This window comes from Perognathus longimembris, chromosome 1 (genome assembly GCF_023159225.1).
Source record: "Perognathus longimembris pacificus isolate PPM17 chromosome 1, ASM2315922v1, whole genome shotgun sequence".
NCBI classification, from domain to species: domain Eukaryota; kingdom Metazoa; phylum Chordata; class Mammalia; order Rodentia; family Heteromyidae; genus Perognathus; species Perognathus longimembris.
In genome coordinates, this window is record NC_063161.1 from 100,381,409 (window position 1) to 100,453,497 (window position 72,089).

The 72,089-nt window shown below is 40.3% G+C and overlaps 1 protein-coding gene across 2 annotated transcripts; it reads left to right on the forward strand.

Moving 5' to 3' along the window:
- Window positions 1–20,559: 20,559 nt before the first annotated feature.
- Window positions 20,560–57,066, forward strand: Vldlr (very low density lipoprotein receptor). 2 transcript variants are annotated; one of them, XM_048338657.1, is made up of 19 exons: window positions 20,560–20,783; window positions 38,526–38,645; window positions 41,155–41,277; window positions 42,591–42,713; window positions 44,390–44,761; window positions 44,846–44,968; window positions 45,056–45,178; window positions 45,612–45,731; window positions 45,843–45,968; window positions 46,436–46,607; window positions 47,628–47,846; window positions 48,786–48,904; window positions 49,733–49,872; window positions 50,372–50,513; window positions 52,391–52,537; window positions 53,429–53,512; window positions 53,879–53,959; window positions 54,743–54,912; window positions 56,403–57,066. In XM_048338657.1, exons 1-19 carry the CDS (start codon window positions 20,702–20,704, stop codon window positions 56,436–56,438), a joined length of 2,622 nt encoding a protein of 873 aa, XP_048194614.1. In that variant the 5' UTR covers window positions 20,560–20,701; the 3' UTR covers window positions 56,439–57,066. The 2 variants fall into 2 exon arrangements, with proteins under 2 accessions (XP_048194614.1, XP_048195395.1); XM_048339438.1 differs by lacking the exon at window positions 53,429–53,512.
- Window positions 57,067–72,089: the final 15,023 nt, after the last annotated feature.

The following is a 72,089-nucleotide window of genomic DNA, read 5'->3' on the forward strand; positions in this document are numbered from 1 at the left end:
AGAAGCCAGGGGCACTGCTCAGGCCCTGAGTTCAAGCCCCAGGACTGGCAAACAACAACAACAACAACAACAACAACAAAAGAAGTCAGCCTGGGCAAAATTAAAAAAAAATTCAATAAATAAGCTGAATGGGGGGGTGGGGTTATGCTTGTAATCCTAGCTACTTGGGTGACATTGGTAGGCAGATCAAGGTCCAGATTGGTCTGGGTGAAAGCACAAACCTTAGGGCTGGGGGTGTGGTTCAAGTAGAGTGCAAGCCTAGCAAGTGCCACAACCAGAGTCCAAACCCCGGTTTTTTAAAAAAAGAAATTCAAAGAAAATCTTCAAAAATGAGAAACCCCCAGTGAGACTAAATAAAAGTAGGATACAAAAGTTTATTTTATAGTATTGTTAAAATGTGTAAGATAGGCAATCATACAGAATAATAAATAAGTACATTAAACCACTCTCCCCACAATAGTAGTAGCAGACTAGAGTTATACTACTAGCAAGGCATCTTTGTACTTTAATGTATCTTACAAATTATCTCTATGCCCATTATTTTTGTGATCAGTAAATATTCCTTTCCATAATTTTTGGACTAGCATTTGTGGGTCTCCTTTTGATTAGAAAACCTTAGCTTAATTACTGCATATTAAAAGAGTAGAAGAACTTCAAGTTTGAAGGAAAATGTAAGTTTTAATCCACATTTCAATGATTGGCCCTATAATTTAGAAATACTCAATGCATACCTACAAACATGCATACACACATACACACATATTTATGTGTGTTGTGTGTGTGTATATAAGTCTTGGGGCTTGAGCTCAGGGCCTGGCTCAAGACTAGAATTCTACTCTTAGATCCATAGCTCCACTTCCATGATTTTTGGTGGCTAAATGGAGATAAACTTCTCACAGACTTTCCTGGCTAAGCTAGCTTCAAACCGTGTTCCTCAGATGTCAGCCTGAGTAGCTAGAATTACAGCCACCAGCACTGGGCTCAAAATATGTTTTTTAAACATTTCCATAGCTCTTTCATGAAATTAGCTCTTGCATTTATGTAAAACATAATTTAATTCTAGTTATGTGGTTTTTAAAGGAGTATGACTGTATATAATCAGTGTTTGTAACAACATTGGGCCAATTTTCTACTCTATACATGCCAAAACTGTTAACCTCCTAGGAAAATTTTAACCATAATTGTTAAATGCTATATTAAGTATATTAAATAATCCATGTTATAATAAACACCATAGAAAAATAGTAGATTTCATTTGTAAAGGCAATCTCCCCACCTGGATGCTTCCCTTTTTTATTCTTTCTATCTCTATGATCTCTGCCCAAAAGGGAGCAAGTCCATTTCTTGAACACTGGTTTCCAATTTTACTTTCCCCAAGGAAAGAGTTGGCTTGATATCATGGTTATTGAGTTAATTGCCATTGTGGTGACTTGGGATAATGACTTCTATAACCTACTAATTTAAAATGTTTCCAAAAATGGGCAGTATTTCTGTTGGGTATGAACAAGGGTCCAGCCTGCTATAGAAAAGACAGAAGAGATAAAGCCTTCATTTCTTTTCTGATGTAGGAAGAGACCCTGACCATGCTGCTAGTTCTGTGGGGTTAGAACCTCTTGCTTTTTGCCAAGGGTACAGAAAAAAGACTCTTGCTTAATGGTTTAGGAGAGCCAGCCTTGAGCTTTGGCTGTTCAATCATGAAGCTCTGATATACTAGAGGAAAAGGGTGAATCATTTCCATAGGACACACAGAGGAATAGGACAACTTGTATTAATTAGGCTCAGGCTAATTGGTATAGAAAGAAATCAAACTAAGAGCCAGGGTGATTAGAGAGTCCCCATTTGTTAAGGGCAAAACCAATGGACACTGTATTGATTGGATCCTAGGCAGTCCTAGCAAAGGAGCTAAATGGAAATCACCTCAAAACAACTTACCAAAGTGAGCAGTTTCTCTCTGGGCATTTCTCACAAGCGCTATACTCTGGCTTTTGCCCAGCATCATGCCCCCAAATCCTATTTTTGATTTCAAAGAATTATCAGCTAATTCCCACTAACCTCCAAACAACTAAGGGACTTGTAGGTTATACCCCAAGAAGTGATTCCTCTTGAGTCTGTATACACTTTGGAGGGAGAGAAGAGAAGGATATGAGAAGTCTGAGAAAAAAAAATAACCTGCTAGCTTCTTTCAGGAGCAATAGCACCCTTCCTTTCAGCCCACTTAGAAGCTGTTTGTGAGGGATCTAGAGCAGCTTTTTCAATTATCATCCTGGGGAATTGAGGGAGGACCTGTGATAGGAAGAAAAGGATCCTGGAGATGAAGTAAGACTTCATTTTAGTTTAAATGAACAAATCAAAACAGTATGTCTTCTCCCAAAACAAACAAATAAACAAACATTGATTACACATCTGAAGTTTATGGAGTTCATAAATATTCACCCTACCCTCACTTAACTCTATTAGCTCTATTAGCTATTAGCAGAGATCAAAGACTTTGATCCTTGAGAATGTATGACTAATCATGCTAGAATAACAAAGTCTGGGCATGCACTATGCTCTTGGCACAGTGCTAAATGTTTAAATGAACTTGGATATAGCATCCTCATTTCGACCACCATGATCAGTTCTCAGATATGTACTTCCGAGAGTGGAAGGTTTCATCCCAGGTGATGTAACAAGAATGAATGACACCAAGGTCAAACTCAGGCATCGCTCTCAGGGCTGCTTTTAACCACTATGGAAGGAAAAGGCAAAGGAGGGGCAAAGAAGAAGAGGCAGAGGAAAACTAGTAACTACAGTTTACCACCCCTGAATTCCAGTTCTGTGCCAACCTGTGCTAGACATTTTTCTACAACGCTACTTATCTCAACAATCTCAAATACATTTGTTTCATCGAGTTTCCTTTTGCACATAAAGAAACTGAATTTCATAGTAACTGAATGATTAACCTAAAGTCACCCGGATAGTAAGTGCAGAGTTAATATAGTGTCCAGATGTCCAGATATCCATCTCCCCTAATGACATTTGACCCAATATTCTTGCCACTGCCAGGATAAGGCACTCACTAAGCAGGTTGGCTGGAAATTTGAGTATATTTTCATCTTCAGGAGGGTAAGGAATAATTTTATTTTGGTCTTGCTTTGTTTGGATGGCTTTATTTATATGATTTGGATGGCTTTTCTTTAAAAAATCTTGAAAAGGGGAGAGATCAAACAGTCCTCAAACACTCTAACCTAACTTAGAAGAGAGATTACTCTTTCTCACTAACCACAAATTTAATCACTGGGAGCTTATAAAACCAAGAAAGCTAAAACTGGAATACATAAAAATACAGAGTTGTTTTCCAAAAATATCATCTTTTTTAGTCAAACTGAATTCCTCCAACTGCCAGCAAATACGATCTAGAGCATGAACCCTGCATTCTTCTATGCCCATTGGAGTCTATTACTCACCATATTATTTCCCTGGTATTTGATGAAAGTGAGAAGGGTTAGAGAAAAATTTTGGCAGGCTTTGTACAAGGCTGATCAATATTTTCCATTCCCCCATTTATGTCTCACTACAATTCACCAGCCCAGAGAACAAGTTGACTGGATACTGCATGAAATAGAAAGCTGAGTACACCTATAAGTCAGGGCAAAAAGAGAAAGGAAAACAAATAATGGTAAGAAGCTAAAGGAAGGTTATAAAGAGCTAAATAGGAAGATGCTCATAAACAGGAGTGTAAATTAACCACTACACTTATAATAAAGGTGGTGGAGCCCGTGAGGAGGTAATCCACATATACCCAGAACTAGGCCACAATGCCAGTCTCCTCCTCAGTCACGGTCAGTAAAGATTTCCTACACTTGATTCTTCTTCACAAGTTTACCCCTATGAAGGGCCCGATCTGCTTACTTTCCCCTGCAATTTGGTGTGTTTTTTTTGTTTGTTTTTTTTTTTTTGGCCAGTCCTGGGCCTTGGACTCAGGGCCTGAGCACTGTCCCTGGCTTCTTCCCGCTCAAGGCTAGCACTCTGCCACTTGAGCCACAGCGCCGCTTCTGGCCGTTTTCTGTATATGTGGTGTTGGGGAATCGAACCTAGGGCCTCGTGTATCTGAGGCAGGCACTTTTGCCACTAGGCTATATCCCCAGCCCTCCCCTGCAATTTGGAAAAGATATGTTTTTTAAATTTGCTTTGGGCTATCTGTAGTCCACATCTAGCATGCAGCCTGTTGAACAACACAGGTTGAGTTATGCTTGGGATGCAAAATGCTTGTGACTAGAAATGTTGTATATTTCAGAGCATTTTGGATGTTGAATTTTTGAATTAGGGATGCTGAACTTGTCTAATAAGATCTATGTCCCAGAGCCTTCTGTGAGATGCCTGCTAGCATTGGTCATGATGAAGAAAAAAGCACAGCAGGTGAATCATTTGGCCTTCTGAGATCCTTCATTAGGGGCTGCCTCTAGAAAAGCCAAGAGCAAAACAATGGGTTCTAAACATCAAAAAGACTAATTTTGTCTATAGCACTTGACTTTCATCACAGACAAAAACTAGGTGTTTCCAATGCTAATGGTATGTTTTTTCCATATTTGTGCACATAAAAAATAAGCCAAAAATTGAAAGTAAAATAATAATGAGAAGGAAGGAGGATTTGATCATGAGGGAGGGGAAGACATCTCTACAGGGTCTATTAGTGAGCCTATCAGTAAAGTGCTACACAACCCCCTCTGTGAAAGGTTATAAGTACCAAAGCTAAAGGAAGAAAAAAGATACAAGTTTCAGCAATCATAAGTAAGGAGAGACAGAAATTCTTAAGATCCAAAGAAGTTCTTGGGGAAATGGTTCCACTAGCTCTCCAACGGAAAGAAAATCATGACAGTCAATAGGTGAATTCTGATATTGCCAGGATCACAAGAACCTGGTCACTCTTGGAACCTTTCATATGGTACTTTAAATTGATTCATAAAGTCTGGCATTGAAGTATTTCTGGAGCATTAAACTGAAAGCCATTGAGAAAAGAGAATTCACTTTGCCATTAATTAAATTCTTAGTTGGTTTATTAGGAAATCGACCTTCTGCATGCCAGGTTACCTGAACTGCATTTACATTTCTGGGACACCTGTAAACACACCTCCTGGTGAATAGTCACCTGTTGCAATTGAAGCACCAACAGCCACATTTATTAAATTGAAGGGTTTCATAGAAGAGTTCAATATTATGTCGTGAAACTAGCCATTTATATAATTCACAGTGTTAGAGGAGGGAAAAAATTCCAAATGTGCATTTATTGATTGTTTCTTTCATTAACTGAATTCTATGCAATGGACGAGCTCTCCTAACTATAGGCAGAAGCCAGCCTCTCATTAATCCCAGCGGCTTCATTAAGTCAATTGAAAAGTCTCTAATTTCATTGTGTCTTTTCAGATACATTCAGTCATTGAGAAGGGAAGATCTGAGAAGGTGAAAGTAACATTAGGATGAATTGCCTTAGAGGAAATAGTATCATGCTACAAAAGGGATTGTTTAAGAAGATCCTTTAGCTGATTCCTTCCTCTTTTTTATAAGGCTGTCAGAGAACGAAGCAATCATACACAGTGTGACTGATGTCTCGAAGCCATAAATGATTTAAAAAAACAAAACAAAACAAAGAAAAAAGATTAGCCCCTGGAGAATACAGTCCCTGGAGAAAGATGGAATTTTACAACAGCATCTGGACAGCAGAAAGCTACCAGAATTTAGGAAAACACATTTATCTGTTCCTGCACAAAGGAGCAAAGAAAAAGTAATACATTTCAGAGCAATTTAATAAAGGTACAGAGAAATGTATACAAGGTAGAAAACAATAGAAGTATAACATCCTAGAGGTCATTCAAGACTGTCTATGGTTGAATTGAGGACTCAGAAATGTTTTAATTCTGGAAGAGAGAAACACAAAAGGGAACAAAGTAAAAGGTAGATTCATAAGAAGTGTTTATACTAAGGAACTATAGTTCAAAGGTAAACACTAGTGTCTTCCTTTGTAATTAAAAGATGAATGAATTCCCACTCCTCCAAAAAGAAAAAGAAAAAAAAAATCTTTACCATGCTAGTTTTCAATGATTTCTGGAAAATCTGCTTTGCAAAGAGTAATAATAATAACAATAATAATAACCTTGCCAAATTACACCACCTAATTAGGTCTTCTCATATGTTCTATTTTGGCCCCCTTTAAGGAAAGGGCATATATATATTTGCATTTGTTTTTGCTTGTTTCAAGAGGGCATTGGTTATATCGGTTATATATTGGTTGAAATACATGTAAATGGAGTCCTCACTCCCACATTCAGCTGGGAACCTCAAAAGGTTAGTTCACCTCCCAATCACCTTCATCATCCCTCTGGTCCCTTTATTGATCCCCTAACACTTTACACAGCCTTTTCCCCTGATTTCCTAAGTACCACTTGTTCATGTTATGTGCCAGATAATGTACTTTATGGAAGGTCTGAAGCTGTGGGGAAGACAATATCACAATGATCTGCCCACTTCAATGATATGAAATACAATGACCTATTTTGTGCTGCTTAGTTACATGAAAAATGATATGAATTTGTATACCTATTAGGGAATGATGAAGAAGAAAAAGGAAGAGGAAGGGGAAGAGGAGGGAGGGGGGAAAGAGGAGGAAGAGGAAATATACCAAAGCCTAACAGGTGAAGTAACAAAATTAGCTCTAATTTTTTCCCTCACTCGAATTTTCTGCATCTCGCATGATGCACTTGTCCTGTGCCAGGCAAAGGTGGGTAACTTTCGCTGCATACCTTTGGGCTCCCTTTTCTATTGGTAAAGGAATGGACCTCTCTGCCCACCTAAGTGAACTGTTTCAAGCCTGGGGCATTGCACTTCTGCATCTGCAGAGAAGTTACCTTTTAGTTGCTCATCAGATGTGACCTCTAGCTCTGTCCTGTTCCATGCTCTGCAAAAGTTCAGTGGAAAATGAGTACAATAAATGGAAAATTGCCTGGAGGCTATTTCTTTTCCTTTATACAATTAGACTTTGACAAAATGCCAGCAATGAGGGACGTTGTACAAATCAGTCCTATACAGTTTGATAGCAGTCACTGGGGATATTTGAGGAAATGCATCATCAGAACTAATGATACCCTTTTGATGAGTAACTGAGAAAAAGCACTTCTATTCCCTGTGCCAGTGAAAATTGCGCTTCTCTTTAGAAACTTTTTAAGTCATAGAACCCAAGGATTTTCCTCTTTGCTCTGATTTCTAGGAAGCTCATAGCCAAAGTTTTACTATGCAGGCACACCTTTTCTATACCTAACCTTGCTTTCTTTTTCCCTTTAGTTTTTATTTATATTTTATTCTGTGTAAAGTCTGTGAATGCCTGTAGTTCTAGCTATTCAGGAAACTGAGGATTGCTGTTCAAAGCCAGCCTAAGCAGGAAAGTCCTTGAAACTCTTATCACTAAATAACCTCCAAAAGACAGAAATAGTATTCTGGCTCAAGTGGTAAGGAGTCAGTCTTGAACAAAAAAGATCAGGGGTAGCACCTAGGCCCTAAGGTCAAGACCCAGTACCAGGACAAAAACTACAAAAAGCCTGAAAGTCTTCATGAAACAAAATAGTTATAAAACAAGTACTGACATTCGTTGATAAAGAACAACAAATCTAAAAAAATTCTTGCTGAAATAATGAAAGTATATGAATCATACCTTCCTTTTTTCTTCATGAAAGCAGTAGCCAGCATCTTCTTTGGCAAAACCATGCTGACAAAGGAAAAGAAGAATGTTTCTCCCACCTTCTTTGTCATCTCCAAGAATTCTGGGCTGTTGTCCATAAGAAAGCTGGATCTCTTAAAAAGATGTTCTGAGCTAACCAAATGTTTTCACTGAAAGCATTCAAACTGGTTTTCTCTGAGATTTGTCCTGGGGAAACTGTGTGGGCTGGGGGGAGGTGGGACTAGTTAGAAGCTTGCTGCCATGCAATATAAGGATTCTACTACAGCAAGTGACATCAATGAAAGAAGTATGTATCGTATATCCCAAAGGATAGAACCTTACCGATGCTTTAAACATTTTGGGTCTAAGTTCAAGGTCTAGTAGGAATTTCAGTAGGTTATAGGTGCAAGAAGTGTAAGATGTGTACAGCTCTCCTTTGGATAAGTCAGAAGGGTGCTGTGAGTTTATGCTAGAAACTTTCATAACTGTGGGGCCAACATTATAGGGATGTCAACACATTTGGGGAAAAGGTTAACAATACATAAAGGAAGACAAATTACCTAAGAAAATAGTAACGGTTTATAGTCCCTAACCTTACTAACTACATATATATATATATAACATACATATATGCACAAATATATATGCACAAACATATACATACACATATGTATATATATGCACAATGACAAAAATTTCATAGATAGCATGTCACTAGAGTGACCATAGCAGAGGTTCTATGTGGGATCAGGGGATCAGGCAAGAGGCTTCCTATGCCCTTGCTTGGGGGTCTGTTGAGCCTTTGAAAGAAAAGATGCTGAAACTTTCTCTGCAAGAAAAATATGCAACAGGAAAAGGTGAACAGATGAATTTTGCAGTGCAATTATAAAGGCACGACAGCAAACATCACAGCCTCTTTAATTCAAATAAATCAAACATGGTCTCCCTATCTCTAAGGGGCATTTATAAAAATAACAAGGGAGTATTTGGAGAGAAAAACACAAAGATTTCTACTCAAATCCAGTTAAGCATATGAAAGTTAACTGTCAACTTGCTGCTTTAATTGCAAAGCCAATATACACACTGCCAAGTCTAAATGCAGTACAAGTAATTTTAGCTGAGCAAGATTCACATGGCCAGTCATGTTTCGTACCAGAGATACTTTGGTAATTACAAAAATAAGGATTCTGATGGATACCAAGAGGTTAGGGGAAGCAGGATTGGAGAGATTGAGGAGCCATTGATTAAAAATACAAAGCTTCAGGTGGGCAGCAAGTACAGGTTTCATGATACACTGCACATCAGAGTGACTAGCACCAGTAAGAATGTATTCTACATTTCAGAATAACTTGGAGAATAAACTTGAAGTGTATCACCATTTAAAGACTATATGCAAATGAAGTGATAATGTTCTAACTAGCTCAATTTCATCCTGCCACATCACATACACATAGCAAAACCCTACATTGTACCCCATAAGTTATACAATTAGGATTTTTTCAATAAGAATATCTAAAAAGAGAACCATTTGAAAATAAAATCTTTATTTTTTTTTACAATACCAAAGAAGTTTTTAAAAGAGCAGGGAAAGAGCTTAATGGAATAGAAATTCTATCTAACAAACAGGATATCAGGCCTATCTAAAAATAGACAAACTCAAGGCAGCTCCAATCAGAGGCAAAAGAAATTGGAAGAAAATTTGACCTGATGAAATAGTTCCTGTTTTCACCTTCAATTTCCAAATAATCCTTGCTGCAATTTTTCTGATAATTCTCCAGTGAGTCTTCTCCTGAAATGAACCTGCTTAGAGGAAATGATATCAGATCCACAAGACCCTCTCCCCCACCCACCCCTTGCTTTCTCTTCATATTCTATGAACTTTTTCCATGGGCAGCACCTATTGATGTTCTTAAGACAGTGAAACAGAAGGCAAGACAGGGTTTGGCAATGGGCAATTTTAAAAGGAGGAACTAAACTACTTTATTGGATATTGCTGAAGTTTTTCTTGTAAACATATAAAAAGGTTATAACTGAAAGACAAAGGGGGAACTGTTAGGTAGATGAAAATAAAAAGTGACAGACATAAGCCCATGGGAAGATAACATGTGTCCCTTCATGGCATTTCTTGTACCCATAGTGCCTCAGGCTCCTGCTCAAATGCTTCTTCTTCCTATAATACCCTTGGTGCCCACCCAACCAATGGCCCAACCCAAAAGCCATAGAGGCACATTACAAGCCATCAAACCATCAGTGCAAAGCTCAAGGGAGAAGAAATGGGAAGAGTCCCATACTATACAAACCACCCTCTGGGAGCATGCCACTAGACTCTTCTCTAGTCCTTTCTCCAGACGGAGAGTTTCTGTATCTTTCTTTCACAACTTTTCTTTCACTTTCAAATAAATTCTCCTTTTGAGTTTTTCACTGTCCCTGGTTTTATTTCTATACTGTTCCAGAGAATAAGGACCTATCTACTCACATATCATAACTACTCCATGTTATCCCTCCCCTGTTTTTAGTTCCCCTTCCAAGATCATAATGTAGCCAAAAGGTCATAATCAGAACAGCAGAGGGAGGAATGATATTTTTATTTTCCTCTTCAGTGAGTCGTTAACACTCCAGTTTTAACCTGAGAGGATTCGATTTGGTTCTCAGTCAAGGTAGCATAAATACAACTTTCTACCTCTCATTCTGTTATCATTGTTTGCCATGGGGGGGAGTATTGAATGAACATGAGTTTCAAGAACGACCATTTAGGAAAAAAAAAATGTCAAAAGCTACAAAAATTTACAGTGTGATTTCTTAAAGTAAGAGAAAGGTTACCAAGTAGACAGGCTTGGACTTCATCTAGCTAAATTGAGTCTTAAGGGTTTTTTTCTTTTCTTTTCTTTAAGTGTGGGTTTCAAACCATGAGGGGGAGGGGCACTTTCCATTAACTTACTGAGGAACTGGACAGTGCTTGAGCACCTCTAAACTGCTGATAAAGGATTATTCACCTTGGAGTCAGCCCACAGTCTCCTCCTAGGGGAATAATGATGTCCTGTGTATAAAGAGCTTCAAACTGATTCTGAAGATAACACATCAACTCAAAATATTCTTCTCACATGATATAAGACATAGCTATTAATTTTTGTTCTGTTGTTGTTTCACACGTTGAGAGCTTCCCCAGTCAGCCAGGCCACTTCTATAAAGTCACTGGAGAGAGAGAGAGAGAGAGAGAGAGAGAGAGAGAGAGAGAGAGAGATAGACAGACAGACAGACAGACAGACAGACAGAGAGAGACAGACAGACAGAGAGACAGAGAGTGAGAGAGAAAGAGATATTTTCAATGGCCTTCCTAGGCTGTCTGTGGAGTACTTTAAGTAGTTTTTATGCTAGCCAACCCTATCTCTCTCTTCTTTATTCTTTCTTATAGGCCCTAGTGAAGTGGACCAAAAGACAACAAAAAAAATTACAGAGAAAAAACAGCAATAATACTGCCTCTTTGCTGTCAGTTAGGCCTTGAATAAGAGGCATTTCGGGAAGTCACAAAGAGAACCAAATATATTCACATATTTTCATTCAATTCATTCAACATATATTTTAATCACAAGTTTTGTCCTCAAGATTCATACATCTCATAGCAGAAAAGAATTAAATTTTGACTGCAAAGAGTAACGTTGGTGATACTTGGATGTTATGGTTAAGAAAGACAAGCATCAGACATGACAGAAATCTCAGATGCATGCCTCATTCTTAAAATTTCCAATCCCATCACTGTCCACTCACCTGTGCTTCCAAACAGCCTCCCTTTTGCCATTCCCGCCCCCCCAAAGTCCAAATCAATATAAGAACAAAATCTGATGTGGGTCGTTAACCATTAATTGTTCTTCAATTTGGGTCAATGACTATGAATTTCTCAATCATCAAAAAATCTCTCATGAAGAGTAATGTTTCTTAATTCTCTCATTTGCAGGAAAACAATGCAACCTAGATTTATATACTTTTTCTGGTAGGCTGGGGGTGCTGGGTTAATTCTTAGTAATCCACATAGAATTCCAGTTTCTACTAAGTCTCGTCATCATGCTTTAGCAAAATAACCACAGCCAAAAGACTGTTAGGTTGTCAGCTGAAATCACAATTGTGTTAGGCTCACATCATACTTCCCCTCACCTACAACAAATTTAAAGGATCCTTTAAGACTTCAGTGGGGAGAAAAGGAAAGGGGAAGGGGGGAGGGGGAAATGAGGGAGGAGGTAACAAACAGTACGAGAAATGTACTCAAGGCCTAATGTATGAAACTGTAACCTCTCAGTACATCACTTTGACAATAAATAAGAAGAAAAAAGACTTCAGTGGAAGAATCAGTCCCTCCTAAAAGGACATCTCCCTTTACAATATAATCCCCTTAACTCTTTGATCAGTTGATCTATTTATACCAGAGTTCTGACTCTAGGAATCATTAAGTGGCCAAGTCTGTCATGCCTTATAATTGAGTGGGCACTCAATAAATGAATGCTATAGTTCTCAGAAATAATACACTTCCTATTGGCAGCAAATCCAAGAGAAACTTCCTTAGAAGAATGTACTGTCAATGAGCACTTAACAAGCTTGAGCTGGCTCCTGTCAAAAAGGCAAACAAAACAATAGCGATTTGCTCATCCACAGCAGCCACGACTGTTTTGCTGATGCCCTCCAGTCAGCTGGCATGCTGCTGGTCCCACAGAAAGTGCTCCACAGATCCTTGTGGTTAGATTAATTCGCAAATGCACCAGACTAGTGATATGTAATCCAGCACCTGATGGATAGATGCCAGCTGGGTTTCTCACAGTCTGGCTATGCCCAGCTTCTGACCTCCCATGGTCCTTGGCTGTCTTACAGCTGACACATCTAGCTGGACATGAGATGCTGCTCCAAGAGAAGGATGCAGACAGCAAGGGCTAGAACACTGGCAGGAGATTTGCTCTTACTTCTCAGTCAATAGCCTACACAAGATCCTTGTCTTCCTTGTCTTCTCATTCAAACGTTGACACACTGATTTCTGCTATACTGCCCCACAGCTGAACTTCAACCTGACCATGAAGTTGGTTCATAATTCACATGAACATTAGATTCAGCTGCAGGGCCTTAAAATCCTCATTCCCAGGATCCACTCTCAAATATTCTAATATCATTATGCTAGAGAAGAGCGCCAGTGTCAATAGACTAATAAATTCTACATGGGACTTTAACGGGCAGTCAAGATGGAAAACCATTGACTTATACTGCTCAAATCCTAGGCCCATATCTGTGATCCCCTTGCTGATATTTAGCATTAGAACTATTGATCATCATCATCGTCATCACAACAGCAACAAAAATGTCATTGTAATTCTTAATAATACCTAACAATTATTGGGCACTTTTACATAAGTCCGTGTTCTAAAGGTTTAATCGTGAGAATGCATTTAGTCTTTAGAAAAAGTGGGTTTGCTAATAGAGACTAGATAATTTGACTAAGTTTTCATCACTAGTAAATGACGAGACAGGCTTTGAACCTTGGGAGCCCGTCTCCATCACTTACTTTTTCCTAACCATGTACCTATATCACTCTTTCTCTGCATTCATATAATGCATGAAGGTTTTCAGATACCCAGTAGGTGCCCTCTGGATCTTAGGCAGAGAAAATCTTCATTTCAATTATATTATGGACATACATACCCAATTCTATTATACTTGGTCCCAAACTTTTAATAGCTTGCTAACTGCTTTGGGATAAACATACAAATAATATTCCAATAACTCCCTCAACTATACTCATCGACTTCTCTGGTGTCATCTCTGACCATAAGCCACAGTACTTGCCAATAATTCTGAATTACCCATGCTTCTTAAAGCCACTAGAGAGACCTAAAAGACAGATTCCAAAACTGAAATCTCCACTCTCCATATTCGGTCATGCTCAATATTAGAACTCCTCATAAATGTGTTTTTACAACAGTATAAAGGTGTGGGGGTAAACCCTCCCAAAGAGACAAGTTGGAAGGAAGCAACATCTGGCCTTTGAGGAGTGAATGCTACAGTATAATAAGAATTTGAAGCTGAGCACCAGTGGCTCATGCCTAAGATTTGAGAATCCCAATTTAAAGCTAGCCTGAGACTTTTATCTCCAAAGAACCACCAAAACACCAAAAGTGGAGCTTTAACTCAAGCAGTAGAGGACCATCCTTGAGCAAACAAAAGCTATGGTACCTAGGAATGGTACATAGACCTTGAGCTCAATTACTGGCAAAAAAAGAGAAGTATTTAAATCACACATAACTAAGACAAACTTAGTTACTTCAACTATACCATTCTACAAAACTCCCAGAAGTTCAAAAGTAGAATTACCATTGTGAAACTGTACAGAGTTAATGTATTGCCTTAACTTACAGATTTATGGTCTTATGTTTTAATAATCAAGTATGCTGAGCTAGCTCAGTAGGGGAACATGAATGAACCCCACATTACCAGGCATTCTTGTTTGTAGAATGTTTCAAATAATGTAATACTACATTCTTTTTTTTTATTTCCAAGGAAACCCTGTGACTTCCAAATTTTTATCTTGAATTTGTGATCATTTCATTATTTTTTTCAGATTTTTTTATTTTTTATTTTTTTTCAAATTTTTATTATCAAACTGATGTACAGAGAAGTTACAGTTTCATACGTTAGGCACTGGATACATTTCTTGTACTGTTTGTTACCTTGTCCTGAAAACTATACTAATGACAAATGAGAATTATTGAGTTTTCAGCCAGAATGATGTCAATTAACCATCACAGCTTTCAGAAACTAAGTGGTCCAGCACCTCATTCCTGAACAAAAAAGAGAAGGAAATGAAATCTACCACTTTGCAAAATAAAGTACTCTGATGAGTCCAAAATGCAGCCCAGAATGTGACCAGTATTGATCCACTTCAACACAATATGTAAACTGTTGATTTGCTTTGCATCTTCCAAGTCCGTACATTTACCCTCTGCCTTCTCTGACATCCTATTCTCATCTGCCACTTCCTAAACAATAATCGTTTGTGCTTTCTTTGTCCACAGTAAGATATCTATTAGGTCATCCAAGTCCTGACTAACATTCGCCCATTGTGACCCAGATCAAAAGTTCATGCATTACAGTCTTCCTAGTAAGTTTAGCCCATGATGTGTCAACTGTGGTTCTAAACTTGGTAATTGTAGTGGGAGCTGTCCTGTGTACTCAAGGATGCTTAGACACAGCTATAACCTCAATCCACTAAAGGTCTCTCTAGTGACTTTCACTCAGGCATGTCAACTAAAAATGAATGGAGACATTGACAAATGTGAAATGACAAGAACAATTTCTTTTTTATGCTGGTCCTAGGGCTTGAACTCAGAATCTGGGTATGCCTCTGGAGCTTTTGTGCTTAAGGCTAGTGCTCCACCACTTGAGCCATAGCTCCATTTTGGGCTTTTTCCTAGTTTACTGGAGCTAAGAATTTCACAGACTTTCCTGCCTAGGCTGGCTTCAAACTGTGAGCCTCAGATCTTAGCCTCCTGAATAGCTAGGATTGCAAGTAGGCACAAACCACGAGCATCAGCTAACAAATTATTATTTTTAATGGGAAGTAGTAATAATTACTCCCAATTGAGAAGCACTGAGTGTAAGCCCATAATCAACCCATTTTGGATTTTCTCCAACCATAAGCATATTTTACCAGAATGGTCATAGTTTTACTTTCTGAAATTATTCAAAATAGTCTGCAAAATTGCCTTTGGTCTTAGGATTTCAACATACACACACACACACACACACACACACACACACACACACACATATATATATATTTGTCAGTCATGGGACTTGAACTTGGGGCCTGGGCACTGTCCTTGAGCTATTCAGCTCAAGGCTAGCACTCTACCATTTGAGCCACAGCATCACTTCTGGTTTTCTGGTGGTTAATTGGAGATAAGAGTCTCACAGACTTCCCTGCCCAGGCTAGTTTTGAACTGTGATCCACAGATCTCAGCCTCCTGAGTAGGTAGGATTACATGCATGAGCCACCGGCACCCAGCTTATATCATTCTTAATATCCCTCAATTGGGCTTTATTTTTCATTAGTCCACATTGAACATTTGATTTGGCGTTGTTATGGAAGGATGGGGAGTTGGTTTAGCCAGGGCCAATGAGAAAACAGTTGTTTAAGACAGTTATTACTAATCCCTTCATTCACCTTCTTGAGGCTCTCCAGGAGGAGCTAGTATGCTATTTCCGCTGTGTGGCCATCTGTGCCATTTGCCCAGTGCTTTATAGTAAGCACTTCCATCTGGGGAAAGGTCACCTGTAGAGTGAGATTTAAGTATAAGCTCAGTCTAAACTTACTGAATTTAGAAAGGCAATTTATTAGCTCAGGTAAGCAATAAGTTCCACAGTACAGTAGCTTTGGGGACAAGCTAATTTGCACTCCGACTGCCAAGTTTGGGGTCCGTTTTTTAATTTCTTAGCTTGCTCTTATTGAATTTCTTAGCTTACTCTTCTTCATGAGTCTGCCCATCTTCAAATTAAGATTCGTTCATACTGAAACCATGACAAAAAACAAAACCCAAACAAACAAACAAACAAACAAAAGACACTGCTGGTCTTACACTCACACAAAACCTCCATTAGAATTGAGTACCTTTCTAACTAACTAAAATCTCAAACAAAGATCCTAAACCTCCCAATCCCTGTTTAAGCAACCTTTCAAGTGATACTGATAGAAGCTATAGTTTCTAACACATTGGTTTAGACCATCAAATCCTACCCATTGTGTCTAAAGAAACGGATGACCCATTTCCCTGGGTGGTCACACAATTAGAAAATATTAGAATGTAGGACTTCAAATGTGGCATCACAACACTGTAGAAGGGAATAACTTTTTTCTCCATCCTTCCAGTGCCGAGGCTGTGGGAATAAGTGTTTATAAGTGAGCAAACTGGCTTGAAGATTACATCTGAGATCTGTATTTATTTTTCTAAGGGCCTTTACAGAAAGGAAATGACTGATGAGCACTAACCTTAGCTTTTTCGTTGGGCTCCAATTCCCTTCAGAAAAATTGTACAAGGGTGCTCCAGTAGCACAATCAGTTAGCACTCAGTACTTATATAACAGAAAAATTGTACAAATAAAAATGTATATACCTACGTGATAAATAAGACTACTTAGAAATTAAGCCAATATTGTACAAGATGTTCTCTAAAAAGGTTTCTCAGTTATCAATAACTCTAAGAATCCACATGAGTTATGTATCCCAATTCCTGAGCTCTACCCTATGCTATGAAGTCACAATCTCTAAGGAAGGCTCTTAGGAGTCTATACTGAAAGATTGGTGTCTTCTCTTCATTTCTTTAGTGGACTCCCTCATTGGCAGTGCCTGTGATTTTTCTTGCTCTATTCTTACTCTACCTTGTCTCCTCAAATAAGTCATCCCTTTTACCTTTTCCAGAGTGATCTTTCTCAGGCAAACTGGATGTCACACATCAAAAGACCTCCCTATAATTCATAGAATAAAACCCAAAGCCTTCACATCACGTTTGGGTTTTTGTCCTTGACTTTTGTCCTCAGTTTTACTTACCATTAGTTCACTTTGACTTAATTATTCAAGCTATCCTGCATCTCCTGAAAGCCTTCAAAACATACTGCTGTCCTTGTGCCTTAAATCTCTCTGCTCACCATGAACTATTAGTCAGGTTAGTGTTCTGCTAGGCTTAGGAAACAAAACATCAATAGATGAAGACAATAAAGATTTATTGCTCACTTTCTCTGTGTCGTAGATAGACAAGTTCTCTTTCATTATCTTCTCCATCACTACCACCTCCCACCCAGATTCAGTCCTTATTGCATATTCTTTTTCTTAATTCATGGATCATTCAAAACAGGCTGCCAGACAGATTTGGCTGATGGACCCTAGTTAACTGACTTCCTAGGCCCATTGAGCATCTCTGGGCCATACTGACATATATGGGCTATAGCACAATTGCCTACTTATCTTGCCCACCCCTCCCCCACCCCCAGGCCCAGATCTCATTTTTCTCAGACAAGTGTTGTTACATGCCTACTGCCTTGCCTAGAACTTGCCTAGAACTTGCCTCCCTGGGCCTCCACTGCTTCAACAAATAAACAAATGTGGCAGATTGTAGAAGTCAAGAGGGTTGCAAAAGAATCCTGAAAGCTTCTCAAAGCAAGGAGTATGCACTTCTCTGAGCCCAGTTAATCCAACCATACCAATCTCTACTCACCATCAGTTCATTTCTTGTAGTGACTAGTTATTTCTTAGATTAATCAGATCTATTCCTCTTTTGTGACTTTTTTTCATCTAATAGTGAATACTTGGCACCAGGACACATGTTGGTATTATATATGTTGCAATTACAGAGTAGGTCAGTGAAATTTTGAAGTTATCAGCCAATCAGAAAGGAGAGTCCAATGAGCTAACCAAAGAAAGCTTGAAGACAGAGCTGTAGTTAAGTTCACCAACTGTTTATGCTAGAAGGAACAATGCATGTGTTTATCAAAGGCAAGTCTTATTAGACCATATCAATGTTTAGCTTGCATTGTACATTTCTCTTTTGAGTAAAACATTAAAAAGACACATGGCTGTTCATTAATACTGTGCCTCTTTGAATGGATTCTACCCATGGTCTCCAGCCCCTTTCATCTTCCATAAAGGATAACAACCTACAGAATGAGCCTCAAGAACTCAAGACACCATGCCCTAAGGTCTGACTATCCATCTTATCACAGACACTGAGGAAGAATGTCAGTACATACTTGCAATACCAAATGGCATGAGTTTCATTTGTTTCCCATGTAACGTGTGTGTGTGTGTGTGTGTGTGTGTGTGTTTGGCAGCGGAATTTGTAGGCATCCCATAACCAGAGTGGCCAAAATAACATTCAAGGTGACGTGTAATTCTCTGAAAGACTCTATCTGCAAAGAATCTATCATTTACCAGCTGGATAAATTCTGATCCTTCAAAGTGTGTCCTCAGAAACGTTCCTTACCCCTCTGGCTCCTGGCTTTACAAAGTTCCTAAATAAGCATCCCTTTCTGATTGGCTAACCTTGACAAGTGCACAGAAGTACTGTAGCAAGAAGAAGCTCAGCAGTGTTCATGACTTTTCAAACCACAAATAAAATAGAGCCAGGATATGATATCACTGCATTGTGCCAAGTTTGAGTCATCCAAGATAAAACAACTTTTTACAAAGGTACACAAACTATTATAAAAGGTAAAATTGCTTGGTCAGTGCTGCTCTTCTGTTCCTGGTGATGATGAAACAGAAACAAAACAGCAAGCAATGCACCTCATACAAGGGAAATGTACAAGACAACTGAAGTACACACACACACACACACACACACACACACACACACACAATATAAGATCAGGCCCTGTCAGGCACAGAACCAAGATCAGTCTTTTCTAAGTGTTGACTCTGCTTCCTTTTCTCTTTCCTTAAACCTTATAATTGAATGTTACAAAGTATTATCAAGAAGAATAAATCCACTGGAGGGGGTCCCCTCCTGCGAACCACAAAAGGTTAGGCTTTTAATTACAGTCCCCCCAACTACAATTTTGTGCAATTAGCAATTAACTATAATCGTTGATGAGAGAATGCCGAGCAGTGCTAGCATTTCCCTCCTCCTCATCCCAGACTGAGTTATTTTAGTCGTGTTCTATTACAGAAGACAAGCCACAACCTCACAACCTTACCGACTCACTCTCCTCTCCTCTCTCTCCTCCTTCTGCTCTCTCTCTCTCTCTCTCTCTCACACACACACACACGCACGCACGCACTTAAAAAACATTTAAATTTTTTTTTAGCAAAATGGCACCTCAACGTGCGATTGGCGTAGCCATCCGAACCCCACATCTGAACAGCCCAAAAGTGGGCACCCCCCACCCCCTTCTGTTACTTTCAAGGTGGGGCAGAGGAGGTCGGAGGAAGATGCTACCGCCCACCTCACCGTACAGCCTCTCCTGAGGGGCCTAGGAGAGGGTGGGTGAGAGATGCTTGTTGCCCCCCAGGTCCACCCCATTCCCACCAGCTGCAAACCCCCGTCTCGCGGGCGAGCAACACCGGCAATAGTTGCATCAGCGCTAACTGCCGCCGCCGCTGCTGCCTGGGCCGGTCGCTGCGCGGCCGGGAGGGGACAGTCAGGACTGTAGGGTGCGCACAGCTGCGGCGGCGGCAGGTTCCCTGGATCAGGAAATTAGGACAGGCACCAGGGATTGGAGGCGAGGGCGATGCGCGAGCCAACCAGAGGCCGCCCCGGGCCCCCGTGAGCCCGGGGCGGACGCGCGCGGAGCCACCGGGGCCCCGGGAACAGTCCGGATGGCGGCGACAGCAGCAGCAGCAGCCACGGTCACTGCCACTTACGCACGCACGCTCACACTTGCACACACACTCGTACACCCGGGGCGCGTGTGAGAGGAGGAGGAGGAGGAGGAGGAGGGCTGAGGCCGCCGCGCCCCCGCCCCCGCCCCCCGCTGACCACTCCCCCTCCTGCCCCCTCTCGGCTTCTCACCCCGCGCTCCAGCCGCCGCCAGGGTGGGTGCTCCGCCGCCCTCTCCTCTCTTCTGTCTTCTCCACCGCTCTCCGATCCCCCCCACCCCCTCTCTCCCTCCCCCTACTTCTCCCCTCCCCTCCCCTCCCCAGCCCTCCCCTCTTCTGCAGCCTGCGTTATTTTCTGCCTGTAGGCTCGACTTGCACTGCTGCTGCTGCTGCTCCTGCTGCTGCTGCAGCAGCCCGGGGAGGTGGGTGGGTGGGTGGGTGGGTGGGCTGGTGGGGAGGAGATCGTGCAAGTTGTAGGGGAGAAGGGGGGGTTCCCTCTTCTTGCCCCCTCCCTTCCCCCCTCCCCACTCCTTTATAACTCCTTTTCCCCCCTCCTCCTCCTCCTGCCTTTCCCCCTCCCCGCCCCCACCGCCTTCCTCCTTTCGGAAAGGGCTGGTAACTTGTTGTGTGAGGAGCGGGCGAGCGGCGGCGGCGGCACCATCCAGGCGGGCACCATGGGCACGTCCGCGCGCTGGGCGCTCTGGCTGCTGCTCGCGCTGTGCTGGGCGCCCGGGGACAGCGGGGCCACTGCCACCGGTGAGTGCGGACGCGCCCCTCGGCCCGCGGGCGGCCTGGAGCCCGCCGGGGCGGGGGGGATCCGTGTGTCTGTGTGTCTGTGTTGGGGGGCTCCCCCCCCTCCGAGACGCGAGGCTCCGCTTGCCCACCCCACCCCCTCCGAGGAGGCACCCCTCCGCTCGGCTCGCCTTCCCCTCCCCACCCTGGTGGCGCCTCGGAGCTGTCAGCTCCAGGGCTACTGCGAAGCGGGCTTAGGGGCTAGTGGAGAGGACGGAGAGGTGTAAGCTTGTTCTAAAGCTGGTCTCCGTTCCTTTATTACCCCTCTACCCTCTCTCAGAACCCCTGATTTTTGCCGGTTTGTTGGGGCTTTCTTTCCCCTTCTACCCACTCATCAGGGGCTGGGGAATGTGCGCTTCTGAGCCATTGAACAATGGTTCTGCCTCCTCTGCCAGGCGGAGTGGCAGGAAAGAGGCAGAAGCCTGGCCTGGTCTGAGGGGCGCGTCCTGGGGTGCCACGGCGCCCCTGGGACTTGAGGCCCGGTAAGAATAGATGGCTGGTGAAGGTGGGCGCTTCCGAGGGACGAGGGGTGCCCGGCGCCGGCCCCGGGGGCAGGGTGTCCTCCCGCAGCCCGCCGTGAGCCGGCGCACGTTCAGTGGGTGGCAGCCAGGAGGCTCCGCGGAGCCACGCGAAGTGCGCAGCCTGCGCGCCGGGACCCGGACCGCGACTCCTCTCCTCCGTGCTCCGCACTCGCGGGTTTGGGAAGTCTAGCTTTAAGCTGGACGCTCCTTGAGCTTCCTCCCCCCCCCCACACCCCCTACCGCCACGCACCCCCCCCCCATCCCACCCCTGGGAGGGGTTTGTAAACCTCCCGGGTTTCCCAGGTAGCAGACGGAGGGGGGCAGGGGGGGGTGGGGAGAACACAGATTCTAATCAGGTTCGTTGGTCACTCCCGGTTCCCAGGGAAGCTCTCTCTAGAGGCTCCGGATCTTCATCTAGTCACTGTCAATAGCCTTCCTTCTGAACAATAGACCGAAGGGGCAGAGGGAGAACTAGTGTGTGGCTGTGGCACGTTGAGAAGGGAGGGGTGGGGGCGACCATCCTGAAGCAACTCCCCCCCCACCCCCCAGCAGTATGCCTCACTGGGCCTGAGAGCCCTGCTCCTTTCCTCCCCCTCTCCCTCCCTCCCTTCCCCCCCTCCTACTTGAGCCGCACAACTTTTCTGGGCTGGCGACAGAAAGCTCTTCTGTGAAGGGTTCTTGAAGTGTGCTTAAGACGTGACACCCTGGGGGCTGGCTTAGGTGCTTGTCAGCTGTGGGGAACTGGGGCAGAAAACTGTCCCCACTTCTAGCCCCATCGCCAGGTAGGTGGCTTTTAGACCGAGGCCTGCGTGCAGTGAGTTACGTGTACCCCGAAGTGAGAGCGAACTTTCAAAGTGAAGTAGCATGCGGTCAAACAGCCAGTCGAGCAGCACTGTACTGTCCGAAACTCCCTATCCTTCCCCCCCCCCCCCGTCCCTCCCCCCCCCCCGCCCCCTTTCCCGCCTGCCCTTTGGTTCCACTGTCCCAAGCGAGCAAGCAAGGCTGCGAAGCTGGGACGGGCTTTTCTGCGCTCTGCGATTGGTTGATGGCAGGATCACGTTTAGGTTGGTCACGTGGCCCCGCGGACTCTTAATTCAGCAGCCAGAGAAGGGTTATTATCAAGAGAAAGTAGAAGACTGGGGGTGATTGGGACTGTTCCCTCAAAACAACAACGAACACTTTTGCCTGACTGTCTCCTGAAAGGCAAGTGTGTGGTAAAAGTAGAAATCTGCCTGGTGTGTAATAAAAGAAAAGCCTTACAAGAATTTTCAGAGGCTAACATTAATCATTGATGTAAGGATAATACTAACTTATTGAACAATCTCTTAGAATAGTGCCATGACTTGGATTATATTTATTTATTTATTTATTTTGCAATATTTCAAAACACCAAGTTATGCCAGGTATTGGCCATCTTCCATGGAGGAAGGAGAAAACATTCGTTTTTGTTCCATGTCCTTGCATATTCTTGCACTTTGAGAACTTTCTACCAGAAGCTAACTTTCCCATAGAGTTCTGTGATGCACCTAAACTGCAAGGTAGTCAAATATGTATGTTTGTGCACATGCTGCTCAAGTTAGTCAAAGCCTGCTTTGTGTTCACTGAGGGAGGGTCGCCTTTGCTCCTCTGTCATATGTGAACTAAGTGGCACTCCCATGAAAACAGAAGCCCATGTGAACCTAACAAAAAAATGAAGTTCTTTTCTGAACAGGAGCAGATTTGGAGGCAGGTACTGACCCTCTGCCAACCTAGACTGACTGCTGCCTCAAGTTCAAAGTCCCAGGACATGTGAGCTGACTTTCTGGTTCTGTTCCTCTATGCTTACTACACTTTCTCTCCAGCCCTTCCCTACCCACCGTACACACACTTGCAGTGCTGGCCCCAAAATGCTATAGAGCAGGGCAGGTGGGTGCTAAGAGTTGTTGAAAAAAGTCAGGCTAATTGGAAAGGCTGAAATACCTAATTGAAAAATGTCCAGGGTTACTAATGACATTTTCCTTCAGCTGAGGTACAGATTAAAGATCTGGGATATAATATGTTCTTCAAGACCAGAGTTTAAAAGAGGTGTGTGTGTGTGTGTGTGTGTGTGTGTGTGTGTGTGTGTGTGTGTACCAGTACCAGAACTCAAGGACTTACCCCAATTTTACTCTCACACTTGCTTTTTTGCTGAAGGCTGGGCTCTACCACTTAAGCCACACCTTCACTTCCAGCTTTTTGCTGGTTAATTGGAAATAAGAGTTTCATGACTTTTCTACCCAGGATGGCTTTGAACTGCAGTCCTCAGATCTCAGCCTCCTGAATAACTAGGATTACATGTGTGAACTACTGGAATTTAGCTTTAGAAGTGACACATTTTGTGAGAACTATTCACATAGGGCTAGCAACTATCAAAATAATAGAAAAAAATTTAATTTCAGCAAGTGGGTTGATCTGACAGGCATTACTAATAGATCTACAGTAGGAAACTGGAAGATTAGGAGGAAATATACCAGGCTTACACAGAAAAATAAAAGTATGATAATGCTAATATTCCTCATCCAATCCAAGAATGAACATTTGAGCAGCCTTTTGGAAAGGAGTCACTGGCCAGTGACAGTTCCTTGAAGTCTAGAACAACTTTTTCTCTTCTCCTCAGACTCCATGTAACACTTACCCCTAAGGCCTGTCCTGCTATTTTGATTCTTTGCTTTTATTGCCTGAGTCTCCAGATAGGGAAGGTATGCATATAAAGGCTGACATCAGCAGAGCTGTCAAATGTTAAGACTTCAGCACAACAAACTGTGTATTTAAACACTAAGGTTTACTACCAAAGGTGGCGGCCTCCATCTGGAAAAAAAAATGTCTCTGATCTTTATAAAATTGAATAACCATACACACAGTACAGTTGGGTTTTTGTTGTTGTTGCTGCTGTTGTTATAATTTTTGGAAAAAGTAAAAGTAGTCATCCTTCTGTTCCAGGAGGGATATCAAGCTAGTAAGACAAAATTCCCAGCGTAATGTGGCCTTATAATCAAGGGCACAGGACTAGAGGTATGGCTCAAGTGGTAGAACATTTACCTAGCAAGTCCTGCATTTAATATCCAATAAGGGTGAAGGGATAATGGAGCAAAGGCACAGATAGTTCCTAATCATGTGGCTTGAGGTTTCTGAGCCCAAAACTGTAAGACTTAACATGTAGCATGGAAATATAGACTATGTAGAATAAATATCTAGGGTGTTTTCTGTTTCTCATAGATTGCAAAGGAGTTTTCCTTCTCAGTAGAAGACATAGTGGCAAGATGAAACACTTGTCTAGTTGTCGCAATTAGCTCCACTTTGGATACCCATCTTCTTTTGGAAAGCTACTTTCACATGCTAGCCTATAAGACATTAAGTGCATTAGATCTATAATAAAGTGGGTTTTTGTTTGGTTGTTGTTGTATATCAGGTATTTTATTACTTACTTTTGTGTTTGTGTGCATGTCAGTCCTAGGGCTGGATCTCAGAGCCTAGATACTGTCCTTGAGCTTTTGTGCTCAAGGTGAGTACTCTACCACTTGAGCCATAGCTCTACTCGTGGTTTTTTGGTAGTTAATTGGAGATTAAGAGACTCACAGACTTTCCTGCTTGGGCTGGCTTCAAACCATGATACTCAGCCTCCTGAGTAGTTAGAATTACAGGTGTGAGCCCCAATACCATGGTCTTATAAGAAAGAGTTGAACGGTATATATATGAGATCAGCTCATGATAGGCCTAGACAGCCACCCTTCACATGATTAGCAGATAGACTAAAAATATGTAGTCACATTAATCTCAAGAGAGTACTTAGGTCAAAGTAATACAGACTACTTTCAAGGCAAAGAGTCAAAAAAACAAGCCAACTAAGAAATGTATTTGCCAGAGGAGAGGTAGGGCCAAGGGGAGAGGGGTGGATGAATGAAGAGAGGAGAATTCAGTCAAGAATTCACTGTGTATGCTACAAAATTAAGAAAAGTAAGGGAAGGGGTGAGTGTGTGTGTGGGGGGGGTAGAATGTTGAAAGAAGAGACACTGATCACAATGCATAGTATTCATAAAGTGCTTTGTAAAATGGAAACTCCTTGGTACAACTATTTACAGATAATTTTTAAGAGTTTAAAATAGGCAAATGCTTCTTTTGAGGTCCTGGTTGAGATGAACTTACTATGCAGAAGTAATCCAGGAAGAAGTTGTCCCCCAGTTTAAGAAGAAAGGAATATCTAAAGACCTGCACATTTTCTGAGGTTTGAGGAGCAGAGTATGACCTAACTCTAGGAAAATCTGACTTTGTCAGTGAAAAACACCTCAATTTTAGCCTCTGATATTTTTTCCAGTTTGAGTATTTTTTTGCTAAGGTTTACTGTTGGCTTGCAGTAAAAACCATAAACACTGCTAACTAATACCAACAAACTTGGCATACTGCCCATACTGTGGGAACTAAATGAGATGGCAGGTGGTACCTTAAATGTCACCCACTTTTCCCCCTGTGTGAAGTTTTCTTGGAGAACTTGAGCCTACTGGTCTCGATTAACAGTGAAACCAGATTGCCTGTTAAATGTACTGAGAATAGAAATAGAAAATCTCCTAAAATATCCCAATATTTGTTCAGAAAGCTTTTGTCTGCTCTTTGCTATAGAAATATGATGTAGGTAGGAGAGGGAGTATGTCTGGCCCAATACCAAGAAATTACATAAGGGTCACTAACTGGGGACAACTGCATTGGTCCTGGTAGCCACTATTCTTTATGTATCTAGCCAGAGTATTGGTGGTAGAGATGTGTTGTGTGATGTGCAATATTCCAAGTAAGAGAGCTTAGAAAGCCTTGGTGGTATTTCCATCTTAGCATGTCCCCTCATGTGTCATAACAGGGTTTCTGTGGAGATGGAGCCTAGCAAACTTTTCTGCCCAGACTAGCCTTGAACCTTGATCCTCCAAATTTCAATCTCCTGAGTAGCTAGGGTTACAGATGTGAGCCACTGGTGCGTAATTAGGGATTCCTATTTTACAGATGGACTCTGCTCTCATGCCTATTATCCTAGCAACTCAGGAGGCTGAGATCTGAGGATTACAGTTCAAAGCCAGGCAGGGCAAGAAAGTTCATGAATGAGACTCATTTCCAATTAAACAACAAAAAGCACAATGATCTCAAAGTATGGTCAGAGACTAGCACAGTCTGTGACTCAAGTGGTAGGGCATTAGCCTTGAGCACCAACACTCAAGGGCAGTACCTAGACACAGAGTTCAAACAGGACTGGTGCACACACACACACACACACACACACACATACATACATACATACACATACAAACACAAACACACATACACACCAAACAACAAAAGAAAAACAACTCTGTCCTACAATCAGTTATTGACTAATCTGAAGTTTTACTAAGCAGGATGAAGGTTGAAGCCAATTTTCTTGTTGTTGTTGTTTTTCCAATTTTCAGGGCCTGGGTACTGTCCCTGAGCCTCATCGTACTCAAGGTTAGTGCTCTACTCCTTGAGCCACAACACAACTTCTAGATTTTTCTAAGTAGTTTATTGTAGATAAGAGTCTCACAGACTTTTCTGCTTAGTCTGAATTTGGACCACAATCTTCAGATCTCAGTATCCTGAATAGCTGGCATTACAGCAACCAGTGCCCAGCTGAAGTCAGTTTCTTTTGTATACCTGCTTGAAGTCATGCAGTGCCTATCTACTGTAGCTTTAAGACACCAGGCACCAGCAACACCATAGTGACCACAGAGGTGGTCCTTGATGACAAAACAACTGTGAGAGTGGGCAGCAGAGGCATGGGACATGAGGAAGGCCTCTTTAGAGCTATTAGTCTAGTGATATAGCCTGAGCAGATGGTGAGTAATGACCAAGAGGAAAAACTGAGAGGAAACTGGTAGGGAATGTCTACTGGAGCCTAGTGACAGTGGGAAGCCAGGAAATGGCTCTTCTGGCCATTCTGTTGCTTAAATCACCGTCTTGAGTTGGATACAGAATTCGACAGCAAGGAGGCAGAGGAAGAGGTGATTTAAATTTAGATCAAGTGTGAGATGGGGGTGTGGATTTATGCTGTGCTTGATGGCCAAATGGCCAGAGGGAAGAATCTGGGCTGGTTGCCTAGCTACTCATTTAGTGATGGGGTCAGTTACAATTAGAACACAGGAAGATAGGAAGATAGATTTTAGAAGAACCACTTTACCATGCATAACTCTTAAGGCATCCAAGTAAGTTTAACCTACATTGTGGGCTCAAGAGCTTTGCTCAGGTTGTCACCAATCTGTCTGTTTTAAAACACCGGCATCCTGTAGTGGATATGAGAACTTATGGGGAATAATAGTGTGCACAGCCTTTATAACCTTGAAAATGAAATAGCCTCTCCACGATATGTATTTATAGTTTCTAAATCTAGCGCAATGGTCTCAAAGCTTTGTCAGAAACTATCATGTTCAAAATTAAAACAATTCAGTAGCATGTGTTAATTATACAAAGGGGTTCCACTGTAATGTTTCCATACAAGCCTACAATTTACTTTGATTAAATTTACCTCCTCTATTATTCTTTCTCATTTTCCTTCTACTTTTCTCTTCTTGGGAAATTTGTAGTTATTACTCATTCCATTTTTACACAGTTATATAAAGTACTTTGATCATATTTACACTCCTGCTTTTTTTTTTAACTCTACACTCCACATAGAAGAACATGTATGATCTGTCTTCTTTTTAGTCTGGATTATTCCAGTTAACATACTGATCTCAAGTTCTACCTATTTTCTGCAACGCACATAGTTTTATTCTCCTGCATAATACTTTATTATGATTATATCACATTGAAAAATTTGTCAGTTGATGATGGTCAGGGCACCTGTGCTGATTCCACAGTTTGGCTGTTGTGAACAATGCTGCAATGGACATGGGTATGCAGGTATCTTCAGTGGATGCAGGCTTACATTTCTTTGGATATATGCTCAGAAGTGGTATACCAGGATTACATATATTACATACATACACACACACACACACGCGCGCGTGCGCGCACACACACACAGATTTTTATTTTTAAAGAACTTCATATTGATTTCCATAGTGGCTACTCTAGTTTATATTCCTACTGATGGTGCATCAAAGGTCCTTTTCCTTCACATTCTTGCCAGCATCTGTTGTTGTTTGATTTCTTGACCATTGCCATTCTGACTTTGGTGAGATGGAAATTCAGTGTCATTTTGATTTGCATTTCCTTTAGGGCTAAGGATTCAATATTTACTCTTCACAAGTACAAGCTAGGGACTGAGCTAGATTCTGTGGAGCTGGGACCTAGCATTCTGTGCGGTAGCAAGGCTTCCAGGAATTAGAACCTGAGTACCACAGAGCTAGTGTGCTACCCGCCACGCTAACATTTCCTAGGGTAGATCAAGTCAAGAGCCTTTGCTTCTGTGCTCTCAAACAGAAAACCAAGACCCATGGTCCTTCTAGAAGAAAAGGACTGCTAAGGAAATTCTAGTGGTATTTTCTAAGAACTAGAATAGAAGAGGAAGGTAGAGCTTGATCTCAACAAGAAAACTGTACTATGAGAATATCATTCTGACAAGTGAAATCATCTAATTCTGGGTTAATTTAAGTGAGATTTAGTATCAGATTCCAAGTTTTCAGAATATTCTAGAAGTATATGCTCTTGAATGGAGTGTTCTCATTCATTTATGTGCTCAGTAGCATGGCACCTGGAGCTACAGTATTTGGGTTCAAATCCTATCTTTGTCCAGTGTAATCTTAAGCCAGGTACTATATTTCCCTTCTCCAAATAGGTTTCCTGAAATGTAAAGGGAGGGGGGTGGTCATTATCACTAACCATGTAGACTGAAGATTAAGAAACACAAACTCTTGGAGCAGTGTTTGGTCTACAATAGAAAGAAAGGAAGAAAAAAAGAAAGAAAAAGGCATTTGGTTATTTATCCATGATTCTTAGGGTAATTTCCATCAGATGTAATGGGAATTTTATTTAGATAATTAAACAAAAAAGCTCACTTATGTCAGTGAATCAGATGAATTAATCTAAGTTTAATAGCTTTTAGTTGCCTGGGCATTGGTGCTTACAGATCTCAAGGCTGACTTTCAGTCCAAAAAATAACTTTCAGGAAGTGGGGTTCTGGCTCAAGAGGTAGAATGCTAGCCTTGAGCAAAAAGGAAGCCAGGGACAGTGCTCAGGCCCTGAGTTCAAGCCAGAGGACTGGCAAAAGAAAAGGAAAGAAAAAACAACTTCTACACTTATGACTTAGAGCCTCTTTCTTAGTACCTTGTTGCAAGGCACTAGTCTGCCTGAGCAGATCCTCCTTCCCATAGGAAAACTGCTTTGCTGACTCAGAAATCTGCTTGTCTTAAAAGGAGTTTTAGCCTATGAATAGAAAAATTGGCATTATACTTGCAAGCCATAGATGTGAGCTAACTAAAAATAAGTACCCGTGGTAGCCCCAGAAGTGCCAGACAAATGGACTGAAGAAATTGTAGCACATGATAAAATTTCTATACTTACACGGCAAGGAGGGGCAAAAGAAACAAATTTTGGGGCATGGCCACACTAAAATGTGGCATTATGAGTCCTACCATGCATATTCAAGTACACTGTGAGCCTAATATGCAGACACTTCCTTTATATTCTGAGCATTTGTATGGGAATGCCCAGAATGTCTACAAAGAAACCTGTAGTCAATCCTGAAGACTGAACTTACTATAAGGTATATACAGTGTGAGTTGTTGTTGTTGTTGTTGTTGTGGCTTGAATTTAGGGCATAGGCGCTGTCCCTGATCCTTTTTGCAGAAGGCTAGCACTCTACAACCTTGAGACACAGTGCTGCTTCTGATTTTCTGGTGGTTAAATGGAGATAAAAGTCACACAGACTTTCTTGCTCTCCTGGCTTCAAACTGCGAACTTCAGATCTCAGCCACTTGAATGGCTTGGATTACAGGCATGAACCACCAGCACCCCAATCTTTTTTTTTATGCAAAACCTTTTTATTTTGAAAATTACTTTCCAATTACCTTTAAATAGTTGCACAAATGGGCTTCAATTCAGCAGAGCAAATGCAGTCAAAATATTCAATGTACACATGTGGAAACAGAGGCTAGGTAAATGGAGAGGATGTGTGTGATTGGAAGAGATGAGGGAAAATGATGAAAAAAATGATATTGATTAAGATGCATTGTACTTAATAGATTGTTAAGCAAATATAAAATCAAAAAGGTAATTATGTAGATATTTGGTTTGTCCTGCTGCCTTCTATTCTAACACTGCTCAGAGACAGATATATAAATTTTTTTAATTAATTTTTTTTCAAATTTTTATTATCAAACTGATGTACAGAGAGGTTACAGTTTCATATGTTAGGCATTGGATACATTTCTTGTACTGTTTGTTACCTTGTCCCTCATGCCCCCCTCCCTCCCCCCATTTCCCTCCCCCCCCAGGTGTTCAGTTCACTCACACCAAACAGTTTTGCAAGTATTGATTTTGTAGTTATTTCTCCTTTTTTACCCTGTGTCTCTCAAATTTGGTATTCCCTTTGAATTTCCTACTTCCAATACCAATAAACACGGTTTCCAATATACTCAGATAAGATTACAGAGATAGTGTAGGTACAACCATAGGAAGGTGATACAAGAACATCATCAATAATAGAAACTACACATACACATAGGACGTTGAAAGTAGTTACAACTGTGATATAACAATCGTTTCCATAACATGGAGTTCATTTCACTTAGCATCATCTTATGTGTTCATAAGGGTATAGCTATTGGGCCTTGTGATGCTCTGCTATGGCTTGCCTAAACCTGTACTAATTATTCCCAATAAGGGAGACCATAGAGTCCATGTTTCTTTGGGTCTGGCTCACTTCACTTAGTATAACTTTTTCCAAGTCCTTCCATTTCCTTACAAATGGAACAATGTCATTCTTTCTGATAGAGGCATAAAATTCCATTGTGTATATGTACCACATTTTCCTGATCCATTCATCTATGGAGGGGCATCTGGGTTGGTTCCAGATTCTCGCTATGACAAATTGTGCTGCGATGAACATTGTTGTGCTGGTGGCATTACTGTGATTTTGTTTGTGGGCTTTTGGATAGATACCCAACAGTGGGGCTGCTGGGTCATAGGGGAGTTCTATATTGAGCCTTCTGAGGAATCTCCATACTGCTTGCCAGAGTGGCTGAACCAGTTTACATTCCCACCAACAATGAAGTAGGGTTCCCTTTTGGCTACATCCCCTCCAACAATTGTTATTATTAGTTTTCTTGATATATGACATTCTTGCTGGGGTGAGATGGAATCTCAATGTTGTTTTGATTTGCATTTCCTTTATGGCCAGTGATGTAGAGCATTTTTTCATATGCCTATTGGCCATTCTCATTTCCTCATCAGAGAAGTTTCTTTGTAAGTCTTTAGCCCACTTGATGAGGGGGCTATTGGTTCTTTGCGGTTTTGTTCTGGAAGAAGGTAATTTTTTTAGTTCTGCATATATTTTAGAGATGAGGCCTTTGTCTGTTGAATGTCTGGCAAAGATCTTCTCCCAGTCTGTGGGCTTTCTGTTTATCTTGCGAGCTATGTCCTTTGCCGTGCAGAAGCTCTGCAGTTTGATGCAGTCCCATTTGTCCAACCTTTCTTTGATTTGTAGCCTTTCAGGGTCTTTGTTAAGGAAGTTCTGTCCTGTGCCAAGGAGCCCAAGTGTTTCTCCTACTCCTTCCTTTAGTGTTTTCAGGGCAGCACCCCAATCTTTATCTTTTCCTTTTTTTCCTTTTCATTTTCTTTTTCTTTTTTCCTTCCTTCCTTCCTTCCTTCCTTCCTTCCTTCCTTCCTTCCTTCCTTCCTTCCTTCCTTCCTTCCTTCCTTCCTTCCTTCCTTCCTTCCTTCCTTCCTTCCTTTTTTGTTTGTGCTAATCCTGGGCATGAACTCAGGGACTAGGAACTCTCCCTGAGCTTCTTTTTACTCAAGGCTAGCGCTCTACCACTTGAGCCACAGCTCCACTTCTAACTTTTTTTTGAGTATTTTTTTGGAGATAAGAGTCTCACAGACCTTCCTGCCTAGGATGGCTTTGAACCATGATCCTCAGATCTTAGCTTTCTGAATAACTAGGCTTATAGGTATGAATTACAGGCATCTGGCTATTCAATGTTTGGTGTTTTTTTTTAAATGGAAACCTCAGTATTGTTCTTCTGTATTAACCACTTGCAGTCAGTGAACAGTCAAAATGTGACTATTTAGGTGAGCAAAGCACCTGCCATGTGGGCATCCTCAAGTAAGCTTGTATAGTCTGATTCCATCTATAGAAGTGACAGTAAATGCAAGTACTTACTTGACACTTTGGGGAATTTACTCATTACTCATTTACATAGCCATGTAAGTGAGTAGGTAAGAATGACTGCCAGTTGCTGACCAAAGGGGCAAAGGTATTCATTCTGTCAGAGTGAGAAGGAAAGCTAGACAAGTTTAATTTCTCCAAGTGAGAGAACCCTTTTCAAATTCCTCCAGAAAACTCCAGTATTCAAAAGAAAGTCTTCCCAGTTGAAACAGAGCTGGCACATCCATGGCCTTTCCCTCATAGTTCCACTTCTCCTGGGCTTTGAGAAACTCATTTAAAATAGCATTTTGCTCCAGTGTTTCACCTTTCTGAGCAGACAGACATTGTGAGCTACAATGCCTAGTACTTCTTCTACTCCCTAGGTTCCTTTTTGGGGATATCAGTGGCTTTAGCTTAGCCTAAGAATTAAAAGAACTTTGGATGCAGATAATTTCAAGCTCAGCCTGTTCTCTTTTAGAAAAATATAATACTGAACTTGAGATTTAACTTTCATGGATGGAAATAGACTATAGGTCTGCAATCCCATAATCCCCTAAAGCTTTGCAAACCAAAAGCTTCTTAACTCATTTGGACCTTTAAATTGTGGGCCTCTGAACAGCAGCAGTCCTAGTCGAGTACCAGGGATGAAGAAGTTAAAAAAAAAATCTCTTTCTGGATCTTGGAGAGAAAAGCCACCATGTTCCCGGTTAGGTAGCTGAGATCTTGGCAATTCAATTTAGTGTCTGAGCTCTTAACACTTAATTTAATGTCTGAGCTCTTTATGCATAAAGCAGAGAATTAAACAGAACTAGGTAAAACGCTTTCTGCCTAGTAGCAGCAGCCTCTCCAAATAAAGTGCTTAGGAAACTAGGAAACAGGGAAATGGGATCATAAGGCATAAGGTCATATTTGCCTCTGTTTAGAGGACTTTTTAGAAAGCCAGCTCTCCTCCTAGAGGAGCATCTAGAGGAGCATTTGGGGGCAGGGGGTTATTTTGGTAGCACATTGTATTTCCAATGCCAAGTATCCCTCCTTCCTAATGAAGTGTTTGTTGCATGTGCCATGGTTAACACAGCTTTATGACCAACAGGTAGAGACATGGATGGAGGGGACACATCTGGAATGAGAAAGGGAGGAATTAGTTTCCTTTTCGTTTTAGGCTATTGCAATGAAAAGAAAAGAAGGCATATGTTGGTTAGGATTCTTTTTCATGCTGAGTTGCTAGAACTGGAATATAACTGATTACTCTTGATAGCTTATATGTTACAACCAAATTCAGAGACCTCCTTTAAAAGGTGACAGTGAACTAAAAATCAGAATATCTTATGCTAGGTTTTAACCCCAGACTAACTTCAGTATGTACAAAGTTTATTATTGCTTAAAAACTTATTTGTATGGAGGTACCAAGCCCTGAAGTGGAAAACTATCTTTTGACATCTTACCTTTTAAATTCTTTTCTCATGAGTCCCTGGATTCAGTCTCCAGTAAAACAAATGCACAAATGTGTGCGCATGTGTGTGTGCGCGCACACAGACAGACAGACAGACAGACACAGAAAGTTCCTACCCAAGTTTAATATATAGTTATCACTCTGTTTACGTAGATTTCACTATCAGTGTTATTGCATTTTTATCTGGCCTTTGGTAACAAAAGCCCTTAAAAACGTTTAACTCTCTTTGGCCTTTACTGTATCCTAATTGCAACCTCACTTTCCAAGTCAATTTGTATCTATGCTCTCTGATCGCAATTTGTTCTTCTTCTACTTTTAAATAAAGTACTCAGAATAGCTTCTTACTACTCCCACAGTCCTCAGAGGTGGTGGGGATCTAGAGCTACAGCTAGCAGCTATTGAGAACATTGGGAATATTCAAATGTGGAACGTTGGCCATGGAGGCCAGAGAGGGAGGCAGCCAGGTACTTCACACCTGGCTTAACTATGAAAACAAAGAGATGAGGCTTCCTGACAGCAGACACTCTCTTCTCCTGTTCCCTTTTGTAACTCCCTAGTACCTTACATCCAATAAAGTATTTGTAGAATGAATAAATCTTATAAAAATGATGGCTTTATTGGGAATAATTAGTACAGGTTTAGGCAAGTCATAGCAGAGCATCACAAGGCCCAATAGCTATACCCTTATGAACACATAAGATGATGCTAAGTGAAATGAACTCCATGTTATGGAGACAATTGTTATATCACAGTTGTAACTACTTTCAATGTCCCATGTGTATCTGTAGCTTCTATTATTGATGATGTTCTTGTATCACCTTCCTGTGGTTGTACCTACACTATCTCTGTAATCTTATCTGAGTATATTGGAAACCGTGTAAACTGGTATTGGAACTAGGAAATTGAAAGGGAATACCAAATTTGAGAGACACAGGGTAAAAAAAGACAAACAACTACAAAAGCAATACTTGCAAAACTGTTTGGTGTAAGTGAACTGAACACCGCAGGTGGGGAAAGGGAAAGGGGGAGGAGGGGGGTATGAGGGACAAGGTAACAAACAGTACAAGAAATGTATCCAATGCCTAATGTATGAAACTGTAACCTCTCTGTACATCAGTTTGATAATAAAAATTTGGAAAAAAAATAAAAGGAAAAACAAGGTGATCATAAAAAAAAAATGATGGTAGGATTTGTGATTAAATCATACTGCTCTGTAGCTGCATCATAGCTTGCCAGACTCTAGTAAGTCTCTAACGATATAGTATTAAAGGCCTTCTACCTTTACTATATGACGGTAACCACACCCAGGTGGTCCTTTATACTTAAATCAACTTCTAATCTCCCTGAGTATCAGCAACCAAGCATAGAATTTCCCCCGAAAGTAGGGAGACGTTGATAATAGTGAGAGCAACTACAGCATTGTGCACATAACACAAGCGTCCCAGGCTGTGCTGTCTCGGTTGTATCTGTTCTTATGCCAACACTCCCCAGCTGTGGGGACTGACAGGCAGCAAGGAATCTGAAGCCTTCTGCTTGGAACCCCCACTCCCAGTAATCTGCATGCACTGTAGGATTCCTCTGGTTTTGTTGCCTTACAAAAAAAAAAAAAAGTATTGTTACTATTACTGTGTTGTACAGAGAGGCTGCCATTTTATAAGTCAGGTAATGAAAACATGTCTTTGTTTGGACAATGTCACCCCTTCCTTTACTTTCCCCCAGGTTCTCCCTCCTATCCCTGCCCACAAGTTACATAGGCCATTCCCCACATCCTGTATACTGAATAACATGATTGCATTTGTTCACCTTTACTCACTTCTGCTCCTCTCGTCTTCTTCAATGTTGGCTTTCAGGGACCAAATCAGTGCCTTTTATCTGAAAACAGTCATGTCCTGCAGAAGCATAGAACTGCTCATCATAGGAAATACCTATAGCTGTCCTGCACTAGGCAAAAAGCTGAGTGCCCTCTTTTGAGTCTTAGTTTAACATTGCTGTGAGTTTCATATGCAGACACTGAGCCCAGGAGATGTGAGCTCAGAGAAACAGGGAATACTTCACTTTTCTTTTCCATCATTGCTAAATAAGAAACCAGGGGCTGGGGATATGGCCTAGTGGCAAGAGTGCTCGCCACCTATACATGAAGCCCTGGGTTTGATTCCCCAGCACCACATATATAGAAAACGGCCAGAAGTGGCGCTGTGGCTCAAGTGGCAGAGTGCTAGCCTTGAGCAAAAAGAAGCCAGGGACAGTGCTCAGGCCCTGAGTTCAAGGCCCAGGACTGGCAAAAAAAAAAAAAAAAGAAAGAAACCAGATCCCTTTGCTTCCTACCCATACTTTCACCTGCTCTCATCTTGTAAACACATTGAGGCTCCAGTTTCTAAGACAAGGAACCTCTGTTTCTATGAAACCTTTATTTCCACCCTGTCTTTGCTGCTCTTCTGAATCTTACTTTGCCCATGATAAGAATAGCATGAATGAAAAAAATCATATGGACGTGGGCAAGAAAGAAAGCATTAGGATTTGGCTGTATGAGTTGATAGAGGATTTAAAAGAGTGATCTTGGGGGTAGTTGTTATATCCTTTATGTCTCTGGGCAATCTGGATTCCTTCAAATCCTTTAAGTGGCCTGGTTCCATTTTCCAAAGGTTGCTATTCCAGCCACCATATGCAATTTTCGAGTATGAAAAAAGAATTGATTAATGGGAAGGAAGTTTTGCGTATTCTTAAGCATAGAATCATGTATTGTTCAATAATGGGGTTTTATTCTAAGAACTATCTTAGGTTGTTATTTTTTTTCTGTGCTAACATCATAGCATTGGCTTACACAAATCTAGATGGTCTAGCCTACTACCCACCTCTTTGGTGTGGGATAGCCTGTTTCTCCTAGGCTATAAACCTGTGAAACATGGTAGACAACTGTAAGATAATAATACTATGTTTCAAACATATCAGAAGATAGAAAAGGTATGGTGAAAGTATAGTATAAAAGATAAAAATGGTGCACCTGTAACAGGGCACTGATCCTGAATGAAGTTTGCAGAAGTGGAAGTAGCTCTGGGTAGCTCAGTAAGGAGATGTGAAGGTAGAAGCCATTTCTGCTCACCATGCCACCATGGTCAACTTTATGAACATTACAAAGATTTTTTTCTTTAATAATAAACTACCCTTAGTTTACTATTCCTTTAAAGGTGGTTGTAACTAAACCCAGATCCTTGAGCATACTAAGAAGAGGCCCTACCACCAAGTTGCATCTCAACTCTTACCATAATTGTCTTGCTTTATAAAGTCCCATTCAGTTACCCTTTCTTAAAATCACCATCATTCTCCTTTTTAAAAGAAGTATTTTATGGGTATGCTATTTTCATACACATATGTATAATATATATAATATATGTAGATACATATGTGTATATCATATTATCATACTAACCCCCATATCACACTCTCCCTCTCCCCACTGATTCTCTCCAGAGTCCCCTACTCCACTTACAATCATTTAGTATTTTTTAAAGTCTAGGTTCTGCATAAGCACACAACATGCCATATTTATCTCTCTTAGCTTAATTTCTCACACTGAACATGATGATTTCCAGTTCCATCCATTGTCCTGAAAATGCTATAATTTCATTATTATTTATAGCTGAACAATAATATATGTGCAACATTTTCGTTACCCATTCATTTGTCATTGGGCATCTAGGCTGACTGTAATCCCTCTGGAAGATCTAAGACCCTTCCTGAGGCAGGTCCTTTCTTTACTCATTCTTTTAAAAAATATGGCCTTAGCAGTTTGCTTACTTTGTTTCTTTATTTTCTTGCAATTGTATATTTTCTTACAATCAAATAATACCCCATAAACACTCTTCTTTGTTAACAAGAACTTTCAAATGTTTTAAGCTGCTTAAAAAGTCTGCAAAACCTGCTAACCATTCACTGTGAATTTTCTTTGAGGTTCTTCTTTTTCCTTTGCAGTTTTCTTCTCTTAGGTTTCTATTTCAGCTAGCTGTTCATAATATTATAGGATCTTGTTAGTTCCACTAAAATCTTACTGGATTGCTGTCACATATATGGTCTATCTTGATGAAAACATTGTCATGTAGTCATGACACATGACTACATTTCCTAGTTCATTTCTAGTCACACTCTACTATCCAGAATTTATTATTGTGAGTATGCTTCTCCGTGAGAGTACCTGGAAGCCTAGCATTTAGCTTTAGTATGTGGCTAGCTAAAACCACTGTTACTGTCAATCATTATCTGTTACCCATCTGATTCTGATCCATAGAATGCTATAAGGCCTGTTGAGTCAGCAGCTGACCTTCTATGAGGGTCCTTATCCTTGTATTTTGAGGAATTTGCATCTCTAGTTTCTCACCCCAATAGCCTTTGCTTCACTAAATATTCCCTCCTTATCCTAGGGAGAAAAGCCAAATGTGAATCCTCCCAATTCCAGTGCACAAATGGCCGCTGTATTACTTTGCTATGGAAATGTGATGGGGATGAAGACTGTGCAGATGGCAGTGATGAAAGGAACTGTGGTAAGTGAAGAATTTCATAACCTCACTTGCCACTTCATTTGGACCTGTGTATTTCCTTGAAATACATGCATATTTTCTGCAAATGTGTTGAGATTCTGTTAATAAAATCCACTCCAAACAATGGCTTTGGAAATGTCCAATGAATCTATACTTCCTAGGTCTAGAGGAATATAATTGAATGTTTGACATGGACTTATCAACTTGAATATGGTGAAGATAAGATAGAGTTCCTTTCAAATGGTGGAACTTGTTTTATCCTAGAACAGGCAAACATATGGTCAAGGGAGCTGAGGAAAGGAACAGGAGGACCAGAAACGAAGGCAGAGAGAAGACTGCATTGAAGTAACTACCTAAAAGCGTTCTCAAATGACAATGATGCCTGAAAAGAAAGAAAGCTGTAGGCACCACAAAATCCCCTAAAGTTTCAGGGACTGAATTAACCCCCTGGCAAAGAAATGCCAAGCTAGCACAGATGAAAGATCAGATACGGATGTTTTTCTAATTCTCTGCCCACAATAGTTGCTGATCCTAAAGTATTAGGCAGGGCGGAAGACACTCTTCCCCAAATGAATGGGATATGGCATTAAACCATTGATTAGTATCTCTCAAAAGATCATTGTGAGAAATGCCTGTGTGTGCAGTCTCCATAATCTCATGTCAAGCAGAACAGCTGGGAATTACAGAGCAGTATCACACAGAGGTACTGTGAATACCTGCTGAAGTTCTGCTTTTTGATACCTTTGTTCTGTGTTGTAAAGTCCCTGAAGCAAGGCTGTATGTGAATATTACTTCCCTCACTATTATTTGCCTTTCAAAAAATGTTATAGACATCCCCACTATAGACACTAGAAATACAGAAGAAAAATAGAAGTTGCAGGTGGGATTGATGAAGGTCATTGACTGCCATCTTGTGATGCTCTAATCTCTTCTCTATGCATCATCACTAACTGAATATGGTGGAAGACATTGCCCTATGCTCACTCTCTAATCAATGTCATGAGTATTTTCTGTCAAAGTGTATGTCAACAGCTCCTTTTGAAGCATAGAAAGTCCATTCTGAAGTCTCAGGAGAAAAAATTTGTCTCCAGGCTCAAGACCAAGACTAGTTCTCCTGTGCTACAGGTTTTTATCACTTGATTAACATTAAAATTTTTACATCCACCAGAAGGCATTGAGTTCTTTGCTATTTCAGGATTATCTATGGAATATACTTCTCAACAAATATCTCACTGGAAGGACCTCATCTTTTTGCAACAATGCTACGAGTATGACTAGCTTTGGAGTTGAACTTTTCCAAGCCATTTCTCCTAGTTCCACATAATGCTTAATCTCCTGTTTGGCATTCATTTTCCTTTGCCTGCCTTGAAGTTCAAATCAACTGACTTCAAGGTCAGTCAAGTTATAAACAGTTAATCAATCTATTGGTGTAACTGGTGCTCTTTACTCTATTCTATACTGTATATTGAGCAAAATATATTGCATTTTTTTAAAGTGGTAATCATTTTCTTCTTGATCTAGAAGTCTTTCACCCAACTCAACAAAAAGTAGCCTGGATCATTAAGTGTAATCACTAGCTTTTCCTAAAATAGGTTCCTCATATATACTCTCTATCGGCCACATGGAGGAAGGGTTTGGGACAGGGAAAGAGGTAGATGAACAATATACTAAATTGAGATCATCTGAAGTGTGAAACTTTAAGTGTACACTTGGCCAGGGTTGGTTGCAGCCTCCCTGATAGGAAGACAGAGAAGGAAAGTAAAGCATCACTCAGAAAAGCCAGGATGCTGTTTCAAAATACTCTTTATCAAAGGGAAAAATTACCCATACATCTAACACTTGCAAAGCCCCCCTCACCCCAATTTTTCTCTCTAACCTTTTGATATGAAACTTGATTATAATTTCTACCAGAGCTCTTTTGTTCAAAGTTAACAATTAGTATAGTCAACTTGAGTTTCTATTTCATGAACCATACATTTCTATTGGTCCAAGAAATATGTAAGTACTAGCTCTCCCTCCTGTTGGCCCATTCAATTTCTCTCTATAGCTCAAGGTCTGGTCCAGATATTCTCCTTATTCTGCCAGTGAATGCTCAGAGTGGAGAGAGATGGACTGACTCTATAATTATTTGGCCCTATTTAATCTTTGCCCAAACTTCATCAACACACCCAAACTTTTATATCTTCATGAAATTTTCTTCTTAAAACCCTATACTGTCATATGACTATTTCCCTACTTCCTCTTACTGCAACTAATGAAGATGATCACAAATTGAATTAACTGTGCACAACTAACCCTGTAGACTTTTCCTGACTTCAGTTTTCTCTAAGTCTCTTGAGTCAACATTTTCCTCCAGGGTGGGGGGAGGGAGACTTTTTCCAGAGTCCTAAGGATGTTGACAGTTGAGTGTCAATCAATACAGCTTCATAAATCTAAATAAAAACATACAATATGAAGAGCAAGATATTGGGAAGATGACTTCATGTTTAACCCTGTGAATAAACTTTTGTAGTAAAGAAGACGTGTGCTGAGTCTGACTTCGTGTGCAACAATGGCCAATGTGTTCCGAATCGATGGCAGTGTGATGGTGATCCTGACTGTGAAGATGGTTCTGATGAAAGCCCAGAACAGTGTCGTGAGTGTGATTTCCTTTGGACTTGAACTTTCTTAAGCCATTTCTGAGTCTCCTAAGTTCTATGTAATGCTTAATCTATTGTTTGGTATTCATTTTCCTTTGCCTGCCTTAAAGTTCAGGTCAACTGACTTCAAGGTCAGTCAAGTTATAAACAATCAATCTCCTTTAAAGAAAGTTCTCCCTGTTCTAACAAGACTGACATTCTCTTGGGTAGCTTTACCATTAAATACATAAGGTAAAAGCCAGAAGATTTGATTACGAACTCCTTGACTAGGTGCATAGATTTCAAATGTTTTCTAAAAACTCTGAACAAATGGTTCTCGAGTCCTGGAAGTTAAGTCAAGATGGAAGGGCTCTCATGGACCAAGTAGAGGCTTTTAGATGTACAGCTTTTCATAGTAGGAGCAAAGAGGGCTATTACTTAAAGAGTAACATGACTAGTAATAGTTTGTTATTTTTTTAAATAAACACATAATCTACATTTACCAGTGCAGGAATCTTAAATAAGAAAAACTAAATAGGTATGTACATGTACATCTCTGAACCTAGGCTGGTTTGCAGGGGTAAAAGGCTTTGAGGCCATATAGGGTAATGATTTGGATCATTTGAATGTCAGGTGAAGAAAGTCTGAGAATTCATTATAAGGCAATAGAGGGCTGCTGATGCAGAGAAAGGAGGACTAACATGAAGTTTGTTTTTTTTTAAATCGAGCAGGGACTTCCCATTTTCTAGTCAAGATGTGAGTGGAATGATTATAGTACTAGCTAAAGTATATCAAAGACTTTGAGAGTTATTGACAGGTTTTATAAAGATCCAGCCCAAGTTTTAGTGGAGGAGGACCTGAGAAACTCAAGAGTTTGTGCATAGTCCTGCTTTACACATTGCAGAGATCTTCAAGGAAGGCTAAGAAGAAGGTTTGTGAAGGAACCTGGGTAACAGAAGGTTTCATAGGTGTTAGCCCATCTGGAATTTAATGAAGTCAGGATTAGGTGATGATATTTAGTGTAGCAGCAGGCTGGCCAATCAACTTAACCATGCCAAGTAAAACAAAAGCCAGAACTGAGTAGGCCATGAAAACCTTGAAGGAGTGACATAGCCAAGGTTGTCAGGTGTGCTGCCAGGTGGCATTGGTTGGCATGGCTTCTAAGGAATGGAACTGGCCAGGGATCCACCCAGGCTCCCACTAATCAACATACCCAGTGTGCCAAGCCACTGAATTCCAGATGTCACAGTTCCAGGCAGCACAGGAGCAGCAGCAGCAGCTTTACACTGATGAGTTCTGAGGCTCTTTTGAGATTGTATATCATCAACAGATATGAGAACATGCCGCATAAATGAAATCAGCTGTGGCGCCCGTTCTACTCAGTGTATCCCAGTATCCTGGAGATGTGATGGTGAAAATGATTGTGACAGTGGAGAAGATGAAGAAAACTGTGGTAAGAAGATCAGTGTGGAGTGGCATATCCCAAAGAACCCTTTCCTCAAAGAAGGGTGGGCTAGGGAAACAACCATAAGCATGAAGATGCAGTTACATTGACTCACATTTTCAGTGAATTCACTGTCTGCTCCATACTTGTTCTTCCTAACTGCCCTAAAACTCTTAAAGACTCTGAAGTGGTAATTGACCATTGCTTGATGTTTCCTCTAGGCATATAGAAATAAGAAGGTAAGTTATTCAGGGCAGTTAATTTTAGCAGTAGTTCAGTGAAGCAGCAATTGTTGAGCTATTGTCTCTGTTATGACAGTAATTCATGAGCCTTTCCCATTTTTGCTCAATAAAACTAGAAAGTGATTAGGGCTAGCAAACACTTTCATGGGTCTTAACTAGATTTGCTTATTAGAATAAATTACATGAGAATTATACATTTCTTATCCTCAAGCTAGTTTCTATTACACCTTTTTAAAAGTTAAACCAGCATTGAAGCATGAATTAACATGTTCCTAGCAAATGCTTAAAAAAAATTTTACCCAACCTTTGTCTCTTGTTGTGTTCCTATCTCTGAAAGCAAGCTCTGTTTCCTATTCTTTCATGTTTTTGTTCTTGGAAAATCTGCAATAAAATCCTCCATGTTAAAAGTGAGGCCCTGGGAAAATCTCTAAATTGAACAAACATTGCTTTGAGTGTTCTTTCAAGCTACCGCCCTTTTTATAGGTCCTCTAAAACCACCAGCTCCCAAGCCTGATGAGCCCGGCCTCTTACTGCAGTAGTGTTCAAGAAAACTCAGGACCTTTACAATTGAAATACCAGTCTTACGTGTAGAAGTCGCCTCCTGAGGTCAATACCACTGCACCTAGTCCAATGAGTTTGCATGCTCAATATCAGATTTGAACTTGATGTATTGGTAAGCCCTGGAGCTGCCAAGCGTTTCCCTCATAAATCTACATTTTGCTTCCCAAGAGAGTCGTGGTCTCCCTTCCAATTTCTGCCAAATTCTGACTTTGATATGTTTGGCAGGAATTTAAGTCAAAGTACAAACTGGCTAATGTTGACCAGCTACTTATCTTATTAGCCTACCTGCTGGCTAGATTGTGATTCTTGTCCTCACTGTGACTCTTGACAATTTTAAAGTGTTCAAACTTGTTCTTCTTGATCCTTACATAAAGGATCAAAAAAGAAGGAACCATGTATAGTGATATATGGTTTTCTTCTTTTGTGTGATAGCATTTTAATGCTTATTACAATACATTGTCTGTATGCCTAATGCATGATATTCTCAGGTAGTGAGCAATGTGGTGACTTCAGATGAAATATGTTGACTTACGTACATAACTCAGTTTCTGCCTTCCGAAAATTCATCCCTTAGTTAAGTTATTGATCACTGTCTCATTAGGTGTCAATTATAGTTTTCTCATATTATTTTCTTGTCTTCAACTATTTTCTTGGTGCTTGATCTCTATCCTTATTGATAGCACAGATGTATTTTTTTACACTGCTTCTTCATAGTTCAAGAAAATCTTTGGCTAGAACACCACTATAGCTTTTAAGTTAACCCGGGAAGTTAAACTTAATGCTCAAAGGTCAATATATTCAATTTGAAGACAAGAATCTCATAAAAAATGAAACTAACTCCATGCTGATATGCTTTCAATGGGGTATCTTCTCTCTCAATAGGCAACATCACTTGTAGCCCTATTGAGTTCACTTGCTCCAGTGGCCGCTGCATTTCCAAGAACTTTGTGTGCAATGGCCAGGATGACTGTAATGATGGCAGCGATGAGTTTGACTGTGCCCCACCGACCTGTGGTGCCCATGAGTTCCAGTGCAGTACCTCCTCCTGCATCCCCCTCAGCTGGGTGTGTGACGACGATGCAGACTGCTCAGACCAGTCAGATGAGTCCCTTGAACAGTGTGGCCGCCAGCCAGTGATACATACCAAGTGCCCAGCCAGTGAAATCCAATGTGGCTCTGGCGAGTGTATCCACAAGAAGTGGCGATGTGATGGGGACCCAGACTGCAAGGATGGTAGTGATGAGGTCAACTGCCGTAAGTAACTTTCCACTTGTATAACACAGATCCACTGGAAACCAGTTGACTGGCTTCATTCCATGATACTTCCTCCCCTCACAGCCTCCAGAACCTGCCGGCCTGATCAATTTGAATGCGAGGATGGTAGCTGCATCCATGGAAGCAGACAGTGTAATGGCATCCGAGATTGTGTGGATGGTTCTGATGAAGTCAACTGCAAAAATGGTGAGCATCTTTCTCGCATTGGTTAAGACAAGCAATTGCTCTGACCAGACCCACTGAGAGAACCTCTTTTATGTTTCCCTTTGTTAGTCAATCAGTGCTTGGGCCCTGGAAAGTTCAAGTGCAGAAGTGGGGAATGTATAGATATCCTCAAAGTGTGTAACCAGGAGCAAGACTGCAGAGACTGGAGTGATGAGCCGCTAAAAGAATGTCGTAAGTGAAGGGGTTGCTTGAGGACAGAGCTGGGAAGTTTAATTCACCAAAGCTAATGCTGTTTGGACCTTCCTGATGCCTGGTTAAACACGGAATGACTTAAAATTTAATTGTTAGGTTTTAGAATAAAATTTTATGGCTCAGATTTCCAGGCAGTGACAATTTCATAATTCAGCCTCCACAAAGATAATTGATTAGCAATAGAGCAACTTGACTAAATACTGCTTAACTGGGGACTTGCTAAAGAGATAGGGTTTGCTATTCTCCACATCTGTCCTGATATTCATACTTATAAAGCTAATGTGTTAAAAGTCATGGGATTGATGAGGCCAACTAGATGAGTTAACACAAACAATCTGTCCTTTAAATGTGAATAAAACAAATGTGAATTGGGAATAAGCTGGAAAGTGACTTTGCTTCATTTTTATTCCAGATGTCAATGAATGCTCAATAAATAATGGTGGATGCTCTCATATCTGCAAAGACCTAGTTATAGGCTACGAGTGTGACTGTGCAGCTGGGTTTGAACTGATAGATAGGAAAACCTGTGGAGGTGAGTGGCAGAAGAAAACCTGACCTTTAGGGGATGGATATTTTAGGAAAGGGCAGTGTACATCTAGTAGGGTCTAGGAAACAGCAAGACTAATTCTAATTTCCCTCCTAGATATTGACGAATGCCAAAATCCAGGAATCTGCAGCCAAATTTGTATCAACTTAAAAGGCGGTTACAAGTGTGAATGTAGTCGTGGCTATCAAATGGATCTTGCCACTGGCGTGTGCAAAGCAGTAGGTAAATGAACTTGGACTGGTGTTGCTCTGGTACCTTTATGAGTAAGTGCTTATAAAAGGTACAGCCAGTAATTGCAACAGTCAAAGCAAATATACAATTAAGTAGTACTCAAGAGCAATGCTACTAAACTCCTAGCACACTAAAGATTGATGTAATAGCTCATCTTCCAACACATCTGCTTTGGTCATTCCTTTTGCATAGTTACGATTTAAGTACTTCCTAAATTTGCTTACTTTCTGCTTCTGAAACTGGGTGCAACTCAAATAAGTCACTTGTTTACCAGCCAGCTTGTTTTTGGAATGCTGCAACCCAAGGATTACCTTTCTAAACAGTGCAAACACTTGCAGGTCTCAGGGGCAGGAGCTCTGGGCCAGACATTCCACAGTGCCTTTACTTTCATAGTGTTCCTCTATGGAGAAGTGACTTCATTAGAGCAAAACTAAGTCTACCTGACTCATGTTTTGCAGGTAAAGAGCCAAGTCTGATCTTCACTAATAGAAGAGACATCAGGAAGATTGGCTTAGAAAGGAAAGAATACATCCAACTAGTTGAACAACTAAGAAATACTGTGGCTCTTGATGCTGACATTGCTGCGCAGAAACTATTCTGGGCTGACCTAAGTCAAAAGGCCATCTTCAGGTAACTTTTGGTTCCATTTCTGGTACTCTGGTATGATTTACTGCAACTTGGCCTGGGGAAAGATTTCGAGGTGTTTCTCTTGTTTCTAACTCTAATCCAGGATCTCATTCGTTGGGAGTATTAAGCCTATATTGATTCTTTAGCTATGAAATTACTGTCCATTGCTAATTAGAAATTAACTGTTTCTTTGAAGGAAAATATGGTTACAGCTATAAGATGGTAGCAGATTACATCTTTTTTTTTTTTTTTTTTTTTTTTGCCAGTCCTGGGCCTTGGACTTAGGGCCTGAGCACTGTCCTTGGCTTCCTTTTGCTCAAGGCTAGCACTCTGCCACTTGAGCCACAGCGCCACTTCTGGCCGTTTTCTATATATGTGGTGCTGGGGAATTGAACCCAGGGCTTCATGTATACGAGGCAAGCACTTTTGCCACTAGGCCATATCCCCAGCCCTTTTTTTTTTTTTTTCTTTTTCTTTTTTTTGCCAGTTCTGGGCTTTTGGATTCAGGGCCTGAGTACTGTCCCTGGTTTCTTTTTGCTCAAAGTTAGCACTCTGCCACTTGAGCCACAGTGCCACTTCTGGCCATTTTCTGGATATGTGGTACTGGGGAATTGAACCCAGGGCTTCATGTATGGGAGGCAAGCACTCTTGCCACTAGGCCACATCCCCAGCCCTGCAGATTACATCTTAATTCCTCCTTTTTTCCCTCTTCCCTGTACAGTTAATTAAGAATTATTCATTGTTGTTACATATAGAAATAGGAATCATGTTTCTTAATGGTTTCACTTAGAACTTAGCTGGGCTGGTACACACAATCCACACCAACAGCTATATAACCTGCAGTCCTAATTTAGCAGCAGTGAACAGCCATGGTTGGATTATTTGAATGGTGAATTATGGTATGATGAGAGTCCTTTCTCCATAAAGTCCTTGACCATTTTATAAGCAGAAAGTCCATTCTCTGGGTTCTCACGTTCTCACCGTGACAAACTCTTAAATTTCTTGTGACCTATTCTGTTTCAGTGCCTCAATTGATGACAAGGTTGGTAGACATGTTAAAATGATCGACAATGTCTATAATCCTGCAGCCATTGCTGTTGATTGGGTGTACAAGACCATCTACTGGACTGATGCAGCTTCTAAGACTATTTCAGTTGCTACCCTAGATGGAACCAAGAGGAAGTTCCTGTTTAATTCTGACTTGAGAGAGCCTGCCTCCATAGCTGTGGACCCGCTGTCTGGGTTTGTTTTCTATCAACTTAGCTTTTTGGATGCTATTTGCATGGGTTAGGAGCTTTACTAACAGAATTATCCAGTGCAAGATGTCAGTGGTGTGATGTTGGGGCAACCTTAGAATAGCTTCCTATGAACGACAGACTCTCCATGTATGCTTCCTGCATGTCTGACTCTTTGTTGTCCTGGATGAAATGATATTCTGGTTTTATATATCACATATACCAAAAGTTGTATATGAATCATTTCTGTGCAAATGATTTTTTTGTTGTTATTCTGAATAGTTTGTTGGGTTGAGTATCTCTGGATACTCAAATCTAAATACTAAAATAAAATGAAATAATGTTGCTCAAGTTTCCATCTAAAAGTGAAAGTTATCTGAAAGTACAATTGAAATAAAGGAAGCTTTCTAGAAATATTGCACTAGGGAATTTCTCTAAGTTGCCAGCAAAGTAAGTAACCTGGCCAGCTTAGGACGATGACTCTGTAGTAATCATAGTTATCACCCATTGATTCTCATTAATTAACAAACCTCTACTATAAAACTTAAAAGTCACTCTCCCTTCACTCCTCCAAAACCATTTGCCACTTATAAAGGAAAGATATAACTTTATGAGTTTGGACTGAAATGTGAAGGTCAGACTGATATAGATTAATACAGTTAATAAAGAGCTTGTAGGCCTTGTTTTTTTGTGGTGCTGAGGATCAAACTTAGGGCCTCCCAAATGCTAAACAGGCAATTGACCACCAAGTTATACCCCTACTTTTGTAAATTCTAGGTGTAATTTTATGAACCCAGAAGGTAGATCACACCCCTAAGCATCACTGTATTTGCCTCTAAAACATCAAACCCAAGTTTTTCCATTCCCTTTTTTAAACTTTGGTTTCAAGCAACAGTTTTATTCCTTCTAAACCACTGAGACAGATTTCCAATTTAATTCTTCCTAGCTTTGTTTACTGGTCAGACTGGGGTGAACCAGCTAAAATAGAAAAAGCAGGAATGAATGGATTTGATAGGCGTCCACTGGTAACTTTGGATATCCAATGGCCGAATGGAATTACACTTGGTATGTATGCTCTTCTTCCTTCCCTATTGATTTAGTTGTTTTCCTAGTGCTTTTATGGTATCCATAGCAAATTCCTTTGATTCCTTCTATAGGAGGGACTTGGAAGAGAATCACTAAACAACACAAATGGAATGGTGAAATTAACAATCACATGTGCTTGTTGTCTCTTGGGCTTACTTTGTGACATGAACTCAGTGAATATTTGAGGCCTTAGGGATTTTCATACAGAATATGCCTACCATAGATGCCTTAGCATTTCACAAATTATAGGCTCATGAAAGATTGTTTGTTTGGTTTGTTTGGTTGTTTTTTTTTCTTACCCAGATGCAACAACAAAATGGCAATTGATTCTAACAATTTCTATAATATAGCATATTTTTAAACAGTTACTTTGAGAATCTTAGAAACACCATTAGTCCTCAAAAATAAAATGTAGATATATATTCTATATGCTGCTTCACAAGTTTTGTGGAATCTGCATTAGGAACCCAGCTGGAGAAGGCACAACAATTAAGTTGCACAGATACTGTTAATTTACATTTTAAATTGTTTTTATTAGCAATGATTAGTTGTACATGGAGGGGGGATACTTTAACATATCCATTTATGTATATAATGCATCTTGCTCACAGTCACACCCTCCATCGTTCTTCTTCCTCCCTTCTCCTCCTTCCTTTATATATGCCCAAAGGATGGCATAGAGTAGTTCCGTGTGTAGTTTACTGTGGAACCTTCAAACTGATTTCCATACTAGATTCCACAAATAGTTTAAATGCAAATCAGAGCAGTAATGGCTCATCATACAATGTCAATTCTTTTTCTGCCTAGATCTTATAAAAAGCCGCCTCTATTGGCTTGATTCCAAATTACACATGCTATCTAGCGTGGACTTGAATGGCCAAGATCGTAGGATAGTACTAAAATCTCTGGAGTTTCTGGCTCATCCCCTTGCATTAACAATATTTGAGGTAAGATGTGCTTCACAGTAGTATACTGTTGAGTTACTATGTGGAGAAAGAATGGGTATGGGAACAGAAAGGAAGGGCATAGGACAACTGGACAAACAGCTTTACCCAAAGCCTGGACACTGATTTCTTAAAGTACTTCAAGAAACCTTAGCATGCTTCTCTTACAGTTTTACATCTGCTTCCCTGAGAAGCATCTAGTAATTTAGTCCATTAAATAACCAGTAAATAGGGCTGGGAATGTGGCTTAGCAGTAGAGTGCTTGCCTAGCATGCCAAAGCCCTGGGTTCAATTCCTCAGCACCACATAAACAGAAAAGGCTGGAAGTGGTGCTGTGGTACAAGTGGTAGAGTGCTAGCCTTGAGCAAAAAGAAGCCAGGGACAGTGCTCAGGCCCTGAGACCCAAGCCCCAGGACTGGAAAAAAAATTAAATAAAATAATGACTTTAGACACTGACTTGTGTTAATCTTGGCTGTACATGCTAATTGTTACTCTGTTTTAGGATCGTGTCTACTGGATAGATGGGGAAAATGAAGCTGTGTATGGTGCCAATAAATTCACTGGATCTGAACTGGCTACTCTTGTCAACAATCTTAATGATGCTCAAGACATCATTGTCTATCATGAACTTGTACAACCATCAGGTAGCATAGAGAAGCTGATTTTAATAGCCAATTTGGGGTGGGGTGAGGGGGTCATGGGGCTTAAACTCAGAACCTGGGCACTATCCCTGGGCTTTTCTGGTTCAAGGCTCTACCAGTTTGCCTATAGCACCACTTCTGGTTTTCTGGTGGTTAACTGGAAATAAGAGTCTCCAAGATTTTCTAAGACTTTCCTGCCGAGGCTGGCTTTGAACCATTGTCCTCAGATCTCAGCCTCCTGAGTTGCTAGGATTACAGACATGAGCCACCAGTGCCCAGCTTAATAGCCAAGTTTAAAGGCAGCAGCATGACTTAGAATCTTCTAGATGTCAGTAGCTTTTTAGCTATTCAACTTTCTTCAAGATGGACCTTTTGCCCTCTTGATCCTGCTCCAAATACTTTACCATTTAAGTTTGATATCTCATTTTTGCTGTCTTAGCAAGATGGCATCAGAACATCAAATCTTAACTTCCTTTCAACTGTCACTGTCAGAGCTTTTATTTCTGTTTCTTCCATGTATCTCTGGCTCTCAGTTCCTCTTGCGATGCCTGTTACATCAGCCTGCACAGTAGCTTTAGGGCCACAAATATTCCCTACAATTAGTTTTCTAGGGTTGCCATAGCAAAGTACCATGAAGTATGTGCCTTAAACAGGGACTTATTGTCTCACAATTCAGAAAGCAAAAAAAGGTCCAAAATCAAAGCATTGGCAAGGTGTGTTCCTTCTGAGGGCCATGAGATAATAATATGTCCCAGCTTTCTAGATAACCACCTTATCATCATCTTCTTCCTGTGTCTTTTGCAACTTCTATCTCTCCCTTTGTCTCTCTATTTGTTCTTCTCTGTTTCTATCTAGCTGTCTGTCTGTCTATCTGTTGGCCAGTCAATTGCACATGTCTCTATCTCTATCTGTCTATATCTATGTGGATAAATATAGATACAGATATGAATATACTTTGTATTCAGAGTTCCTCTTCTAAAGACACTAATCATGTGGCTTAGGGCCTATTTTAATTACTTCATTTTAACTTTTCTCTATGAAGACTATCTCCAAAAAAGATCATTCTCTGAAATATTGGTGTAGTCAGCACTTCCATGTATGAATTTTGTACACAGTATAACCCATAATGCTTGCCTTCTTGCATAACATATCTGGGAGACAGGATTGTGTGACTCTCCAAATGCTCTTTGTCAGTATGCTCAACTGTCCGAACTCCATGAAACCTTCACATCTCCGTGTAGTGGAGATCTTAGTGGAGATCTTTACTATTTTGTAGCAGTAGCTATGGTAAGGCCAAGAAAACACTATTGTTCTCCTTCTGAACCATCACTTTAACACTTGGATTAACCTTCTTCACTGGCACCTGTCTGTTGAAGACAAATTTCTTTTCTATTTATTTTGAGGTATTTTTTTAAATTTTGCTTTTATTCAAAGAAATATCTTTGAATCTGATATCCTTCTAGCATGCTGCTGGCACCTTGATACTTCTTTTTCATTGATGTTTGTCTTACCCGAAGGTCTGACAGAGTAGCCAAGCTTTGGCTCCCTAGAATCAAAAGGCATTTTATATAAGCCAGGCATTGGACTCATGCCTGTGATCCTAGCTACACTGGAGACTGAGATCTGAGGATCACAGTTCAAAGCCAGCTCAGGCAGGAAAGACCATGAGATGCTTTTCTCCAATAAACTACTCAGAAAAAGCTGGGAATGGTGCTGTGACTCAAGTGGTAGAGCAAAAGAAGCTCAAGGACAGTGCCCAGGCCCAGAGTTCAACCCCCAAACCAGCACAGACACAACACACACACACATGCACACACAAACAGCTTTATATATAATCAGCACCAAAATACCTATTTTAACAAATCTTTTTTTCTGCCTAGGTAAAAATTGGTGCGAAGAAGACATGGAGAATGGAGGGTGTGAATACCTCTGCCTGCCAGCTCCACAGATTAATGATCACTCTCCAAAATATACCTGTTCCTGTCCCAATGGGTACAATCTAGAAGAAAACGGGAGAGGGTGCCAAAGTAAGACTTTTTTGCATTCCAAACACAAACAAGACATATGATAGTCAGTAGAAGACACTAGCTATAAAAATCTGGCCTGGGATTTAGAAATTCTATTTCAGCTAATTTTGGAAATAGATTTCAGAACATATTGGTTCATTTGGTGCTTATGGTTGCATGCCAGGTGTTCCTATAAATACTTCAGAACTGACTTGCAACCCATTTTAACATAGGTGATTAAAGTGTCATTGGGCCTCATACTAATTTATAATCAGGTAGACCTATAATAGCACTGAGCTAGCCAACTTGTAGGTAATTAAATAAAAGTTAACATTTCCCTCTATTGAGCAGAGTCTGAATTCATGCTTGCAGGGGGTAATGCTTATAAGAAATGTCATGACCTCCATGGGGGAACACAGCTTTAAATCCAGATTTAAACAATACCTACATTTGAATCTTTTCTTCTTAACTTTTTTTATTATTCAGGAGGAAAATAAACTTGCTTCTTGTAAACAAGCAAGTCCTATGGTGAAGCTTTTATTAGCTTAACTCTAGGTCATGACAGACTTGCTCAATTTGCTAAGAGAGTAATTGCTAGCCATCTGGTAGGCCTGGTACATGGAGCATCTTGAGAAGATTTCTTGTAACTTCTAGGAGACCAGAAAATTGTTGAAAAGGCTTAAGTGTGGCTGTACCTTTTGGTTTGCCAATTTTCACATGCTGACTTCTCTGTCTGAAGTTTCCTGTGTATAACTGCCATTTCTTTCCATTTGAAGCGTCCACCACCTGGGTGACAGTGGTTTGTCTGCTTCACCTGGTATTAAAATAACCCTTTGCATGGCTTGTCTGGACTAAACAGCTAGCCTCTTAAGAACCTTGGCATTAACCAGGTTCTTGGTTTTTACGATCCAGGTCCTACAACTACTGTGGCTTACAGTGAAACAAAAGATACCAACACAACAGAAATTCCAGCAACTAGTGGACTAGTTCCTGGAGGTATTGGTTTCAAAACTGCCAACTTAATCTCCACTAACAGCCACAATTTCATAGCATAAACAATTAATGAAACCTTTAACTACTAGTTCTTCCCTGATTGGTAACCTATATGTAAACTCCAAGGGTTTAGATTTTATACCCTATGTTGATCTGACCTACTAAAGTTTCTATTACAAAACTGTTAGTGAAATGGCTATAAGAGCATGTCATTCAAACACCTCTGTGGGAGTTGCTCCTGGTATACAGTGGTAAGAGATACTGAAGATGGATATTGGGTACAAGGATGTGATACTCTGTGCTTAATGAGTAGCTAGTGCTAAATCTGAATTGATTCATTCTCAACTGATTCCTTTTATTCCCCCCTAGGAATCAATGTGACCACAGCAGTCTCAGAAGTCAGTGTTCCCCCAAAAGGGACTTCTGCTGCCTGGGCCATCCTTCCTCTCTGTAAGTAAATTCCTCTCACATGTGGATATCAGATGGACATTTCTAGTTCATCCATAACTACCTTTCCATCTTATATATCACCACTGCACTAGCGACGATGTATTATATTTACTCCCTCATTCATATGATATGCTAATCACCCATATTTCTCTTCAGGGGTACCCTTAACATGGCAAGAGGCAGTGGTTTATGTGTATTAATTATATGATAGATGCTAAGTGCTTTCTATTTTAGAACTATTAGCCAGCCTCACCCATTTATACTAACATGTTTCTGTTCTTCCCTCCCCCCCACCCCCGGGAAATGTGTGTGCTGTTTCTTGAAGAGGAGAGACACAAATGTTAGTATGTTTTCTAGAAGTTACAGGACTTGTCGAGGATATATGAAAAGTAGTTTGGGAATTTTCAAACCCAGGGACAATGGCATCTATGGTCATTATTAGACAAGGAAATTCTAATTCTGTGTTAATGATTTCTGTGTCCTAAACTACTGAAGTCTTGGCTTAACCCAGAACACCAGAACCACCTATATAGCACTCCAGAACCTTCTGTAGTTTTAATTCCCTCCATCTAGTGCTGGGGCTAAGAATACTACACCTTCCCAAATGGATATGGCTAGCTAGGTTGGCTTTCATGCAACAATGACAGAGCCAGTTGGTAAGCTGAGCTTCCTCCAGGCTCTGTAGCCTATCTTCTGTGGTGAATTGTGGATCCCTAAAACATTACTTTTTTGTATGTTATGTAAATAGACCCCACTTACTCAGTCACCCTCTGGCTTTTCCAGTGCTGTTAGTGATGGCAGCAGTAGGTGGCTACTTGATGTGGCGAAACTGGCAACACAAGAACATGAAAAGTATGAATTTTGACAATCCTGTGTACTTGAAGACGACTGAAGAGGACCTCTCCATAGACATTGGTAGACACAGTGCTTCTGTGGGACACACATACCCAGCAGTAAGTCAGCTTTATGTCTTTATCTACCATGGCAGTGGGGTAAGACTTTGTGGAAAGGAAATCATTAATTCAGTCTATACTTACTTGTGCTAGCAAGAGCTATTTGGATCATGGAGTCACCAAACACTTTATCAACTGCCTGGATATTGGATATCCAGCCTGTCAGGACATATGTCAGCCAGTTCATATGCACCTCGCCCACATAAAGATAGGAAGTACTTAACATAGTACTTAATATAATCACTGTATGCACCACTTGAAATAGTTGGATTGTAGAAACAACATATAAATAGCAAGCTATAAATTATCATAAGCCAAGTAACTTCTTTTGAGACTGTTAAATCTCTCATCTACTGGATACCTAAAAGTAAATCAGCATACAGCTATTGTATATTGGGGAGTCAGCTAAAGGTCAATGTGTTGAGTAAGATTTACTTAGCCAAAAGTACTAAATGCTTTACTTGGGTAAGGACCATAGCCTACCCGACCCAGTATACATAGCTTTCCTTTCAGCAGTGGAAACAAGTATCTGCCCTTTAAATGTACTCCAAATCCCTATTTGGCCTCCCCAGGCTGAGAAAATTTCAAGCTGAGGTTTTGCTTTTTTTTAACCTTACAAACTCTCTGGTTAAAAGTAGAATGGGCCGGGTGCCAGTGGCTCATGCCTGTAATCCTAGCTACTTAGGAGGCTGAAATCTGAGGATCATGGTTCAAAGCCACTCTGGGCAAGAAAGTCCATGAAACTCTTATCTCCAATTAACCACCAGAAAACTAGAAGTGTCACTGTGGCTCAAAGTGGTAGAGTGCTAGCCTTGAACTGAAGAGCTCATGGACAGTGCCCAGGCCCTGAGTTCAAGCCCCACATCTGACAAAAAAAAAAAAAAAGAAGAAGAATAGTGTTAATTCATGGCACATGGACACAAGAATCTTTTCACATATTTATCCAAGGTTAATGATCCTTAAAGTAGAACAGGTAAAATCAGTCACAGAATTTTCACTATACCAAGTTAGTCCAGGTATCCCTTATCCAAAATATTTGAGACCAGAAGCATCCCAGATTTGGGAGCTTGGGGGGATTTATAATATCTGCATATGCATAATGAGGTATGTTGGGGATCTGATTAAGACTAATCACAAATTCATTTATATTCTATGTACACCTTATTCAGAGTCTGGAGGTAATTGTGTGTCATAATTTTAACATGCATTTGTTCTGACTACAACCTACATGGGGTCAAGGTGTAAAAATTTTCACTTATAGTGTTATGTTGATTCTCATAAAGTTTCAGAACTTGGAATTTTTAAGACTTCAGATTAGGGAGGTAAGTTCTAGTTAAATGCATGAATACTGCAACTCAATACTGACTTTCCATGTGAACACTTTGGGTCTTTGAATAACCAATTTCAAAGCAAAATCCATTTTAGTGACTAGAGTTGCCAGCAGTAAGTGATCACCCCAACTCATCCTAATTTTTTTTTCTTTTCCACAGATATCAGTCGTCAGCACAGACGATGATCTAGCTTGACCTCAGAGGCAATCTTGACCTTTGAGGTCTAAATCAATAATACCCCAGTTGGGAATGGTAACCGAGCCAGCGCTGAAGTCTCTTTCTTCCTCCCATTTGGAAGAACGTCAAGATATATTTGCATGGATCAAGCTTATGTACTTGACCAGTTTTTTATATTACTTTTGTAAATATTCTTGTCCACATTCTACTTCAGCTTTGGATGTGGTTACCAACTATGTGTAATCCTTGAATTTTTAGACAGTATTGCCACCTCTGGCCAAATATGCACTTTCCCTAGAAAGCCATATTCCAGCAATGAAAATTGTGCTATAGTGTACACCACCTGTACATACCTGTATAGGCCCCCTGTAAATACCCCAGAGAACAATCACTATTCTTAAGCACTTTGAAAATATTTCTATGTAAATTATTGTAAACTTTTTTTCAATGGTTGGGACAATGGCAATAGGATAAAACGGGTTACTAAGATAAAATTGCCAAAAAATTTGTAAACTAATTTTGTACGTATGAATGAAACCTTTAACCTCAATGGAGGTTTGCAAAGACTGAGTGTTCAAACTACTGTACATTTTTTTCAAGTGCTAAAAAAAAAAAAAAGAAAATTAAACCAAGCCGCTTATCAATGGTTTGTGCTTGTTTCTCCAAGATGAACTGCCATGATGGGCTGAGCAGAATCCAATGTGTTGACTAAGTGTGTCAATGACGGCAACTGATACTGGAAAGCTAAGTCTATAATCAGGGTAGTTTCTCTTCCAACCAAGTACTGACTAAAGTGCAAAGTAACATTTAGCATTTGTTCTACAAGTATTTAATTTTCAAAAGAAGCTGCCTTCGTCTTTACCCAGAATTCCTATGGCTTACAGATGATTCCTTGTCTCATTTATTTCCTGATCTAGAAGTATGTGCTAAGATTTCTATGAAGTTTCCTACTTCATACTTGTGTCAGTGTTCTGTGATTATAGGTAGGTCAAAGAAAAGTGCCTTCTCTTATTATTATCATCATCATTATCATCATCATCACCATTATTATTATATTTAAGTAGCTATACAAACAAATTGCCATTTAACAAAGCAGCTTATGAATAATACATGCATCTTGATCAGTGTCAGTTCTTTCTCTATTCTCATCCATCCCTCCTAAGCCTTCCCAACCCACATCACCCATCACTTTTCTTAATTGTATAGGATATGCACCGAATAATTGACTGCATCCCTCCTCCTTCTCTTCTTCATCTGTCTACCCCCTCCTCCTTGACAGGACAAGTGCCTTCTAAGATGGTGGAAGGGCTTTCCTCTTATAAAATTCTAGACTAACTTACCAAGAAGATGAAAAACAAAGATTAAAACATGTAGAGAGGGCTTGGTGGCTCATGCCTACAATTCTGGCTACTCAGGAGGTTGAGATCAGAGGATAATCAGCCTGAACAGACAAATTAATAAGACTCTTAGCTCCAATTAACCAGTAAAAAGCTGGAAGTGGATGTATGGCTCAAGTGGTAGAATACCCAGCCTTGAGTGAATATGCCAGAAAAAAGTGCAAGGTACTGAGTCCAAGTTCCAGCGCTGGCATTAAAAAAAAAAAGTTGATTCATCATTGAATAAACTTAGATGGTGTTTCACAATTTGTTTGTGGAATCCCAGTACCTGGAATCAGCTGGAAAAATGATAGATGTGTAGACCATAGCCCTGGCCCTAGTCTTACTGAATGAGAAATCCTGTAGGTAAGGCCCAGAAATCTTAACTTTCCAGAAGCCTTGTAGGTGATACTGACATAACTAACCTAAAGTTTGTAGAACACTGGTCTAATGTGACTTCATGTTACATCTTAAATGTAATGTCTTCAAAATGATCAGCCTCGCTGGATGAGGAGGGCTGATTCCTTCTGTGGGTCACTTTGGAAATTTTAGGATGTAAAAGAGATAAAGAGTTTTAGTAGAAGAAAAAAAGGTGGCATGGGTCTGATCAGCATTTCCTTAAAGATGTCAAGAACACTCCTGGAAACAAAGGAAGACGCTGGGCTTGAACATTGAAAGGATGCTGCAAGTCCAACAAGAGATGGGAAGAAGGCTGGAAGGTTTAGTGATATTTCTGGGATGGCTTGACTAGTGAAGCAGCAAGAGGTTGAAAAAGAAGATACTTCAGTAAGCCGAATGGACTGATACTGACTGAGCCATATTTCACTGGTGTATGGGATATAACACAGTGAACATCTTGCTTTTTGGTGTAAGCAGAAAGATCCATAATTATAGAATAAGGATAAGTTGGTTCTCATCTCACAGACACTCTGATGTGATTTTGGTCAAATGGATGAAAGAGAAAGGATGGGTTTAGACCTTGTTCTGTGTGAAGCATGGAGGAGGTCAAGCATGCAGAAGGAAAAGGCTGTCATTATGAAGGTGGGACTTGCTGCTATCCACGTGTTTTCTACTCTACACGTAGCCTCCCTAATGAACAAGTGACCATACTGAACGTGGTCTATTGATCAGAGGTAACAGAAGTGACTATTTGGTAAGTAGATCAGCATTTGCCACATCTCAGCTTTGAAGCCCATTTGTTTGGTCCTTTGACCCACCTATAATGCAAAAAAAAAAAAAATACTGATTTATTTTTAAACTTGAAGCAATACAGAATTCTCATTAGCTTAACGATACCATGTTTTCTCCTTTCATAAGGATTTAGAGCATCTGCCAACTAAAAGGTTCAAACTTAGGTTTGCAATTTGCAAATAAAATAAAGGATCCATCATCTTTAAGATTCCAATCCCTAGTATATTCTTTCAGATTCTAGATTTGAATTTCTTTTTTTTTTTAATTTCTTTACCCTTTGTCTTGTATATAAGTTCATCTGCTTTGTGGAAGAGTAATCACAGAAACAGTGTGACAATTCAACAATAATACTCACTAGACACCCATATAATTTCTTCATTTTAGAATCTCTAAGATATTTTTAAATTAAATTTTATTGACAAGGTGTTGTGCAAAGGGGGTACAGTTACACAATAAAGCAGTGAATACATTTCTTATGTTATCTTACACCCTCATTTTTCTTTCCCTTACCTAGATCTAATCTTTAAAAAGTCATCTCATTTTTCCAACTGTATCTTCCTCTATAAAAATGTAATAATAGCTTATTATACCAAAGGTAAGAGGTGCAAACTCATTTGAAAAAGTGAAGTAGCTGCATGTTTCTATTGAGGTTAGAATTGCATTGCTGGACTGCTAGTCAATTTAGCATGTCAAAATAGATCACAAAAGACTAGAACTGGCCTTTATCACCCAAACAAGAACTTAAAGAATCCTATGTGAAATTTGTTGACATAAATTTGCTGTGTCTCTAAAGTTTAATGTAGGAGAAATACATTAAGAGGTAAAATAGGAATCTTATCAAATACTAATAGGATATTTAGAGTAAAAGGAGTCTGTTAAATGAGACAACTGAAAGTGGGACCTCTGAGATTTTAAGGATGGATGAATCAACGGATCTGTGGTTTCTAATAAAAACATCCAGTCAAGTCTGTGAATCCAAATTTTTAAGTGGCTTTTTCAAGCTATAAGCTATTTGGTAAGAAGTAATCCTAGTTGATTCCTGGCTCTCTTAACACAGTCTTAGAACTATTTTAAAGCCTTGATACCATTTCTAAGACTTCAAGTCGTGATGAACATAAGGCTTTTTTTTTTCCTTGTATGAATTGGCACTTCAGAACTCAATTTTATTTTTTACTAAGGCCTCAACTTTGGCGCTTGATTTTATTCCGTTTACCATTGGAAGACAAAACTCCTTCCCAGAAGTAATGAGGCCAAACTAAAGAAGGGATACTCTTTTGTTTAGAACACTAAAAATTCAAGATCAACCTAAAGTATAGCTTTTAGCTGTCTATCCCAAACCAAAAGATTATAGTGGATTTCTCACTATGTGTTCTAACTAGATTTTTGTTTTCAGAATTCTTTTTTGTTTTTGAATGTACTTTAATTTTATTTAGGGAAAGGCTATTGATTATTTGAATAACCATATTATCAAGTATAACATAAGTTATTTTTTTTCTTTTTCCTAGTGGAACATCGCATTGCTTTAAACCCAAATGTGTGTTTCTACCCTTTCTTGTCTTTCTTTCTTTCCTTTTTCTTTGCAGTGCTCTAGATGGAACCTAGGGCCTTGAACATGCTAGGCAAGTGTTCTACCACCATGCTATGCCCTTTAGCCTCTGCTTATTCCTCATTTTAATGGTTGGAACACTTACACACACACACACACACACACACACACACACACACAGATCTTTTTGTTAACTTGGATTCAAGAACAAGTAATGCACCCTGCAAATCACAATCCCTATGCTTGGATCAATTCTTACTCTTTGGAAAGATTAAGAATTGTATTTCCCCTATTTTAGCGATCGTATAAGTTCTAAACTGTGGGAGTCCTGTAATATACAAAATTGAAAAAAAAATCTAGTTTTCAAATAGAGGTAAAAGGATATTGAAGCTGAAACAATATTGATTAGTTTTTTTTAATGTGCTCTTTATTTCTCTAAAATGCAGCATTGGGGTTTTAAGCACAATATAGTTTCATGTGAAGGATAATTCACTGTGTATAGACTTGATTCATACCTCTCTGCACAAGTGAGAAGCTATATATAAAATAGCAGTGAGTCCCGGGTGTAAAGTTTGGTATCTATCCATGCATCCCATCACACGTGGTGTTTCCTTAATCTGTTTAGTGTTTATCATCAGCCTGTGTGCCATGGGTCCCTGTGTGGGACCACTACTGCAGTGTCCCCTCTATAGCTTCCTCCCTCTAGAGACACTGAGGCAATAATAAGACAGGCTGGAGGTAGAGGGGATGGGCTTTGAGATTTCCCTGAAGTATGACAAACAACGGCTCCTGCCTTTAATCCTAGCTACTCAGGAAGCTGTTATTGGGAAGGATTATAGTCTAAGGCTAGCCAAAGAAACAGGCAAGACTCTAAATGAAAATAACTGCAGCAAAAAGGCTGGTTGAATTTTTTTTTTATTCACAAGAATGAGAAAAAGGGAAAAGAAAAGACCTAAGTGGTAGAATCCCTGAGTTCAAAACTTCATACTTCTAAAAAAAAAAAAAAGTAGTTTTCTACTTCACTGTGCTTAAGGAGAAGTCAGACTGAACACTGGTGGTTCTATTAGAGGCCCTAGACAGGATGTCAACAGCACAGATATCTGTGGCATCTCGTATGTGGTAGCTTGGGGAACATACTGATCACCTTTGTAAAATGGATATGACAGGGGCTATCTCACTGGGACAGGCAAAGATTAAGACAGAAGCACTCTAAGAACTCAGCAATGCCTGGCATTTTGTATGAGCTGGGCAAACATTACAACAATGGTGTCTAGCCTCTCTGCATTTACAGTAACACTGTCTAGGTACTGGTTACTTTACCAATTACAGGTGGCTTTTAAGTGTGATGTTCATTTTGGCCCTGAATCAGAGGTTCTCTACCACTCCATTAGAATGAGATTAATTCTGAAATCTAGGTAATGAAATTACTTCCTGTAGCTCAGAATACTTAAGGGCTTACATGATTTGTAGCCCTAGCATCTTGAATGGGATTTGTCTGTCTCAATCTTTTCACTTCACTGCCTGAGACATGAAAGCAAACATTTGGGGCCTGTGTAGTCTTCAGATGGCCACTGAAACACCTTAGATCACCCTTCTCTTCTTACTATAGGCTTAACATTATGCTAAAATGATGTTATCATGTCTTTAATTAGATCTTCACAGCAATGCTCTTTTCTTCTGTATGTGTGCCAATACTGGGACATGAACTTAGGGCCTGGGGCATTGTCCCTTAGCTTTTTTGCTCAAGACTGACACTCTACCACTTGAGTCACCATTCCAATTCTAGCTTTTTGGTGGTTGATTGAAAATAAGACTCCCATGGACTTTTTCTTACAGGGCTGGACTCAAACTGTGATACTCAGATCTCAGATTCCTGAGTATCTAGGATTACAGGTTGAGCCACTAATGCCTGGATCACAACAATCTAAATTGGCAAGTATTACCTGTATTTTACAGATATAAGAGATGTTACAAACCATGTGAGCTTACCACCATCTCTACTTAAAAGAGATGAACCATGCAAAGGTTAAGCTGATATGATATCATATTGGGTGTTTGCTGAGTCTCCTTTTCTCCTGATTTTGGGGTGCTTCCACTTCTTGGGTGTAAAGCTAACACTAATACATCAGGAAAGCACAAAATAATTAGGTTATGTCTTTCCTTCAATATGCCAGACATTCCAGAATTATTTTCCTTGGCCCGGTAAGTAGAAATAGATGATTGGATTGAAAAGAAAAAGATAAAATTCTCAAACAGACATTTGTAGATGGATAATATCATTACTAAATGTCAGATATTCAAGAAAACGAGCTGGAACACAATCTTTTAATTTTTGAGGATTTCTTACAGGGAGAAATATGCCAAGAATACAGGAAGAATTGTGGCTTTGGGCCTGAATTGATGATGCCATCATTCCAGAATCGGATCTTGGTTATTCTAGAGTCTACTCAATTATTTGTGTTTTCTTAACATGTATGCACAGGGAGAAAATGATTTTTTAAAAATGACTAGTCTTGACAAATCTAGATTGCCCTTTGAAAACTGCACTTGAAAATTGCACTTGAAACTGAAGTGTGATTTCAGAGCCTGTGATCCCTCAGGAGCCCAGTGCCTCCAACCAAATTCTTATACTCAGGATCTCAGAATTCATTCTAAGGCACATGTTGGAATGCATCCAGTCTTTCTGACCTGTAGATAAAAAACATTTTTCTTCTATTAATGAACTGTATTCTTATCTTAAATAAAAGTTTATTTTTGAGATAGTTCTTGCCAGTCTTTCTTTTCTCTAGAGATCTTTGATAGCGCTCAGTTCTTTTCTCCTTTTCTCAGCTGAATTTCTGAAGATAACTTCATCACCCATTCCAGAGATATAACTGGAATCATTCATGTCTGAACATGTTGGGGGGTGAGAGAAATGTCCCTGTCTCATCATACTTAGGATGTTTATTGTTACTGTGTTAATTTCTCTACCTGCCCCTACTTTCAACCCCTCCTGTGAAAAATACAAAAGTCAATGCCACTATTACTGAGGAAGACAAGCCCTGATCTACCTTACTGGGATGACTGAGAACAGGCTGAACCACTGGGCTACAGACAGCATGCCTCAGAGGCAGACAAGACATATCTTGACAAGCAAAGAAAAGCTGTGGGGTGTGTGTGTGTGTGTGTGTGTGTGTGTGTGTGTGTGTGTGTGTGTGTGTGTGTGTGTGTGTGTATCCTGGGCTTGAACACAGGGCCTGGATACTGCCCCTGAGCTTTTGTGCTCAAGATTAGCATTCTAGCACTTGAGCCACAGCTCCACTTTCAACTTTTTGAGTCAATTGAAGATAAAAGTCTTATGTACTTTCTTGCCTAGGTTGGCTTTGAACCATAATTCTCAGATCTCAGTCTCCTGAATAGTTGGAATTATAGTCATGAGCCACCAGTGCCATACAAGGAAAATATTTTGATGCTTTCCCCTTATCAACTCTTACAAGGTCTATGTCAAGTTCATTTATGATGAGGCTAAATCTTTATGAGCCTTGGAATTGTTCTCCCTAAAACATTTTGAAGCAATGGCCTCATATTGTTTGAGTTATATTGAGTGGAAAACCTGTAAATTGACTAAAGAGCCAAACGATAAATGGAAGAAAATAAGCAATGTAGGAAAGGGAAACTGTCACAGATTATTTATAGACAGACAGATAGATAGATGATAGGAGAGAAAGAAGGGAAGGAAGAAAGGGATGGGAAAGGAAAGGAAGGGGAGAGCAAGATAGGAAAGAGTAAAGAAGAGGGGAGGGGAGAGCAAGAGAGGGAAGAGGAGTTGAGAAGAGGAAAGAAAGGAAAGGGGAGTAGAGGAGAAGGGAGGGGAGGGGAGGGGAAAGGAGGGGAAGGAAAGGAAAGGAAGGAAGGAAGGAAGGAAGGAAGGAAGGAAGGAAGGAAGGAAGGAAGGAAGGAAGGAAGGATAAGAAAGTAAAGAATTTTGTTTTTGTACCAGTACTCAGGCTTGAACTCAGGGCCTCCTGCTTTTGTTTGGCTTTTGTGCTTAGTGTTAGCACTCTACCACTTGAGTCATACCTCCACTTCTGGCTTTCTGCTAGTTAGAGATAAAAATTTCTCTGATTTGTCTATGCAGTCTGGCTTCTAACCTTGATCGTCAAATCTCAGCCTTCTGAGTAGCTAGGATTACAGGTGTGAGTCCCTAGTGCTCAGCAATAAATAGAGTTTGAAAGCTTACAACTTGACTCAGTAGCCAGTTCTTAGTGCATGGTGTGCTAAGCTCACACACAGCCTTGACATGAGGTAGAAGTACATGTAGAGGGTCCTTGACTACTTAACCAGCTGTGGCCATAGGTATGTTCCTCCCCATTTCTGAAAATGACACTTTTATAATCCTTCACAGGAATTGTATAAGAGAATGAAGAAATACGTTTAAAGTGATTGACCAAATTACTACTATTTCTCTAGCTTCAGAAAATTATGATTCATATTTTTAAAGTAGTTCAAATCTTTTATATTCATTTGAAAATCTTACTTTGATCTGCACTGTTGGTTTAATATTCTGCTTGCGAATGTTCCTCGTTAAGCCTTTCCTTGAAATTCTAATTGATGTTCTTTTTTTTTTAATTCAAAAAAAATCAAGATGAAGAATTGTCCTGCCCCTACTAGCTATGCAGAAAGACTCAGGTGTGTGACCTTCTACTGATTTGTACAGGCAATTGACTTGAGTTCACCAATTATACAGAGAGATCCTTTTAATCAGTGGAGGAAGATGGGCTGTACTTTGTACCACTCAAGAAGTTGAGATAGCAGAGTCTTTGGATTTATTGTCCCTAGCACATATGGTTAGCCCATAATCTAGTAAATGGGAAGCACTATGAGACCTGAATAGTTAATGCTGTAGTAGCTAATGCTGAAGCAAAGTGTAGGTTTAAACCCTTAGTCATTGTTTATGTTTCCCTAAATTCATCCACTCACTTATGCAATTTGCTAAAGATTAAGTCTTTAACACTGAAAGGAAATTCATCATTTAGTCTTATCCCAAATGAGTAGGCCTATGGTTTCTTGAAAGGGACTTCCAGATGCTAGAGATGACTCAATAGTAATTGATATTTCTCCCCAGGCTTCAGAGGACTGACAGCAAATGTCTCTAAAAAGGTTCTGAGAATGTTTTATAATAGAAGTAGGCAAGGCAGAACATTAAGAGAGCATGCAAAATCCTTCCATTTTTAATGAAGTTGGGCAAGGATATATGGATTAACCTCTTCATGTACACATGCACACAGATACACACACACACACACACACACACACACACCATAGTTGGTATCTGCTTCTGCTTCATTGCTTCATTCATTTGTTCAGCCAGTCCTATGCCCCAGGGCATTATGCTGAATTCCAGGGAACCACAGAAAACAAGACAAGGCAAAGCTCCATCCTTTGTGGTGCTCATTGTAGCTGGTTTCTAGGTACTGATGAGACATTAATATTTCAGACAGCAAAAACAATGAAGCAAAATACAAAACAAAGCTGATTATACAGAATTGTAGACCATGATACTTAAGATATCATGGTCCAGTGAGTTCTAAGAGGAGGAGACCTGAGCAGAGAATCTGAAGACAGCACAGGGCTGGGTCCATGGAGGGAGTAGCCAGGCCAAGTCCCAAGTCAGGGGCATGCTGACTTTGTAGCAAACTCAAAGTACATGTAGCTGCAGGTGGCAAAGGCAGACTCGGAGGGGAGAAAGGAGTATATTGAGATTAAGTGCACTGACTGCAAAAGCAGCGTTTTGGGACTCAGGAGTTAATTTTAAGTGATAGGACAACTTTAGAGTACTTATAGTAGCAGAGTGATAGCCATTTTTCAAAGACTCTCACTGGCTGCTTCATTAGGAGACTGTAGAAAGGCAAAGTAAAAAACAAAAAGTTAGGTGATCCTGCTACCTGGCCAGGCAGATGGATATGTCTTGAAATGGGTTGGTGGGGCTGCAAGAAACATGAGGAGAGCATATGTTAAACTAAAGTGTGTCCCTGGAATGAAGAATGTGGCACAATAGCTATCTCCTCACCTTGAGGTATCTAATGGGTTCTTATCTGAGCTGTGACCTTTCTCTGCAAAATCCAGTTTGGCTGCTTTTTTCTGATTGGGCAGAGATGGCTGTCAGAACCCAAGAATAAGTGAAAAAACACAGCAAAACTTTATGGCAACTCAGCCAGTTCCCCCCTAACCTAAAGCAGTCAGATGGAGAAGAAAAGACTTGAAGCAACAATCCCCATCCACAATTGTGCAAGGGCTTAAATCTTTCCATCCTTTGCTAGCCTCCAGATGAAGCCTTTCCACTAACACATCTTGCCAGAGCCATTTGGGTTGGATCAGAGCTCTTAAGCAATTATCTTTTCAAGGATTTTTTCTAGGGATGATAGTTTTTTATAATGTACCAGCTGTAGACAAGATATGGCATTTTTTGTCTATCCAACTGCTTTATATTTCTCTGCTACCTATTAGATCCACCAAAACATTGGAGAACCACCAAAATTACTGTCCCTAAGAAACTTCACAATCTTGACATTTCTAAGGTAAGGAAGACCCTAAGCTCATAGAATACTTTCCCTAGTAGAGAAGGTGATGGCCCCAGTCGAGGAACCAGGTAATGGTGGGCTAAAGTCATGCAGCCAGGAGCCCATTCATTAGACAGCACCTCAGTATGACTTTCATCAAAAGCTCAATGACAGCTTGTGATATTTTGTTGTTGCTGTTGATTATGGGGCTACTCAGGGCCTGAGTGCTGTCCCTAAGGTCTTTCCCTTGAGGCTAGCACTCTACTACTTTGAGCCACAGCTCCACTTCCAGTTTTCTAGTGGTTAATTGGAGATAAGAGTCTCACAGATTTTCCTGCTGAGCTGGCTTTGGACCAAGATCCTCTGATCTCAGCCTCCTGAATAGCTAGGATTGCAGCATCCAGCCAGCTCTTGACTCTTTAACAAAACAGAAAAGGCTATGATTGTTCTGGACAAATACTTCTGGGACCAAGTATTTAAGAGAAGGATTTATTTTTAAGGTGCTAATAAATGAGGTGATTTTTCTGAACCACATCTGTGCGTGTCACAGAAGAGAAACCAAATGAAGCAGAAAACAACCTCTTCCCACACATTAACCCTGGTACCTGTTTGCACTCAGAAGAGCAAGTGTGCCTCCCATATCTCTGGATCTGGCAACCTCCAGGAAGGACAGTGCTGAGAACAGAGGCTACGTGCAGTTCTTCTCATGGCCCCTCCCCTGCAGCAGACACTGTGTTCCCAACACTCTGTGAACTCTCTCCACCAGGGGACAGATCAAGATTTCATTGGGCCTAATTAACAGTGTCAACTTGCCAGAAGCAGCATGTGAGTGTGTGTGTGTGCGCCACCTCAGGCTCTCAGAAATCCAGAGAAATTAAGGTAGACTATTTAAAATCCAAACAAACTATTCGTTCTTTCCTGGGCAACAGCTATGAGAATGTCCATAGGGAAAGACAATTTCTATATTGCCATGAGGGAAGGAAAAATGTCTTTGAGTTTGCTAGAAGAGATCCTCAGCTAAGTTTGGAGAGTGGGCTATAGACAGCTAAACCCATCTTCATTTTATAAAGAATCACATCAGGAAGAATATCTGATGCATATCCCATGAAACTAGGAAAATTGAGGGGAGAAGCGGGGTTAGAAGGGATAAGGGAGAATGATGAAAGGGCTGACGTTGATCGAGATGCACTGTACTTATAAACTGACATTTTGAATGGTAACCCCTTTTGCAGACCTACATTTTAAAAAATACTGAAAAAGCTGGGAGCCTGTGGCTCGCATCTATAATCCTAGCTACTCAGGAAGCTGAGATCTGAGGATTGTGGTTCATGGTTCAAAGTGGTAGAGTGCAAATCCTGAGCAAAAGAGTTCAGGGACAGTGCCCAGGCCCTGAGTACAAGCTCCATGACCAACAACAAAACAAAAGAAATCAGGTCAGTGGTAGAGAAGAGAGTGGAGCCAAAGGGTATGCAGTGGAAGACTGGATCCAAGTTAAGAGACAACAGGACTATCTCCCACAATTTTGGATGACATATATTCTGTACCCTGAGCCCTTTTTCCTCTCTGCTATATCAGTGAAAGCTTGGTGCCTACTAACAGTTTTTATGCATAGCCTTTGATGAATAAGAAGTCCAGTTCTACATCTAGGTTAACATTTCAGCAGAAAAGGGAAAAGATTTACAGAGCATCCCAATCAGACCCTGCAAGCACAAGCATTCCAGGGAGTCTTTGACCTCTATGAGGGACATGGGGCTTTCTAAATGATGTGGAATGATCTGTTCAGCACATATTATTTGGAACTGAAAGAACACAGATGACATCTCACGTTTTTAAATGAACAAGATAGGATCTGGTGGCCTTAGATGGTATGCACACAGCTTATTTGTCAATGTATAGAACTTACTACAGCAGAGAACATAGGAACATTTAAATATACCAAACCACAGGCTCATCTTTCTAAAGTGCAAACAGGACTATATCTGTCATTTCCTATGTTAGAAGACTTTCCCTTGCCCACAGAGTGATGGCCAAGGTCCTTAGGTACAAGATTAAGAGCAGTATGACTTCATCTGTGGGACCCAGTCCTCCTGCATTCTGCATTTCTCCATCCCACATATAACTCGGCTGTTTATAACTTGCCCTTCCCCGCCCCCACTGCTGCCGCCTATATAATAACATCCTATATAATAATATGCCATTTCTCCTGCTCTTCCTTCTAACAGAAAATTCCCTTCTAATCTTTCTTACCCTACCTCTTACTTGGCTCAATACCATCTCCTAGAGACTTCCCGATAGCCCAAATTTGGGTCCTTATCTCTTATTTATCTAGCATATGATTGTATAATAATGTAAATATCACTATGTTGAGGTTGTGCATAGCTTCCTGGCAATACAATTTTCTTTAATGCAAGAATTTATCCTTGGTCATTGCTGTTTCTCTAGTGCATACGCACTAGTGCTCAAATACCAATCACAAGAACATACACGGTTTATGCAAGTACTACCTCATTTTATAAAAGGAACTTGACGATCCTCAGAGTTTTGTTTCTATAGGGGTCCTGGAACCAATTTCCAGTGGATACCAAAGGACACCTGTACTCAGAAATTCACATTTAATTTCAAGGATGCTTGTATCTCCTGACACTAATCTGTAGTGCCTAAAGATGTCCTTAATCTCAGGTTAGAATTCTCTGATTTGTACATTTAAATAAATCTCTGTTTATCCCTAAGACTCCATATAAAAAATTATCTGAAATAACATCATGACTAAATTAAAGAATAAATTAAAGAATTGTCTTATTTTAAAACAAAATACAAAAGTTCTTTATGGATTTATAACATTCATAAGTTTATTGACAAAGCAGTCGATTCCAGAGGTATAATACCAGTTGTGTTTCTTCACATTTTTTTTTTTGTATGTTTGTTTTTTTTGGCCAGTCCTGGGCCTTGGACTCAAGGCCTGAGCACTGTCCCTGGCTTCTCTTTGCTCAAGGCTAGCACTCTGCCACTTGGGTCACAGCGCCACTTCTGGCCATTTTCTGTATATGTGGTGCTGGGGAATTGAAGCCAGGGCTTCATGTATACGAGGCAAGCTCTCTTGCCACTAGGCCACATCCCCAGCCCTTCACATTTGTTTTATTTATATAAAATAAAATTTATTCATCTACCCCACTCCCCTTGACTCCCCTCATACCCTTTAAGTACTAGTTTCCTGGTATTCATTTTTTTGGATTGTTCATTTTTCTAAGGACTTTCACTGTTTGAGTTCTCACAGGCAAATAACATACACAGTTAATACATTTGTGTTTATTTTGATCCTCCAAATTAGAGATCATTTTATCCCCATACCTGTGTCTTTACTCTGGAGACATATGGTGCTATATAATGAGGAAAGCGTGAGAGTTAAAAAGCTTTGAGTCCTAATCTTGGTTTCTACTTCCATGCTCTCTAATGCCTTCCATTCTAAACCTTCATTTCTCCAGCTTAAAATCAACCAATGATAAAATGTGACTAGGTTACGTCACACGGCTTTTATGAGGACCATATGGGGAAACAGATGTGTACTATTCACATGCGAGGCTTTCTTTTATTTTTCTCCAGAGCTGTTTGAATGAAAGACACTCACCATGTGTCTCACCATTTTGCAGGTTCACGTCCCATAGGAATTTTTATTGAAGTCTGACATCATGAACTTTAGGTTTACATTGACAATCATCATGCAGGATGTTCTGTGGTTAAAATGTCATCTATATTGACAATGCAAAGTCATCGACACTAATGCCAATAAGAACCGTTTCCTAATCCATTAGATCTTCCACTGATGTTCACAATGCTGCATTATATTAGGAAGGTGTGCGTGCTGTGTTTAAGCTGTAGAGCAAAAGGAAATGACAACAGATCCTCTTACCAATGTTATATTTGGGGAAATATTTTCATGAACTGTAAAGGGCTCATAAAATGTAATGGTTAAATCTTAAAATCAAGACCATGTAATATTTACAGTTTGAGCTGCTAAGCTTTTTGCTTGGCTCTGTTCTATCCTGAGAGCTGATGCAACGCAGTGAAACTCCGAGTCTGTGGACATGGTAATCAGATAGATCAAATTGCATAACTGTTCTCTAAAATAATAAACAGTACAGAAGGAAATGCATCAGATATGATGCCCAGAAAAGGAGATTGTGCTCATTCAAAATGACAAATCTCCAGGATAATGAGAAGCTAGCAGCTTTACAGAGTTCTGTTACAAGTAACTCCTTCTGATTTCTGTTTCTCTTTACAACTGTTTAGACATATATAGAAAATAAAATCTAAAATGATCTTCTAAAAAGAAAATTCCAGTCATTGAAAATACTTCAATCTAATTCGAGCCTTAGTGTTTCATAGAGCAAGTATTGAGCCGGGCTGGATTTATTTAGGTAAATTAGAAATCCTAGTCTCCAGGAATCTTTTTTTTTTTTTTTTTTCAGACCATGGCTGCAGTTTCCTCATAGCTTTTCTGTGAAGAAATCCTTCTTGCAGAACTACTTGCAGTTTTCATCAGAAAGGCTTTCTCTTCCCTATTAGGAATTCTCCCAAGACTTCAAAAAAAAAAAAATTAAACAGAAGCCTTATCAGCAGGAACCTAGAATATTAGAATATAATGATTTTTTTTTCAAAATTTACCCGTTCCTCACTGATCACAGCTGTCAGATTTATCTTCTTAAAACAAATTTTGCAAGCATCATCTTTTATGCTGTGGGAAATACTGGTGGCTGCTGGTGTCCAAGCTTTTAAACCTGGCACAATTTGAATTTACCAAATATTTATGAAAAATGTATATTTATTCTTATCCAGAAAAATTGAAGATCATGGATTCTTGCCAACTGTTTCAAGGGATCAGCACTATTCTGATGCCAAAACTGCTTAACACATTGCAAGAAAATAGAATCATATTTCTCATGATCATAAATATAAAATATCTTGGTTTCTTTTTTTCAATTTTGGTGGCATTGGGGTTTGAACTCATGGTTTCATGCTT

Coding starts and splice junctions, on each gene's coding strand:
- Vldlr (XM_048338657.1), top strand. CDS start 20,702: ATGGGCACGTCCGCGCGCTGGGCGCTCTGGCTGCTGCTCGCGCTGTGC. Junction 44,762..44,845: donor TAGTGATGAGGTCAACTGCC/GTAAGTAACTTT, acceptor CTCCCCTCACAG/CCTCCAGAACCTGCCGGCCT. Junction 50,514..52,390: donor TGAACTTGTACAACCATCAG/GTAGCATAGAGA, acceptor TTTTCTGCCTAG/GTAAAAATTGGTGCGAAGAA.